Below are 71175 nucleotides of genomic sequence, written 5' to 3' on the forward strand. Positions count from 1 at the left end.
CTGTAGGTATGAAAGGACAATATATATGTATATAAAGTCATTGATAGGGAACGTTCACTCTATCGATGAACTCATTACTATTGAAAAATAATACTAGATATTGATACTTTACCCGTTATGCAGTTTCACATTTAAACAACGTGATGCGACATTAATACGGTCTTTAGATTAAAAGACACATGGTGTTACATGTGAAAAATTGCAATACCAATTGTCTATCAAATAATGCATGGGAAGAACTAATTAATGATAGATTAGACCACGTACAGAAGAGCAGAGAGGCTAAAGGATTACATCTTGTATTTTGTTAACATTACATAGTTTGCTTTTATAAGATAGGAATTGATATCAATAATCTCATTACTCTTACATGGTTAACAATATGCACCTCATATGTAATATTACTGGTAGGTCATGAGAAGCATAAATCGATATCGTATTAAAATCTGCATGGTCTTTTTTTTTGGTTACACAAATCTGTATGGTCTTTGTCACAATGAGTGTTAATTATGGCGTTCACCTCTTCATCATATAAATTTGTGCGATTATTAGTTAATTACTGTCAATCTTTCGGACTAGATGTATATGTGTCTTACATTTATACGTGATCAATCTCGAAAGAGAGAGATGAACTCCAAACAACTACATTCTTGAACTTCAAATTTATTGTGTTGCGATTTAACGAAGGAAACATATATTAATTATCGAAAGAATCATGTACAAAAGTTTTAAAGACTCGGCACTGTCTATTTAGTTGAAAAAAATGCCATGTAGTTGCACTTGATTGAAAATGGCAAAACATGTATATATGTAAGAGCAAAGATGACGACCTCCCACAATTTGCATAAAATTTTTCGCTTGCTATTTTTTAGCGCATGGAACAAAAACATGGTCGCACGCACACGTACGATTAACGTTTTCTTTAAATTTGTTGTTGGAGAAATATACGATATTTTAGCCATTTAGATTGATGATTACAGACTCCAAAGGACTTGCTGCATAATTACGTACTCTAAGAATATCCGATCATCTGCTCCGATCATAAAATCAGTTCGATCAAAGACAGATTGAGCTAGCGTTGCAGTGACGGAAGATAAGGCAGATGAAACAAGCTAGCTAGGGCAGAATCTCGTTCTCAGTTAAACCATAGATGATACATTGATATATGATTTTGCATATATTTTACTGTTTGTTGCTGGGCAATTTAACAACATAACATATAACAAGATTGCATAAGAAAAGATTTTTCTGCAATCATCACTCATTGCAGCTCTCTCATATAAAATAAAACATTAGTTCAGTGGCGGGTTTGGTTTATGAGAATGATCGAGCTGTACGGATCAGATAACATCCCAGATCGTCCTCATATAAATTAGGTGAAGCTATAAGAATCAGTAAGTGCGGGGCAGGAGTCCGCAGGACCACATTGATGCGATATACTCGAGAGACGTCGGAGACCGGCCGGACAGGCTAATCGGTGATTAAAGGCAATGAGGATAGTAACCTGGTCGCAGTAGGTGCCACACATGATTCAAAGGTCTCCTATGAAACAGGTAATAGATAGAGATACCTGCATTCATTTGAAAAACATACCATCAACGGACCAATATTCGTACTCTCCCAAACTGCAAGTCGACTCATCCGTTTGAGAACGTCACAGTATCGCGGTCTAACAACTGAAGATAATGACTCAATCTAACGACTCTAGCGGGTGAGTCGTTATGTTGTATTTGCGCTAAATAATAATCGAGTCGAGGATTCCTCTCAAATAAAAAACAATAAAAATTCACAATGTTGGGGATAGAAGAAAAATGACGAGGATGTGTACTAGTTTCTTTTCTTCTCTTCTTTGGAGCTTGGAGGTAAATAGTAGGCAAAAAAACCGATTTGCACCACAAATTTGGTCATAATTGTCAATTTGTACCTTGAACTTGCATTTGAGTTAATTTACCTCCTAAGCTTGATAAAAATTGTCGATTTGCACCATATTCGTTAAATTTAATGTTTTCCATCCAATTTTAAGTCACATGTCATGTATTTGAGGGGCAATATTGTCATTATATATTTATTCATATTTAATAATGAAATAAATTTAAAAAATTACTTAAGATGAACACTTGTTACAATTTTTTTTCGAAACATGTTATTGATTTATATATTTATTATTTTACATGATATAGTATGTTAAAAATATTAGAAAAATATAAATAAATACATTGAAAATTAAAAATAAATATGTGTTCTGGGAGAATTACTACTCTACCATTGTGTGTGTCTTAGCCTTATTAGGTTTTCTGTTAGAGATAGATTCGCATCTCTATAATAGATTAAGACTCTGAATCCTACGGGATTGTAGTTATGTAATGCCTATATATAAGCCCCATTATCAATAATTAAATGGTTACGTTTTGTTCCGTTACGTCATTATTATTCTCGTTTCGTTCCTCCTCCAACAATGTGTACATATATATATATATATATATACACACACAACACACTATATTTGAATGGGTGGGTATGTGAATATATAATTCGAAGTAGGGTTGAGTATGTAGAAAAAAGATGTAAATAAATATGATTAAAAAATAATCCTCCTTTTAAAAAATATTTGTATTTGTTTTTAAGAAAAATATAAATAGAAAATGACAACATTACCCCTCATGTGCATGATATTTGACGCAAAATTGGAGGAAAACAGTTAAATTTAACGAATGTGGTGCAAATCGACAATTTTTACAAAGTTTATGAAGTAAATTGATTCAAATATAAGTTAGGAGTGCAAATTGACAATTTTAATCAAATTAGGGTGTATTTTGATAATTTTGCCTAAATAGTAACGCACAAAAACCATATGGCCGGCCTTGCAGTTCACTGATGCGACTGTGAAATCGATGTACCGACTTATGAGGAAGTAATTCACATAGCCACCGATCAGAGCCGATTTTCAGCCATCAATTAATATCTCGCAGTTCAATTATATACATGGTGAGTTTTACCAAGTGGCAGGAGTCAGGCCCGGCCCTGGCTCAGTGTCAGCAGTGCGATCGCACTAGGTGCAAGACCAAGAGGAAACATAATTTTAGTATTAAATACTTATTGTTATAGATGATATTTAATTATATACCATAATAATGAAGAAAATCAGTCAGTTAATTCTCTAATACGAAGCATTCTCTAAACTGAATTAATTTGCTCGTTCAATTTGCCTCCTCTTGACTCATTAATTTCCCTTAATCTTCTCCCAATTTTCCAAATTATATATCTATTACTCATTAATTATGGAGAAGAATAAAAAAAATCCTTTTGCAACAATTAACAAAGCCAATTAATTTCTTTATAATCAACGAACATGATGAATTTCTCTATATAAATGGCTCAAAATCTTCCAAATATTTTCATCCTCTTGCAATTTTGTATATTTTTTTCTCAATTTTACATCTTTTTTTTCAATTCAATCTAGTCCGAATTTGCATGTCCGAATTCTTTTGTACGTGCAAGAGTTTTGAGTCATATCATGAATGCATTGTAATATTTCTTTTTTTCTTATTAGGGGTATTGGTTTTATGCCCCTTTTCACCCTTTGTATCATCATATTTTATTATATGAATAGGGGATGAGCCTCCTAGTTTTTTTTTGTCAACAACCTCCCCGTTAGTGTTTTTTAGAACATTTGAAAACCCAAAAAAAAAATAACTATTAAAAAATATTCTTTTACAATAAGGGGCACAATATTTCTTCTCTCACAGAGTATTAAATTATTCAGGACCGGTCCTGGCAGGAGTGCATCTACTATGAGATATTGAAAGCTAGATTAAAGATCAAGACGCGTTTATTGATAGAGCGTTCTAAGACATCTCACAATTAACCCTGTAAAATGTCATCGTTAATATAAAATAAGAAGAGATTGTTCAGTATGAGAAATTTAAGGGAACTCTAAACTTTTAGTGTTAACAAATAGTGGAGGGTTTAAGATTGATTATTAACTACTAAAATAATTACTATTTACATGATCGACTTCTTTTTACCAAACTAAACCAAATTCACCAATGCACCACATAATTACAAATTTGGTTATATCTTGCATTCTAATTCATCTGATTACATACTTTTAGACACCAATACAATTAGAGCTTTAAGGAAACATCTAATCATGCAATATTTATATTGACGTTTAGGTTGACTTAGGGCCTCACCTAAATTGCATGCAATCAAGTTTAACAACACTTATGGTAGAAATCAAACAAGATTACATTTAAGCATCAAATCTTTGTTGAAGACATGCTTCACGGTGGTGTCACTCACCATGGGGTACATGTAAATTTCTAGAATTTCTCACTTTAATTAACACAAACCGAACCTACTTAGGGCTTGATTCGATTTGTGTCAATATGGATGATGAAGATAGCACTCAAATACAATCTTAGGGACTGCATTCAGGCACTAAATTCATATGCACATATCGGAAAATTATCTAAGAGCAAGTAAAAGAAGAGTAGAACACAACAATAGAAATACAAACTTCAATAATTATAAGAACATAGATTCGGTATAGTCTCAAAAACATATCAAATATAATCTGAAAATTTTGAAACAAATACAAAAAAAATACTTCCACATAAACAAAAACTTACAATCTTCATAGACAAATAATTGTAGATTAACATAAATAAACGAAGCCATGGAGATGAGTTGCGAGAATCACACGTTGTAAGAACCTTAGAGGTACGGCTGCAATATGTGAAACTCGGTGGAGATGATGATGTTTTTGGGGTAGATGGCTTGGTTGATTTGTGAGGGAAGTTTATGGTGGTGTTTTGGTAGAGTTTCAACTCTTGAATGCTAAGGAGAAGTGATGATTTTTCTTTGTGAATGATGTGTTATTTATAGAAGAGTTTTGGCTCCTTGAATATTATAGCTTGAACTTTTTCTCCTCAATTTCTTTCACTTATTTTTGTCACTGGTGGGTGTTATCTCATTTGATAAATTTGTTCTTTTTCTACTTTTTAGGTGTCTTCTTCTTTCTCTCTTGCATTATCTCTTTTTATTCTCTTCCTTTTTTTTCTCCTCAATTTCTTTCACTTATTTTTGTCATTGGTGGGTGCAATCTCATTTGATAAATTCATTCTCTTTCTCCTTTTTAGGTGTCTCATTCTTTCTTTATTTTCCTCTATTTTTTCTTCATTCTAGCTACACAATCTCATATTTAAAATCTGAAAATAATAAAAGACAAGAATAAAGACAAGTAAGTTACAGAGTAGGAAAGTACGATTATGAAAGTTACAAAATAAGAGTTTCAGTTCAAGTAGGATTTCTCAAATGATACGTTACCTAGTCTATAAAGGAGTCCTAATACAAGTAGAATTCTCAATATATCACAATTATTATAGAAATATCGATTAATGAAGACTCCTAATTTAACTATATTTCCTAGTTACACAAGGAATGCTACTCTAAATAGAACTCTCGACAATTTCTGTGTTTTCAACCTGTTTTAGCACCAAAATGCAACCAACGCCACCATAGACTCCTAACTCGACTAAATGACTCAATACTACAACAATAAGAGCTAAGCAAAGTACAACTGGAAGTAAAAACATGTTAAGAACGTCACACAAAGTGCTTCTATCATTTATTGATCTAAAAGATAGATAATTGTGACATTATTCGAGTCAAACAAGACCTGTAGGCTGTCTCAAACAACCATTAACTGTTGCATGCATGCTGCGTAGTGTGCAGGTTTGGTTCATTTTGACATGAAGATCGAGAACGATCAAGAATGGAAGAGAAATAGAGAGCTAGATCGCAAATGCAGCCGGAGCCACTAAGGAAGTGGGTCACGTGCCCCACTGAACTTTGCATAGATATATCACCGTGTTAAAATACGCCATAAATAGCCTTGGTGCCCCAGTGGTTGGGCAACACTTTCTCTATTAGGAGGTCATGATTTCGAACCTCCTCAGCAACATTTGCTTTTCTTCTATTTTTTTTCTATGCGTGGTATATATTTTTGAACTGATGCTATTCTTTTTTTTTTAATGGGGTTTGGAACCTAGCCTAATTGGGAGGCTCAACCCCACGCCTGAAACCGTTTATTACTAAATTGACAGAGGGGTGCAACCGGGGGGGGGACATATTACTAAGACCTTGTGCTACATTGAAAGAACTACTACAATCCTCAAAGAGGACATCCTGAATAATAGCAGGTGCCTCATAAAACCAAACATCATCTAGATAACTAGAACTAGCAAGGTGAGTAAGTCTATGAGCTACACCATTTGCTTCTCGAAAGACATGTGAAACTTGAACATAATGAAAAGACCTCAAGTAAAACTTACAGTCCTCTAAAAGTCTTCCAGACTTCGACATGTCCTCCATACCCTTCTGTAACGCTGCAACCATCAGTGAGCAATCACTTTCAAGCAAGGTTCTAAAAAGCGCTAGGCGGTATGCTGGCGGACAACCACCTCCTAGCGCCTAGACGGCGCCTAGGCGGTTTTAAATTATTAAATATTTTATTTATTTTTATACATATATTTTAAACTATTTTAATAATTAAAATATATATAATGAATTTGAAGAAAAGATAAATAATGAAACAAATGCAATAATACTAAATCTCAATTTATTTCTCTCCAAATTATTTCCTAACTCATTCAGTATCAAACTCAAACTTAATATTCATATTTCTTTCCTCTTCTTCTGTTGATGAGATTCAGTTTTCAGAAAATAGACAAAGAGTGAGAGTTGCGGCCTCTTTTAGTTTTTTTTTAATGTCAAATGATGGTTGACCGACTATGACTGAATAGAGCCAATTAGACCGCCTAGGATTGAATAGGGCCACCTAGACTGCCTAGGACTGAATAGAGCCGCCTAGGACCGCCTAGGACTGAATAGGGTCGCCTAAGACCGCTTAGAACCGCCTAGGACCGCCTAAGACCGCCTAGAACCGCCAAGGACCGCCAATGACCGCCTAGGCGGCCGCCTAATTCACAAAACGCCACAGATGGCCGCCGAGGCAAAAAGCGTGGCGGTGGGTGACCTCCTAGCGCCTAGGCGGCCGCCTAGACCGTTTTTTAGAACATTGGTTTCAACTATGAAATCATCCAACCCTTGGTACTCCGCTAAGAGTAGACCAGCCTTGCAAGCTTCAATCTCCATCTGGTAGCCCGAAATTACATGCTGAGAAGAGCAAATACAAAGATGCATCTACCCTGGTCATCCCTCGCCACAACTCCCACCCCATCCCACCATCTCCAGAATCATGTCTAAAACTCCCATCCACATTGATCTTAATTCTCCTAGAAGGAGGTGTTATCCACCGAGCTTGAGGAAATACTTTGCTTAAAACATTTGAGCAATCAACGAAGTAGGGTTTTGGATAATACGCCACCCTTGTTTTGCAAGTAAAGCCTGATTGAACTGAACCATATTACGAAAGCCAAGCCCACCCTCTGATTTTGGAATACACAACTTATCCCACGAAAGCCAATGGATCTTCTTATTATCACCCTTATCACCCCACCAAAACTTCGCCATCAAACGGTGCATCTCCAAACACAAATTCTTTAGAAGCTCGAAACAACTCATAACATAAGTTGGAATAGATTGAGCCACCGCTTTTATCATAACCTCCTTACTTGCCGCACTCAAAGTTTGTTCTCTCCACCCTTGTGTATGTTTTCTCACCTTCTCCGTAAAAAAAAAAAACCAAAGGCTAGAGTAACTAATTTCCGTCGGCAAACCCAAATACTTGTCATGTTTATCCACTCTAGCTACACCCAACAGCCCCGCCAATGTTTCTTGCTTTGAAAGAATCACATTTTTACTTAAACAAATACTACTCTTCTCCAAACTAACCTGCTGTCCCGAGGCCATCTCATACATATGAAGAATATCCGACACCACTTTACACTCCTCCTCTTCTGTCTTAAAGAAGATAAATGAGCCATCAGCAAAGAACAAATGCGAAATGGAGGGTGCCGTCGGACAGATCCTAACACCATGAAGCAAACCAGAATTTTCAGCCCTTAAAACCAATCTCGAGAGCGCCTCCGCACAAATAATAAATAGGTATGGAGAAATAGAATCACCTTGGTGAAGACCCCTAGTTGGAAAAATCTTTCCTCTTGGCTCACCATTCAACACAAACGAATACGACCTTGTACTGATACACTGCATAACCCACATAATCCAACGTGAACTGATGATATTCTTTTGGTATAAATGATTATTTCGTAAATGGTCATTATTCTTGCTTATTAAAAAGTCAGAATAGTTTTTATTAGTGTAATATTTTTATTTGACATACAATAAAACATTGTTATCAAAATATCAATAAGTCAATTACTTTTAATACTGATAAAGACATAGTTTTTTTTTTCAAATAATGAAAACACACTAGCAATTTAATCTTTAACTAGCGTTTAAGCACGCGCTATGCGCCTACAACAATGCTCAAGTGATGTAAACAAACTTGCAAAATGAAATTGCTCTCAAACTAAAATTAAAATCGTGCATAAAGTTATAAGGTTGCACGCTAAACCCTAAATTAATCGATGCCATGCAAAATTTTGATTGACACACCAAGCAGAAGACATATGCCAATAGGGGCAAATATCTTTTTCGTTGGCTTGATTAATCTCTAAATTGAGAAGGAGTTTTTGTTTATTGTGAAGATTGAAGTGAGAGTCTCAACTAAATGGGGAGTTGTGTTTCACGTGTGAGGGATATGGGCAGTTGATTTGAAATTTAGGATATTAGGATGGGAAAGATATCTCAGCTTTTTACTGTTTTATCTTTTTGCTATTCAATTAGAGCTTGATTAATATTTTGAAAGAGTGGCAGAAAAAGGAAAGATGAGGTTGAGTGGTTGACAGTTCCATAAGGCCTATTGACTTAATTAATACCGATATAGTGATTTTTGTATGTATTCAATAGTGTTTTTGTATGATTTTCAAAAAAATAAAGAAGTGTTTTTGTATGTAGAATCACTCGTATTCACTTGTCGACATGCATATATGACAAGCGACGTTAAGAGTGGGAAGAGAGCTGAGATAGTGGTGGTTGAAATGGTACACTCCATGAAATGAAATGATAGAGTACGCTGCATATGCTGCCGCATTCGAGACATTTTCGGCTGGACCGTTTGCATTATATGTGTACTTTAAGAGACAAAGCCATGAAGGATCGACAGATTTAAACTTGGTCAATTCATCAGATAGAGTAAGTTTCATGCCTGATCTTTAGGTCTGGCTCTGTAGCTGGCTCTATGGTTCTGTATTTGCTTCTAGATTAAATTTTGCTGCAAGAATTTTGTCTACGCAAAATTAGTCAAACTTATGATCATATGATCTCTAAAATGTGTACGCAAATATTGTCCCTCGAATATAATGGAATGAACAAGTTCAGATTGATATATACAAGGAGTTGGGGTGGAAAATTGATATACAAACGTCAGTATCCAATATCATATGTATTCAAAGAAAAGAAGAGGGGCTAAGGGTAGAGTTGGACTCCACCTCAACCTTCATCCCCAAACTCCTAGTCTCATTTATACCATGTCAATTACAAAGATCCCAACAATCAAAGCCAACACTGCATAAGCTGGAACCGGCTACCGCAAATTCATGGTAAACCAATTACAGGGCAATGGAATTCTTAATAATTGAAAGTTTGAGTCATTTTGAGACCACCATTTCTGAAATCTTATACTGAATTGTAAAAACGTTAAAACGGCCCTTTTTAATTCTCTAACCTTGTTTGGGAGGAGAGTTCCAAACTTAAAGAATTACTTTTATTAACGATCTACCACTGTTCAGTGTTTACAACATCCGGATCCCTGTTTTTTCCACTCTAATTATGTATGAAATGGTCTCCCTGACATGAGTATCACTTACAAATAGCTGCTAGCTTTATTGGCAACACCATAATCATAACAGTGTGTTTATAATCATAGCCTTGCATTTCGGAGCTGTTGCTTCAGCAAAGGTAATATGTACTCCTGATAGCCCTCTGGCACAACCGTGTCATTCAAAGGATCTTTCCAGGCCTCCTCGTAAAGTTTCGGGTAGACATTACCATCATATCGGCCAAGAATGGAGCTAAGGTAGTGGTCAGTGTAATTAAATGCATCAACAAGGGCAACAGCATTGGGGCGGACCTAAAATAAATAATGACACAGTAATCAGATGACAGCAAGATTCAAAGAACGAACAAGTAGATCTTATAAAAAGTCGCAAAGGGAAAACCTGGGAATATAGGGATCTAAGCTGATCATTAGCAAGTGAAGCTTGTTTGGCTGTGATACTTCCAGTCGCGAGAAAATCACCCAGATGTTTGTGAACAAGAAATAAAGCATATATGTTACAGAGGATCTGCAACTGTTCTTTCACTCCCAGAATTATAGGGGTTTTTAAGAATTTAATTCTCCCCAGTGGTGACCAACTCATCCAACATATAGAGCTTTACAAAGAACACCTTTATGCAATGAGGATCCCAAACCCAAGTAAATATGTGAAGCTCAAAAATCTACTAGAGTAACATGATAAAAATGAATGAGCTTTACTTTGAAACAACAATCAATTGGCAATGAGCAAGTGCTGCATCCACTAGATTAGGCGAGAGTTCTGCAAAGCCTGAAGTAGAAAACATGACAAATCATCAAATTCTTCAAAATGTAATGGCATAAGGTCAGGAAATATAAATGAAAAGAAATTTGTAGTTCTGAATACATAGTTGACGGGATACATAAAAACACCTAACTAAGGGGGAAAAAAAGGAAAAGAGATGATACTACCTGTGATAGTATTCTCTTTGGATACTAGGATAAAAGTTCTTTTACCAGTTCAAAAGTATATTCTGTGCTGAAAAAAAAAAGGGCCAAAAGAACTCAAACCCACCCTCTTCAGGATTTGCGAACTTGCTAAGGTCTTTAGCACAGGCAACAGACATTCTCAAAGCCCTTGCTTCGAAAGCCTCCAGTATTACACTAGGCTTCAACCAATCCTCAGCTGCATGAAGTTGGAAATACAGTAGTAAGCAATAGAAGCTTGTAGTTGAACTCTTCAAGGTATTGAAAAAGGATTAGCCAACCAGTATGAATATATGCATAAATATAGCACAGATTATCCTTCAGACTGTACAATTTAGAAACCCTTCTTTGACAAATAGCAAAGGGAAACCAACAACTCATAGATTAAAATAATTTTCAACACCGAACCTTTCTGCACATTAGAACGAGATTGGAGCAAATGTTCCGCACGCCCCATGTAGGAAGTTGTGCCAATGGGTTTTTTACCAGATGGTAGCTGAGAAACAGTCTTCATGAGAAATCTAGCAACCTGATGACATTTGTCAGCATTTCAGCGCACATAAGCAAATATTGATGGAATCCGTTGGATCCAATTTCAACCGAAGCAAATTTTATCTAGTAATCTATAGGGGCCAGGTCAAACAAGTAAAATTTCGAATTCTTAAGCCACAGACCTGTAGAAGTAAAACAACATTGTCTCCTTCATATGTACACGCCGGGATATAAACAGCAAATAACTCAGGGAGCCCACTGCTAGAAAGATAACCATGACCACCACATAATTTCCGGCATTCTTCAATGCCATCCTGCCAAACAAAAAGAGGGTAAAATTAGATAAATGAACAGCTGTAATGGTACGGGAATGACTATCTTTTTCGTGTACGCCAAATGGGTCCTTAAAATTATGAAAAAAGGACAAGATGCAAGGGCAGGAGTAATCACGTACAGCAGTTGCAGAAGTAGTCAATGACTTTAAACCCGCAGTGCATGCATGAGCCTCAGGCAATGTAGAAAAATCATTTGCTTGCAGTTTTTGCGTTACATCCGTATACAGCCATTTCAACCATTCACCAACAAATCTGAAAGCATAGGCGGAAGCCAGCAAAGGGAATAGTCTATTTTGTTGGGTCTTGTAATCAATCACCTAAAAGATCATGAACAAAAATCAGCTGATTAATCATGTTCAGTATAAACATAGAAACTGGGATCTCAAAATTTATGAAGAGGATGACTTTATATCATACCTGTGTCTCAACACCACTATCATTTGAACCAAATTGTCGACGAACAGCACTGTACCTTGTAGCAATACACACTGCCCGTGACAATGCAGAGGAAGCATCAGCTACAATTGTTTGGCGAACAAAAACCATAGTTCCATAAAGTAGTTGCCTTGGAACGTTGGACTGAACAACTTTTCCTTCTCTTGTAACTTGTGAGACTCTGACACATTCACAAGAATTATCAGAACGGTCATCTTATCCATCAATGCCAGTCCCTAATTATATATGAAATCTAAATTATTTAACCATCAGAACAAGCACACTAACTGTAATGAGAAGTACATACCTCATCAACATGCGATCCCTTGGGATGCGCACATGATTAAATCTTAGGACACCATTGTCCATGGAGTTGTATGCTCCACTTCCAAATTTCATTCCGATATCACCTATAGTTACGCCTGGAAGAGGCAAGTGATCATCCAAGCTCCGAAGTTGGACGATGAAACCTAAAAGTGAATATATTTACGCGGGCAAGCCCATTAATCATTTACTTTATAATAGAAGTTGCAAAAATTGTTTGCTGAGTAATTACCGTTCACTCCATGGTCTTGACCATCAGTAATAAGACGAGCAAAAACAACAGCGTGAGTCGAAACTTTTCCCAAGCCACCAGGCCACCACTACTCAAAACAAAAAAGGAAAACCAATAAGAACCTAATGCAGATATTGTGGCCATGGAGAATAAAAAAAATAGAACAACATGGTTTTTATTTTTTTTATTTCTTTCGAGAAGAATGCCACATCATGCTTGAAATGTGGACAAATTGCAAAAAGTGATCAAGAACAACTACCTGCCAATATTTTATTACAATTGATACTAAAGCATCACTAAAAACATGAGAAAGAACAGAGTAGATGAAAAATACTAGCAGAAGTACTTACTTTGCTTGAAGTCAGTGTAGGGCTATGAATAACAAACTCGTCAGTCTTTGGATCAAATGTTGCAGTGGTCTCAAGCCCTTGGACATTGGAGCCATGGCCAAGTTCAGTCTGTGCATAGCAACCAATAATTTGCAGCTTGTATGCCAGCGGCAACCACTTCTTTTGCTGTTCCTCAGTACCTGATCCTTTAATAAAAGGTATAAACATTCCCTGAAGAGAAAATCAGCTTCTTCAGAAACATCCTAATTTCTAACCTACTACATCCTAGAAGAAAATGCGCAAAGTTTATCCAACAGACTAACTCTAAGAAACAAGTGATTATCGCATATAAGACATGGCAATGCAGCAAAGTAGATTACGTTACGACTATAAAAGAACTAAGAAACAAGTGATTATCGCATATAAGACATGGCAATGCAGCAAAGTAGATTACGTTACGACTATAAAAGAACTCAGCTTACCCAGTGAAGATCCATATATGAAGGCTGATCGATATAAAACCTTAACTTAGATGCTTCTTCCTCTGCAATTAACAGTAGCACAATCAAATCATTCAACGAGGAAACCATAGACAGTGTGTAATAAATCCGTAAAACAAGAAACCTACCAGTAAGTTTAAGCTCATTGATCCGCTTCCAGACATGAGCTGCTTTTCTCAGAGTGTCCTTAAACAAGTCCTTCCTACTTAGCCTAGTCCTATCATCCTTCTTAAACACCTAACAACAAAACAAACATAATCACAAATTAAATAAAAAGAAGAAGAACAAAAAAAGAGACAATTTCGTACCCAATTCCAAACAAGCACAACTCATAATAAAGCTTCGAACTTTAACCACTAGAATCACAAAAACGAAAACTTGGATTGGACCCAATTGAGCTAAGAGCTTAAAGACTGAAACTTTAACCGAAAATAGTGAAAATATGGATGAGATTGAATCACCGGATCGGTGGCGACAAGGCGAGCAATCCGATCGGAGACTTCCAAAGCGTGGCGGGAGCCGGCCCAGACGACCTTCATTTGGTCCACATCGAACTGGGTCTTGCTCCTTTCGTGAGCCAAATGATCCACACCCTCCATTTCTTCTCAGACCAAGAAAACCAAAGACTAAGAATTGACAAAGGACACCAAGAACACTGGTTTTGTAAGAGAGTGGTGTTGGAGATGAGGGTAATTAGAATAAAAGGGTGGATGAAGGATGACTATGAGTTATTTATAATGGTCCTTCTAAAAGGAAAGAAAGGGGTCTACTTGATGATCATGGATAGAGAGATAAGCTGAGACGAGTTGGCTTTGAGTTTCCCAATGTTCATGTTTTTGGGTTTTTTTGACGGGTTTGGCTGCTGTGCAGTGCTGTATAATATAAATATCGAATCAGATGGTGGATATAGGATATCTTAAAATACACGTGGGCTTGTGGGGTGTATGAACAGTGGATTAGGGGCGCTGCACACATGCAGCGCTACACCGTAGAATTTCCCGTGTTTTGACTAGTTTTTTTTGTTTAATTGTTTCTCTCTACTAATAATTTTGCACGTGGTAAAAATGCGTCATATATGGACATGTACCGAAATTCATTCGTGTTTCTTTCAACTTTCACCGGTTTGCATTGTTAATTTGTGATCAATGAACTTAGAGCTATTAAAATGAATTTTGACAGTAAAGTTCTTTGAATTATTGAATAGTTAATTGTTAGTCGTTAATCTTTATTGAGGACCATGTCAAGTTGAACCTGCTCTACTTCTAGCATTGGTAATTAGACTCTGCATATTCAAAGTTGAAAGTTTAAGGGTTGTTGCTTCCTTAAAACAAAGCATCCAAAACGTTTAGCTTTCTTTACGTGTAAGACTAAGAGCCAGATGAACTCATCTGTATGCATTAATCTTATTTCGGTATGTATAATAATTAATTAATGACCAAATGTACACCAATTTGCTTGACGAATGATATGACTAGACTTTCTTTTGTCTGTAACACCATCATCTCTTCTCATCTATAATGTAGAATTTTAGCGTTTGAAGATACAATAGATGGGAAGCTAAGTAGCACGGACACAGACACGAGTGTCCGTATTGGACACGATTCGATATGTAGACACGACATATATAAATGTTTTTGGACACGGACACGTGGTAGAAACGTTAATTAAATATTATTTTTAATATATATATTAAAAAATTAATTTATAAATTTGAAAGTATTTTTAGAATTTTAGATGTATATATATGTCAAAGTGTGCATTAAAATGATGAAACATAACTTGTTAGAATGACTAAAAACTTGATAAGTACTTTGGATAACCAAGGTTCGAATCCCACCACAAACATTCTTATTTTTATCACGAGTTTCTCTTTTTATATATATTAAAGTGTGCATAAATATAACAAAAACTGAATCTATTGGAATGGTTGAGGAGTTGTTGAGTGCTTTGGATGACCAATGTTCGAATCTCACCATAAGCACTTTCCCTTTTATTATGAGTTGGTGCGTGTCCACGTGTCCGATTCGGATACTCGCGTGTGCGGGCCGTGTCCAAAGTTAGTTCGCGTGTCCGTGTCCGTGTCGGGCACGCAATACGCTGTCCATAGCACGTGTACGTGCTTCATAGATGGGAAGTGAATTTATTGACCACCCAAATTTTACCCATGTGTGTCCACTAAATTATAATTTCTTTTCAATTTCACTTTAACAAATTCTTCCAAATCACATCAATTAATTTCTCTATTAGTTAAAATATTAATAAATTCTAATTTCTTTTCAAATTTACTTGAAGAAATGCTTAATGACCACACCATGCATACACTTCCCAACAAGGTCCTTTTTTGGTCTATTGAAAATGGTTAATGGAAGAAGTTTTAAGCAAAACTAATATTGTTTAAGACTGATATATAAAAAAAACATTAAGCAAAACATTTGCCACGGCTGAAAAAACATTAGTTAACTCTAAAGATATCACGCCAACCTTTCTCTAATATCTTAAAATATCATGCCAACCAAAGTTATGGGTGACCGGTCATTTCTAAGTTCTAAAACACAAATTAGAATGCACAACCCCTTCCATCTCCTGCTTTTTTAAAAAAAAATCCCTCCCATTTCATGTAGGGAAGAGATTTTCATATATATATAGTCAATATCCAGAGTGAAGTTTCACTCTGAAAGTACAGAGAGAAGTTTCAATTTTGGCACATTTTCCGGTCAAAGTTTTTCACCATAAGTGATTCTATATTTAGGTATGCTATTCAAGATCATCTCTACAAAATTTCATCTAATTCGACAATGTTTTAAGCTTTTAAAATTGAGATTTACACGAACGGTTCATGTTGAATATTTTTAATTCATTCATTGATTTAATCTAATTTCAATACCTTAACGATGTCCGAATTGGATAAAATTTTGTATAGATGATCTTGAATAACATGCCTAAATATAGAATCACTTACGGTGAAAAAATTTGACCGAAAAATATGTAAAAATTGAAACTTCACTTTGTAATTTCAGAGTGAAGATTCACTCTAAATATGAACTATATATATATATATATATATATATATATATATATATATATATATATATATATATATATATCAGTCTCATAAATTGTAGCTCAAATGAATTCAATGAATACAATTAATGTGCATTAAAATTACTTTATTACTATTCCACAATTCATCCAAACACATACAATGTTGCATATCTTCAATCTAAGAGCTCGTTTCTCGAAATAAACAAATTTAGCATGAATTTCATGGATTTTGTAATCCAAAGAATAAAAATCCGGTGGTCTTCCTCTTCCACTCTTTCACTTCAGTGGCCAATCCTCTACAGTACATCTTGAAAGCTTTGCAATTCCATAACAATATCTTAAGAGAATCCGGAGTCCCTAAATTCGGCTGATCACTGTAATGGTCTACCTTAATATTGTTATATCCGTACATTAGTGTTCATAAGACTTTATCTGTCATGTTGGAACATGTATGGGGAGCACTGCAAGATCTGTAGGACATTTCACATTTCACTGTGCCAAACCATTGCCAGTACCAAACCCCCAATCTGCAGATGGTTTGCAAACATGCATTTGCACTTGATGATGGTCTGCATCAGTTCCTTCAGAATGGACTGCAAGCAACGCACAAAAGATGGATGGGTGAACAAAATGATGATCAAACACTGCATTATTAGACGGATAGAGCGATTCATTTCATTATTTAGTTTTCATTTAACAAGTTAGGCTAGCGTGAACTTACCAAAGCAGACTTAAACAACCAATTTCATGTATAATAGGGTTTAGTTATTAGGAAATTGCACAATTACGAAAACAATTCAACACCACAAAGTTTTATATATTGTATAGAAGGAAACTTGAACTTCATTTTTTTAGTCTAACTGGACCTCAAGTTTTTGAAGGCTGTTATCTTTTGCAGTTGTATCATCTTCAGATAACTATTGGCCAAAACATAAAGCTTCTCCCCAAACGCACCAAGCTGAACAAATGGTTTTCTTCTGAAATTGTTCAACGACTTTTCGGTTACCAGTTTCTCTACTTGATTTAGGATGATAAACTGACACAGGGCATGAAAAGTAAATTAAAATATCTCATTCTATCACTGCATAGATGATAGATCATACTGCAACAAGTATGATGGTCTATCTCAGAGGAGGAATTATACACATGAGTTTTCCCTTAGATTATCATCTATCAAAAATCAATCAATTAAGAGACAGGAGTAAGAAAAACCTGGTCAAAATATACAGTCCACTTATAATCCAAGCAAAAACAAGCAAAGTCAATATCAGGATTTCAAAACAAGAATGAAAGGAGAGCATACAGTACCTTGTCAACAATGAACTAATGACAGCATGACGAAATTCAAACTGGACAAGAGTTGAACCACTCTCTGATAGATGTCGTGACAATGCCAGAGATGAGCATGCAACAGATTGCTAAGCACCTACCTCCAGGGTGAAATCTTCCCAACACTTTGAGAACTCCTTTCTGCTGTATCTACATAATGAATCCCAAAACAAAATGAGGAAAAACTAAAAGTTCTTGCCATTCCCAAAATATCGAGGGTAGAAAAAAGATATTGAAACATATAGGCGGGTTATGGAGCGAACGTCCGTAACCCGCCGTAAAAATGTGATTTGGCGATTCCAGCGACGGCGAGGCCCAACGGCACAGCCGCACTCTCCATCTCCTGGCGCTCCTGTCTGTGCCAGTCGAAGCTCCATCGGCAACCCACAATGGCCGGAATTGGCAAAATCAATTTTCTTGATTTATTCCGGCGACTTTCTGACTCTGGCCACCGTTGGAGCTCCGGCCGGCACAGACATGATCAACTCGCCGTGGTGAGTCTCCTTGTGCCCCTCTGCTGTGCCTCGCCATTGCCGGAATCGGGACGTCCGTACTTGCAGACGTCCGCTCTCGATCGTCTATATTTATATATACATTGAGCGGATCAGGAACGGACGTCTGCACATGCAGATGTCCCGATTCTGGCGACGGCGAGGCGCATCGGTGTGGAGGACCAGCACAGGCGGACTCAGCACGGTGGGGCGATCCGGTCTGTGTCAGCAGGAGCTCCATCAGCTGCTGGAATCACAAAGTCACCAGAATAAACCCATAATTTGTTTTTTTGCCGATTCCAACTGCCGTGTATATTTGATGGAGCTCCGGCCGACACAGACGGGAGGTGGGTAGTGCGTTTGTGCCGGTCTGGCGCGCTATTGCGGCATGCGGTCGTCGAAATCAAGACGTCTGCACTTTAACGGCGGGTTACGGACGTCCGTTCTTGATCAGGCCTATATATATAAGGCGTTTCAAGTACGGACGTTCCGTTTCCGGCAATGATGGGCCACAACGGCGGGGCGCACCAACACAGCCGCACTACTCACATTCCAGCGATCCCTTCTGGGCTTTCCGGAGATCCATCGGCAACCCACGGCGGCTAAAATCACGAAATCTACCCAGAAAACTTGATTTTGTAGATTTCGGCTGCCGTAAGTCATCGATGGAGCTCCGGCTGGTACAAACGGGATCGCTGGAAGGTGGGTAGTGCGGTTGTGTTGGTCCGCCCCGTTGTTACGGCCTGCCATAGCCGAAATCAGAACGTCCGCACCTGATCACCGTGCTATATATATATATATATATATATATATATATAATTATTTTTTCAGTTAAGGAGGTCCTGCACCAATGGTTTTGGTGCGGATTTCTAATTTTCACCACTTTTCGATCGAATTTTCTCATCTTCACCGTCTAGTATCTAGATAATATTGTGTAGATAATCTTTGCAAAATTTCAGCCAATTTGGTGATCGTCAAGACCCTCAAAATTGAAAAAAAAATAGTCGAACTAAATTCTGTTAAATATGAACCGTTCATATTTTTAACAGAAAAACGCAATTTTGGGCCTTAACGATTACCAAATTGCTGAAATCTTGCAAAGATGATCTACACAATATTATCTAGGTACTAGACGGAAAAATGAGAAAATTCAATCGAAAAGTGGTGAAAAAATGAAAATCCGCACCAAAATATTGGTGTGGACCTCCGCAGCCAAGAAGGGCTATATATATATATATATATACAGTCCCTATCCAGAGTGAAGTTCCAATTTTGGCACACTTTTCGGTCAAATGTTTTCACCATAAGCGATTCAATATTTAGATATGTTATTCAAGATCATCTCTACAAAATTTCATCTAATTCGGACATTGTTAAGGTATTGAAATTAGATTAAATCAATGAATGAATTAAAACTGTTCAACGTGAACCGTTTGTGTAAATCTCAATTTTGAAAGCTCAAACCATTATCAAATTGAATGAAACTTTGTATGGATGATCTTGAATAACATACCTAAATATTGAATCGCTTATGTTGAAAAAATTTGACCGAAAAGTGTGCCAAAATTGGAACTTCACTATGTAATTTCAGAGTGAAGCTTCACTCTGGATAGGTACTATATATATATATATATATATATATATATATATAATACTCTTACAGAGATGTAGGTATAACTTCATAAAATGAAAGCAGTCCATTGGTCTACAATCTAAATGCACCACTGGTACAGTCACTACAGTGATCCTAAGACTATGATTACCCTAGCAGAATATCTATCTGGCTAAAATATTTCCCAGGTAATAAAGAAGGAATATGTCCTGGCATGGGAAAGTATAAAGATTGTTACAATTACAAGGATTGAATTTTATTATATGAGTACAAATTATCAGGAACAAGAAACAATCCCATGCATTCTGAACAGAAACAAGAGAATACTGGGAAAATTAAATTAATAATCAAGGTGGGGAAACAGCTTCTAATTCTAATGCAGAAAGATTTTTAATGTCTCAGTTAAAGTCCTTCAATCTTTTCTTAAGCATGTCCATTGATTTCTTACGAGCACTTTGCTTGGTATTCCTGTTCGAAAGGCTTCCGAAAATCCCATCAGCAGAATCCTTGAATTTCTCACAGATACTGGCCACCTTTTTATAATCCAAAGTACTGTAGTTTTTCTGCCTTATCACAGGATTCATGAAATTCTCTGGCTGACTGCTTGACAAAAGGTTTATCAATTGTCTTGCCTCTATCAAGCAACCTCTAAAACTTCCGTCTTTGTAAATTTCGCTCAAGCCAGTACTGTGAAACCTGTCATCTGCAAAATTCTCCAATTCATTCAGGTCATTGTTGATACCCATGACTGCATTTGCATTGAACCTCTTTATGCTATCATTTAGAAAAGCTGATACTATAGAGTTGGAGATGTGATCAAGAGCCCCACTCCCAACCTTGTACAGAGCATCCAGAGGTAATATTTGTTGGGCAGTGGACAGAAGAGTATCGAGGTAAATAACAACTTCATTTATGTACTCATTTGTGCCCTGTATTGGTTCCTCTGAAGTCCAATTAATATTTTCTGTAAGATGCATGAACTCATCCAACTTGGCATTCACCAAATTCAGCAAAGCAAGATAAGCTTCATCCCTAGCCGTCTTTAGAACTACCTTGGCAGTCAAACCAGCTTGAGGCCTTTCAACAGAACGACTTGGAATCCCACATAGTTGGGCTGCATGTCGAAGGAAAAAGTCACAAGCTCTTTCAAGTACAGATATGTTTGCAGCAATCTGCATGGCCTGAGAGACACCAATGCTGCCACCTTGAATAGTATTAAGTATCACCTCATTTAACACATCTATCAAGAATTTATCCACATATTTCTTCACAACATCGTAGACATTACTATGTGTCCCATAAGTCAAGTAATCAACAGACCCTTTGATGAATGATCTGACAATTCGGCATACATCAGGTACTGTGGAGGAGAATGGTGCAATGAATGGAAAAGCTGGTGTAATATCTGTTGTCTGGAGATTGAAGGACAATACATTATTTTCATAGTCAATTTCCTTCTTCAAGACCATCTGCTCATAGGTATCATTCGCAATAACACTAGCAATTTGTTGACGACACTCTTCTGAAAGAAGCTCGTGGTATTTGTCTCGGCTCTTGTTAAGTGTCTCAAGAAGAGGTCCCACTTCATACCCATATTGCCTAAGAGTACAGCCGAGCAGGGTCACATAATCCTTCACCAAGAGAAGATGGGTTGCAGAATTCATTTGGGAGAATTGAACTTCTAACAGAGATTTCAATTTTGCTACAGCTGTTTCCCACATTGTTTCAACTTGTTCGGCTAAAAGTAGGCCTCCAGCAGTCCTCAGGACCCGATCCTCCACTATGAAGTATCCTGCAATTTGAGCCAGAAATGTTTGATAGGATTCAATAAAGGGCTGTGTCGAAGAGATCTGTAAGTCTGAATTAAGCTGCAACAATCGATTTCGATAGTAATACTCCCAAAACTGCTCTTGGATTCCTAAGCAACTTTGGATGTGATAAGCCCTATATAGAGGGGTTAGGTCCACCTTTAACACAGATTCTTCCTCAATCTCTTCAACATCCAAAGTATACGCAAAATCTCCCAACCCCGGAAGGTTCTGTTCCTCAGCTTTCCTTTGCCGATCCAGCATTTCCTCATCTCTCTGGCGCGCAGAAGCAGCATGGCCTATTGCTGTTTGTCCAATATCCTTTGCAGAACTTCTTATCTGAACCAGCCATTCATTGAATTGACTAGTTACTTTCTTCTCAATGTGCAATTTAATCAATGGAATCCGCTTCTCTATGACCATTCTCAGTGTCCTGACAGGAACATTCTTCATGTAACTTTTCTCAATCATATCTAAGGTTTTCAATGCTGGGTAAAACTGGCCATCGGACAAGTGCTTGTTAAATTTGACGCAGAGCTCCAGCAGATGCACACAATTCTTAGACATTTTGATAGCTTCAGCCAAATTCTTTTTACTTGAATAAGACTCGAGAAGCTCCTCAAGTTTAACCAACAATGTACTCCCAACCTCTTGCAACTTAAAATTATCACTGGAGAGCTCGCCTTTCAACTCTTCAGCATCAACCAAAACCCCACGTAGCTCGTCAACTGCAAGAATGAACTCCTCGTAATGAGTTTTACAGAGGTCCTCAATCTCGACTTCCTTCTTTCTCACCACATGCTTAAGCTGCTGAAGGAGTGATTCCGGCCTCCCCATCTCAAATGCATGCCGGACAATAGGACCCAGGTCATCTCCATTCCCAATCAATGTAGCCAGAACCAAGTCCTCCGCGGCATCCCCATTCTCTACAGAAACTCTTCTCTTGGATTTTGATTCCATTTCTCAAGTAAACCCTTTCAAATCAAAACCATACCAAAAGAAACAGTAAATAAAAATTACAACTTGAGCAAACAACACATACTTTATCTCACTCATACTAATCAGGCAATGATCCCAAACATGGTATCAAACAGTGACATTAACTCATTCTGTTTAGAGATTGCTCATACTTAAAATGATTAAACTTTCACCGAGGAAAACACAGCCAAAAACCGAAATATATTGAACATATAAGGCATGTCAAAATAAAATCTTTAACAGAGCCCCAAATTTGAACTGTAAAATCCACACGCAAGAGCTTCCTAAAGTAGCAATCCTTCTCCAATATCCCAGTCATAAATAGCAACCCAACACAGAGAGAGAAAGAGAGGGATCAAAACTAGAAAGCTTACCAGTTGAAATGGCTGTAGGATTTGGTTGAACACAAGGGCTTGAATCCACTGGCCGAATCAGTAAGACACCAAACCCTAAAAAAAGTTGAATATTTTTAACCCATATGGGGTTTCCCACCTCTGAAAATCCCTAATTTTGGTGAATTTGCTTTATTTTGAAGCTAGGGCAGTCGTTTTTGGGCGAGTGTGAGCCTTTTACAGATGCTCTCTGATGCCTCCACGTGGCGTAGAGAGATGAAAAACATTCCTATTCTTTTTCTTCCTTTTTAAAGGAAAATATCTTGGATTAATTATGTAGAGTACATTGGTTTAATCGCTTATAGTGATTAGTGACCACCCAACAAGGCAAACGTTTGCATGCATCGGCAGACCGAATTGTATTGGTTTCTCAGACTGCTCTTCTCCTAGTATATTCATGTTTTAGCTGGAAGTATGGAACTCATCTAGTTCAGTTTTAATTAGTTCGGCTTTCAAACATTAGTACATAATGGGATTTTAACAGAGAAGAATGATTCTTTAAATCTGATAACTTTGCGGTTAATATACAACAATGGTTGCCTAGGAATGTATGCATAGCACCAGGTTCATATAAAGTGTGAAAAAATATGTTGTAAATATGCAGTCAGCCTTGAAATGGAGGCATTACCACCAAAGCCTAACACACTAAATAATCGCTACAGAACCATCGATGTCATCATGTCGAAATAGGTGGCAGAAGTTATTGACTTGAACTGAAGTTTGAACTGGGCATCCATGGATATGATGGGAATCACCCATTTTGTTTGCAGAGCATCAGATAACCTTAACAAACCTGCAACCCTCTCCAACTTCCACTCCCCTACACAGATCGCTTCCTTTCTGGCATCATGTGAAGATTCGCGACACCAAGTCTGCTGGTGCCATCAAGTCATGCACAGGAAGAGCCCAGATTGTTTTAAACTTTTATTGGCATGATAGTAACTGTTTCATCACTTTCACACGTGCCCAAAATTTTCACAAGTCAGCAGCTTTGTTGAACTAGAAATTATCGTGTCAAAAGACATTCATCAATGTCACCAGAGATTAGTCAAAACATGCACGAAACTTTCTCATTAGCTCTATACTCCCTGCAATAGTGGATCCTGCAGTCCCAACAAATCCAAGAGAAGCACAACTGCAAACAGTTTGCTCTATGTAGAGAAGAACATCGGGCATTACTGCAGACGGACAACTTTTCTTAATCTGATCAGTTCCATCATTAACATTTGCAAAATTATTGAACTTCATACCATGACCTGTATCAACAATTCTTTTAGCCGTTTCTATCACCAACTCATCACTTTCTTTCAGGATAAACAGTTTAAACTGATTTGAATCTCTAGCCAAATCCCCCAAGTAATTTCCGGTCCAATTACTTTCAGGAAGATCAGTCATCACAAAAATATGAATGGGAAGATTGCTCTGCATCAAAGTCTCCACCTTTTGTTTTAGCCCTTCAAAAGTAGTCTTCCAGTGATTCTTGAACTGCCCATCTAATAATCTAAGCTGTGCACATAGGAAAGGAGCCTTTATGGTATCCAAAGCAAATTTCTTTCCTGCACTCAATATCGCAGGGGTAAATGGAAGAAATTCAATCTCCTCCATTAGAGTACCTATCCTTAGATCTCTTGGAGATTCATGGATATCAATGAGTAGCTCCGAACCTTTGTATGGAGCAGTGAAAAGGCTTCCAAATGCCAGCACAGAAGCGGATTCAGCTTTGGAACCAGGTCCAAAAGTCTTATATACATCTCGTCGCTTCCTAACATATGGAATTTTCTTTTTCTTCAGTTTCTCATCAGGTTGAAAAGAATCTAATGCCCCATCCTCTTTGCCATTTTGGTATGTCCACACAGTGGTTCTGCAGTCTTCACTAACAGCATGTACACACTTGGCATTACCTTTCACCCCAGTTAGTACAGATCCACATTCCTTTAGTTTATCCAGCAAATAAGGCTGTGCATCAAACTCAGTGTGGCAAGCAAAATCTAACTTCACATTGCACCACAAGGACATAAAAACCCTGAAATCTATAACTCGAACTAATGGAGAAGAAACTAGGGATGATATATCAACAATGTCAGCCATGGATACATACCTGCAACAAAAGATGAATAAAGTTGAAACCAAGCAACTAAATAAATCTTCTATGACTATATACGAACATGACAGGTTTTTCTTAATTGGCAAATAAACTGCACAAACTTTTGGGTTCTCAACAAGCTTACTCAACAGAGCTTGATAAGACTATTTGGCCTATCTCATTTCTTCAGAAATGTAAAGACGACGAGCTAAAAGCACCAAACTTTACATTCCCTAATGCTTATCCTACATTGTTTCTATCAAGCAATGCCCAGCTTCAACTTTACATGTATCACCAAAGAAACTACGACACACCCAATTCATCATAAACTCACCTAGCAAAAACTCCAACAATACTAACCAAACACTGCATCCAACAGAGCCCCCAAATCGGTGGCATTGCCTTAAAAACTAATCCAAACATCCAAACCCACATTCCAATTCCAACCACATTAACCAATAGAAAAGCAAACAAGACTAATAAAAACCCACATACCTCCCACTCCTAATGAGCTCAACTACATGATCCCACACCTCACCCCTGATCTCATTCGGACCCGTAACCCGAAACTTGGGGCAACTCCCGAGCGCCACCGCGTGGTGATTCAGCACCGGCGGCACGACCAGGGTCCGGTTCAAGATTCCGGCCAACAAGATCCCATTTTTAAACTCCATGAGCTGGTTGTTGAATCCGCTGTGGGGCGCGTACCAGAGGAACCTGTCTCCATTGAGAGAGGGGCAGTTTGGGGAGTTGGGAAGTTGGGTTTTGAGGAGGGAAGAGAGGCTGAGGGAGAAGAAGTAGAGGAGGAAGAGGAGGGAGAAGATGAGGGTGAGGTAGAGGAGTGGGGATGTTTTGGTGGGGTATTTTTTGGGGTGGAATGATCTGAGGGAGGTGGGTTTGGAGGTTAAGAGCTTCATTGCTTTCTGGGTTTTTGAACTTGGGGAGAAAGTTTGGAGCTTTATGAATGTTTGTGATGAGGAAACTGGATCTCTGGGTAACTGGGTTGAACCAAAACTGATGACGGGTTACCGGGTCCGGGTCCGGGTCGTTTTAGTTTGGAGCTTGATCGATCAAAGAAGAAAAGTTGTGTTGGAAAAGTGACAAGCTAGTGAGGAAGCCTGATCAACAAACAAGCATGGTGTTCTGGTAAACCATAGTAACGTATCAAATGATTCAAACTTGAATGATTTGATTTCTTCTTTGGTTGCGGAAACTAGAGGTGGTGGTAAATTTACTTCGGGTTTCAAGTGAGAGCGAGCGAGCAAATAGAGATAGATAGTTTGGAAACTCAACTGTTTTAGAAGAATTGACATTTGTGTAAATAGAGATGGATGGTTTGGAAACTCAACTGTTTTAGAAGGATTGACATTGATGTAGTGGTTTATTGTGTGCTGATATATACGGTGTAATTACTAATTGTCACGTTTTAGTTTGTTCTTTAAATCACATAATTAACAGAAGGATTGAGATTGATGTAAATAGAGATGGATGGTTTGGAAACTCAACTATTTTAGAAGGATTGAGATTGATGTAGTGGTTTATTGCGTGTTGAAATATATGATGATACAAATTAGTAATTGTCACGTTTTAGTTTGTTCTTTAAATCACATATAATTAACAGAACTGGAGTGATTCTCAATGATACTTCACAGCAATAACAGCATTTCCATGAGTGGTAAGATACAAGAAGTTGGAGAATGACATTGTCGTATTAACCTTTTCTTGTGGCTGTGTTGAGAGGAAGTCTGAAGTATCTTCAAATTCTTTCATTTAGATAATAGATTAATAGGTAAGCCTGCAACGAGTATAAAGAAATTGCTAAGTTTTCAATAGTACAGAAGTTTTATTATGAGGCTTTGCTCACAAGTACTCTTTAAGGTTTTGAACTCGGTAGCCAAAACCCAAAAGTCTCCACTTTCCAGAACTTATTGAGAAAGTATATCCATGGATGAACCAAAAACAGAGATAGTAGACAATAACGTATCCATATTACAAGTAAATTACAATTCTACAGGTGAAGAGGTGTTCCTTAACTTTATATTGTCTACATAACTAATACTAGGAGGGGAGTACAAACAGTAGAGTTGGAGACAACACAAAATGTCAAAGATTTAATTTAATTTGACAAATGATGGTGCAGTCTAAATACTATATAGATTAAAGTTTCAAACGCCCCTTATTTAAGTGATCCCACAACTCACACCCAAAGCATACTACACATGACTAATCTTGTATTAACAACCATAACCTGTGAAATTCGAAGCCAAGAAGGCTAAACCACTAAAGCGCATGGATTGGACTACCACCTGATTTCATATTTGAACTGCCAGAACTTGGATTTGCATGGAACGCCGATTGCCTAGAGGACCCTTCAACAAGATTTAGTGAAAGTGAGGAGGGACCGGCTTGACCTTTGGGCTCTCCTAAACTCAGATTTGACATGCCAACTAGCTCATCAACATTAATTGGGCTCTTTGAATGTACTGCTGTCGGCTTAAGAACCTCGTGTGTATCCACCTTAGTTGGCTCAGTACTGTATCCAGGCCACATTGGAAAAGGAAATGGAAAGGGTGAGAAATAAGCGGGATACATCACTGGGTAACATGACTGTGAGTTATCAGGCTTAGGAGGGGAAGGTTCTCCGTCTGAGTTGGTAGATGCCATTGATTCACATTCTTCATCCAAAGCTGGAGGAACAGGCAGTGGGTGATTTCTTTCAGTTTCATCTTCTAGATGGTTTTCAGGTAAGAAGTCCAGTGGTTCCATTGGAGTATCAACTGACTGCGAAAAAAAAATCACAAACCATATAAAGATATTGCATCAACAAAAAGTATTGATAATCTTAGTAGAGATTTTAAATACAAACATGTTGTGAAATTAAGTATATTTAAATTGCAACTCTACTTTGAAGCAGACAAATGCTGCATTCCAGGTCAAGAAGGAAAGGAACTGCTAGTTACACAATAAAATAGAACACATAAGGACCAGGTACCTTAAATGTTTACAAATGTAAAGGATATGAGTTTTGTAACTAACTAGAATGGCTAGACAAGAAATATTAGCAAATTAGCATTTAATAGAAAAAATATTTCATGTTGTGTACCTGACCAGGTATCTATAATGTATAGGAATTTGGAACTAAATAGAAAAGCTAATTGAGACATTATAGATTAATTCTTTCATGCTGTGGATCTAATATGTGATATATGTGCACATAAGTTCTGAAAGACAAATGAAACTTACATCATCTGCTACAATATCAAACAGGCTAGAACGTCGTTTTCTCCTTGATACATTAGATTGCCTAATGAAATATTTCTGAGCATGGCTAGCGACTTGAGTAGGCGTTCTTGATATAACATAATTGCGAGCGATTCCACGCCAGTCTCCTTTACCAAGTTTCTGTAGTCCAAGCAAAAACATCCTATGTTCCTCCTCCGTCCATGGGGTGCCTAAAAAAAAGAAAAAAGAAACAGAAATCACAATCTGCTAAGACATGAGGTAAATGACTTCATGCATATTCAATGTTCTCTTTAGAAGTACAATTCCGAAAGGGCTCCATCCCAAAATCACAAGTTCAAAACACAAACTTAGGATCTCTTGAGTACTTTTTTCAGTTTTTTTATTTGATTACCATTCAAAAAAGCAATTCTGAAATCACCAGTTCAAAGCACAAACTTTATGATTAAATGAGTACATTTTTTTAACTTTTTATTTAATAACTGTTTGAGAAAGCAGCTCTATTTTACGAAGTCAATATTTTGTGTAACACCTTCACCTTGTAGATACTGGAACCAAATATACGACCAAGCCAAAATTTTATACCAAGAAAAAAATGGACATGTGAAAATAAGCCAACAAGAACATCTTGATCTAAAAGCCTTAGTTGGCCCTACACACTCCTTTTCTGTTATAAGGTTCTTTTTGCCTAAATTGACAAAACCATAATGTGCTAACTCCTGAGCAAAATTATAATGAACCCTATGCCTTGATCTCTGCCCTATCACAAATGTATTAATCTAACTAAACATTGTTCTTTGGACCATAACAAAAGAACATTTGTACCTCAATTTATCACTTAACAAAGCGTAAATAGGTACAGCATACTTAAAAATGAAGTTCAACATTAAACGTATAACTTTCATGTGATGTGAACTCTTCTAGCCTTCAAGAAAAAGTATTGCCTTTCAGAGGCACGCATATTTTCCCATCACCCACAGAATGTATGAAATACTAGTCCAAACCAACACGCTCTAAATTTCCTGGAACCCTATAGTACCACATCTGAAACTATTCACTTCTAAATTGACCTCATTTAACAAACCATGACACAAACCAACTTCCCAATTAAAATCAACAATTTCAGCATGAGCAGAACTGAATATTAATATCTTTGCTAACACAAATGCCTTCTTGTTACTCCTGTTGCAAATAATGTCTTCATTCTCTATCTTCATGCTTCATTAATGATCCCATTTCTCCCTTATCAATTACCATACTACCACCCCAAACAGACCAACCCCAACTTCAGATCACTATGCAAACACCCCTAGAAAATACATAATCCACAAATTGCCAAGCACCCAAATCAGGAACCTAACAAAACAGTAAACCCAACAACTATAACCCCCACTAATCAAACACAGTACTATGATCTTAATCAACCAATTATCCCAATATGAACACCTAAAAATCCAAACTTTAACCAAAACACAAAAAAAGGCACAAACGTTCAAGGTGATCAAATCAAAGCTTGAACCTTTTTTCCGTTCCCGGCAGCTAGAAGACGATCCGGGCACGAAGTCCTCAGAAGCATAGCCGTCAGCAGCACCAGAGTGATCAGCAGCGTCACCTGGAGAGTCCGGGTTGTTATGCAGCAGACCCGAACCCGACCCGGAATAGAGAGTTAGGTTGCCCATACTCGCACTCTTCCTGATGCCGCCGTCGGTGAGTCTTACGCCGAAGAGCTTGACGCCGCGGTTGGGGCACGTGCGGGAGTTGTGGCCATTGTGGCTGCAATGCGAGCACCGCCGCGTCATGGTGGCGGTGGAGTTGGATCGGATCAGGGAAAGCGGGTTGGATCAGGAGGATCCGGATGACATGAACGAGGTTGGGGGAGTTGTTGTTGCTGTTCCTGTGGGTCTGGCGGCAGAGACAAGAGACAAGTTGTGAATATATAAGAGGGAAGAAGGAGAACACTATCTATCCATATAAATCGTGGTTGGCGTGGATAAAGAGAAACACTAGAGATTAGAGAACTACTCTTTGGTGCTTCATCGACCTGGTTTTGGCAAGAAAATGAGTGCTTATCCCTTTGGTCAAACACTTCACACTTGTTGTGTTTAGGACAAGATTAATTCATTAACGTACATGGATCATCTTTTTCTTTAACAGTGAAGGGAGGTTTGGATCTGATACATTTTTATTTTAGATTTTATTGATCAAGCATAGTGCACAATTTTTGTTGCATATGTACTTACCAAATAAAATATCAATTTAAATGTGAGTTGAGTTGACACTGAATAAAATGTTAAATGAAAATTGAAGTGTGAAGTGAGCCACACGGTGTGGTGTATAGTTGGCAAACTCGACTCAAATTTTGGGTATGAAAGAAATTAAAAAACTAAAAGCGCATGTGATATACTAATAGATTCCAAAAGTGCATTATGTACATAACAAAGTGTAAGTCTGTCATGACTCATGAGAACTTATTCTAAACTCTTATTTGATCAAGCATAGTGCATCTCCACACGACATGTTGAATCTCATTTTGCCCTAACCATACCTTCGCCTCCCAACCACACTCGGATGAAAAGCACCAATGGTTACACTGAAATATGAAAGAAATTATTTATGTATGTAAATTATTTTCTGTATCAAACGAAATGAAATGTCTCGAGGGAAGTGGTCGGTGAAGATTGCGGCGTATAAACGGATCGAGGGAAGGGAATCAAATTATCTATCGTAAAGAGAGGGATTATAAAATCGCTACCCACCTTATCTCCAAACCCTCGGATAATGTATCTCTTATCCTCTCATGGGCCCCACTCGGTTGATCAATCTCAGATCCATATGCCGCCATCCCCTTCACGTTGTTGCAACGACGCCGTATCTTAACAAGTTAACAGTTCTATTTGATTTCTTCACAAGCTTCCATCAATTCTGTATCTAAAGTCATACCTGCGTGCGTATGAGTCTTGTCTTGTGTATCTGATTGCATGAACAAAACGTGGGTTAATTAGGTCTCGTTCTTATGCTTGTTCTCTAAACAAAGCAAATTGGTCAGACTTGTTTTACAAGCATTAGGATCCTCTTTCCCAATCGCAGCGGCTCCGATCCATTCCTAAGCTTCCTATGGTTTGGTGTGCGGCGTCCCCATTATTAAACTGTCTTTGGCATATTGACTTGCTGTCCCGCATTCTGCACCACTCGATCTTATTTGAAGATAACCGAGAGATGCGAGAACTGAAGCTGCGGGGTAAAATCAAACTGCGTACGTATATATACGTGGGTCACTCCTTCCATCTCTTCGATTCTTAATCATTGCCGGCCAGTTGGTGATGTCATAGGGCATGCCATACCTTTTACACATTGGACAACTAGAAAATTAAATATGGAAATGCGTATGTAGCTTTGCACCTTCCAAAGTCTGATACTTGCAAAAAATAAACCTGTCTAGCTACAAAACTCTGTATTTAACCAATTCATTTAACTTATGGTAGTTTGGAGGAGTGACATATAACAAACTAGAGTAAAAAAGGCTCCAATTTTCTTGAAGCGATTCCAAAACCTTCTCCGACCTCGCTTGCAACAAGACGCTTCAGCGTCGATCCTCTGGAAAGAGAAAGTAACCAGGTTTCGGTAAGGGGATGATCGGGAGCTGAGCAGTGATTTCGTCGGATTTGGAGTAGCGTTGAAATCAAGTGGTGGCTTTTGACGGAGTCAGTTAGAACCTAACTTCTTAGTGGTGAGAATCTTTGAAAGTGCCTAGATATTGAGTGACTGACGTTGTTTTGCAGCGATGATCGACGATATCTACCTTCTAATCCTAAATCCCAAATCTACCAGAGACAAAGTTGGTGGGTGAGCAGACAACATCTTGGACCTAAACCATGACGTCTTGGTTCTCTAACAACGGCGTTTCAGGCTTCCTTAGCAGTGAAGGAGATGAGTTCCACTTTCACAATAGCCTCAAGGCTAGGCAGGCCACCAGACTGAGGTGGTGGAGAAAACCATGTAGTCAGTGCCAACCAAATCTACTAAGGGAGAAGGAGGTTTTGGGCTTTTGGGCCTTAATCTTTTAGGCTGGCTGAGTCCAATTCTCTTTCTTCCCATGTTGGTTTGGTTTGTTTTTGACTCATGGCGAAAAATCCTCCTCAATCTATAAGTTTTGCCCAAATCAGTTGGTTGATTTATCGGAACTTTGTGTTTTGAGGAGTTATAAATTTGCTTTGCATTATCATTCCTAGTTTGTCCGCTTGCTTGGACTTATTTCAAACTTTGGTTTGTTAATAAACACGTTTTTGCATCTATTTGTTTTGCTTAGGTTTAACATGTATGAGAGGTGTCATGTCACCTCTTATATTTAGTTCTTGTGATTGTATATAACGTTCTCCTAAAAAAAATTACAATAAGTTCCAACTTTCGATCACTGATGATGTATGTCATTATATTAGTATAATAAGTTTTGAAGTCAACATCATCTTAAAGATGTTGATCATATTAAATATATGGACACGTACGTATCCATTCACGACAACAAAGCCATTATCAATTAAAGAATAGATGACAGATTCCCCGTAAGATCAACCCAAGATCAAATAGGCACATAAACCGGCCTAATCATAATTAGTCACTACTACGTTCACAACTATGAAGGGATCGGAAAAACATAGGCAATCTGCTTGGCCTGCACTTGCAGTGATGAATCTAGGAGGGAACCACAACTCCCAACCAGCAGCAGGTCCACTCTTACCAAATTTGGAGAGACTAGTCGTTCGTTTCTGGACACGGTTGAAGAATCTTGAATCATCGGCAATATCCTTCCGTAATCTAATTACGTTGGAAGTAACGTACTGTGAAGAGATGAGATATTTAACTACCTACGAGGTAGCTAAAAGTTTAGTGCAACTCACAACATTGGAAGTTCGTGGTTGTGAAGTAAGGACGGAAATTATAGTGGCAAGCAGCAACCGAGATGATGATGGTGACAACGAGGATGCAGGAGAAATTGTGTTCAATCGGTTACAGAGTTTGTCACTTACCGATCTACCAAGTCTGCAAGGATTTTGCTCGAAAAGAAACTTCATTGTCAAATTTCCATCCTTGGAAACGTTGAATATCAGCGAGCGCCTCAATGAGCTAAACATTGTCCCTCATCATGGCCAACACCTTCAAATAATAGAGTGGACAGATAAATTACGGAGAAAGTGTGTTCCTGGTGATGGCGATATGAAGAACAAGGACAATGCCTAGGACGAGGTCACTAATGAACCAGTGATTTTTTTTTAATACGAGAACAACAGTGTGTTTTATATATGCATGATGCGTGTTTTATATATGCATGATGCATCTGTTGATGACTATTGTTATTACAGTTCTTTCCAAGCTAGCTGTAAGAATTTTCCACTTGCAAGTGCCTCTACTTGATTTGAAATTATTTCTTCTACTTGATTTGACTGGTATATGGCCTCTTAATTTGTGACTTATTTGTACTTGTTGAAATCTGTTGCAGGTCTGTGACAGCACAAAATTCATAGCATTCTAGGGTTAACAAAAAAATTTATCTACCACTCCCAACTTCATTGTCAAAAAGATTTAACTACCGTTCTCAACTCTGAAGGTAAAAACTGCTTCATTTTTATCCTCCATTTTCTTCGGTCCTGGTTCATGGTATAGTTATAACCCTTGGTCCTAACTACAGGGTGTGGTGTAGTAGTTTTTAGAGGTATACACGGGTCAATACGATTCGGTTTTAGATAAAACCCATAACTTAATCTGAATTTTAAATTTGGTTCGGTTCGGTTTTTCTATTTTAGAGACCGTGACCCATAACCCAACCCGTACAGTTCGGTTCGGTTTTTTTTTTTCAGTTTTATCCATATGTAAAATACGTAATATTATATATTACTTTTAAAGTACAAAAATTAACATAAAGATGAAAAACAAATGATCTAATGATTATTTCATACCTATCTCCACAGTACATATTTAGCTCAAATACAAAAAACTCTACTACATTAAAATCAGATAGGAACAAAATGTTGCATTCCCTATGTGTTTAGGTAATTGAACCTCACTAAGTCCATCATGTAGGTCATTTGGTCAGTCCAAGTCTTCTTTCACGTCTCATGTGAGCCGTTATTAATACTTATTTGCTGAGAATATAAAATATTAATAAAATCATTGATTAAGAATTCAATTTTTAGAGTCACTGTACAAAAAGAAGCGACGAGAAATGGAGATCGAAGGAGGATGGAGTAGAGAAGAGGAAGGAGAGAGGAGTTATATGGACTGGTTTTGTGGAATGAAGTGAACTTTTAATATAGTGCTAAACTAAGGAGTGAAGATTTAGAAAGAGAGAGGGCCATAAGTTGTTTTTTGTCTGACATGAGAGAGACCGCAAGATTGATTAGATCAATTAAGTTTATGTTGGTTTTAGTTTTACTTTTTTTTTAAATAAGAAAAGTAAAATATATCAAAACGATGATGTTGATAGTTGACTTCGGGTTATTCGGGTCGGTTCGGTTTCGTTTGGTTTATGAGGAATTAAACCCAAAACCCAACCCAAACATAATCGGTTCGGTTTTTGGTTTTTTTTTTCGAATTCGGTTTGAATTCGGATATGATTTTTTAAGGTTTTCAGATCTGCGTGTCCACCCCTAGTGGTTTCTGACTGCGGCAATTCTTTGACTAGAGCTTAAACATGGCATTGGTCAGGGGTTTGATCGTTGGCGGAGGCATTGCACACATCTTTGTTTTCTAACTTGGCATGAGTTAAGGCATTGAAGACATTATTGTGGCCAGGGTATCCGATTTTTGGAATACCGGGTTGGAACCATTTCACATGGGCCCCGTCAGGGATTAGTCTCATGCTTGAGGAATTACCTTCGGCTATGGGGATATCCTGATGCCCAGTTTCTGGACTGGCCCCAACGCTTCGGTATGTAACGGTGTACCACCGTGGAGCATTGATGGGTTTTCCTCCGCTGGGTTTACCTTCGAGCCTCACATAAGAAATGTCTTGGAACTAGAAATAAATAAATAAACCCTCAGTCCTTTTTCGACTTGGCATGTTAATCAGTTCCAAATCCAGACCAAACTTTTATTAACGTCACAATTATTTGATATTGGAAGCTAGAGAGATTTTCCAATGAGAACCATCTTGTTGAGGACTTTTATAATTAATTGTTAATTAGACGTATTTTTCGGTCATATTTTTTCATCTTAGCCATTTAGATAGTAGGTATATAAATGTAGATTATATATACAAATTTTCAGCAATTTAATAATCATTAAGGTATTAAAGTAGATCAAATGAGTGAACGAACTAAAATTGTCAAATATGAACCGTTCAAGTTCATAATGAGTAAATCACATTTAAGAATGTCTTAATGATTGTCAATTTTAATGAAATTTTGCATAGATAATTTACCACATATATATCTAAAAATTAAACGGTCGAGATATGAATATGAAATCGAAAAATTGGTAAATCAAATTGGTTCTCAATAAGTCCTCAATAAGATGGTTCTTATTCGAAAAGTGGGTGAAGCTGTTCTTATTAGTTTTATTAACTTGTGTATGTATCGTGTTATGATGCGCCCATGGTTTCTGTTCGGTCGTATTCTTGTCCCCAAATTTAAGAGCAAATGTGTTTATGCAGTGGCAGAGCCAGGAATTTGAGCTTAATAGTGCATAAAATTTTCTTACAATTCCTAATAAACAAGGATATAAAGGGCTTGAAAATTAACAATTTTAAAAGGCTTAAAATCTTGATTATGTATGATCTTCAATAAAAAATAGAAAAATATAGAATGTTTCTCATCATTATTGAACCAAAAAAACAAAAACACTTAATTAAAAGGCACATGAATTTTTTTTTCATAATAGGAAACATGTATCCAAGAGACCAAAACAAAAGATGAGTATAAATGAATAGACAAAAAGAAAATAAATAATGCTGCAGTTTGACCTGAAGACAAGAGAATGGATACAAGCACCCATCCACTACATCAAACAATCATATATGCCTTGTGTCAAAGAAAGAAATACATTACACCTTACTGGTGCACAGGAACCGGTAGGTTCCTACGTGCCTCCGCCCTTGTGTTTCTGTTATTGGATGCAAATTCAGCAAGTGAGTGAAGATTACCGGTATTCACAAAGTGGGGATATTTGCCAAAGAAATTTGGGGACGGTCGACGCCCAACAGGGTTAATATGTATCTGGATCCTCTGGGATGGCCATTTCCGCCATTGCTTTTTAGTTTTGTAGAATAAAAGGTTGCTAGCTGCTGAATCAAGTGTCTAATCCAAAAGCCAATCCTGGTTGGTAGTTTGTGCGCGGCGTGTCATGTGTGCCCCAAGACCTTTTTTGTAACATTTGTGTACACATAAGAGGTTCAAGTGTGGATATATTGCTGCAAGCTTCACACGCTAAAAGAGTAAAAGTACATCCATATGCCAAATTCTTCTTTCAGGGCTCCGGACTTCTTCACCCAGTTGGCTAGTTCTACTATCTATTACTCGATAAGTAAAACAAAGAAATCATCCAAGTCGTGCCACATATTAAATCCGGTCATTCTTCTGAGACATATGTAAGCCTAAGCCGTTCTTGCAGGTAGTCTCCGCTGCTGATGGGAGGAAATCTGCAGGCAAAGCCTTGTCAGATATCACATCTCCAATGCAACTGGAGTAAAAAAAACTAAATGGGAGAGGCGAAAAGAACAAAAAGAAGTAAGGAAGTGGTTCGTATTTAATGCCATTTAGTCATTTTACAGCCCAAATATTTTTTGAGTAAACTAGTCGTACATATGCATAACTAGTTCTTAACAAAAATTTAGTATCACATAAATTAGTGGCATAGTTTCTGTTTCTTTGTTTAGTCCAAAAAGAAGCGGAACTGTAGTGAATGGCAACATATGCCATCACAATTGGTATCAACAGTACAGGTGCAGGGCTATTAGCAACATATGAGTTGGTTAAAAGGGATTAGTACTATCACTATTATGTTTGGTTGTATGGACATGATACCAACTCATCAAGTAGTGGTAAATGGTAGGTGAATGAAAACTACTTTCAAGCTATTGGGCCAGTCATGATAAAGATGCAGATGATGACTCCAGGGACTGGAGGCATGCTGGACTTTGATGTTCCCAATTCTGTTATCACTGGGAGTCTTAAGACTATACGCACAAGCACACATGTACACACGGGCATAGTATATGAGCCTTAGGTGCCCATCCCCACTGAAACAGTTTTGCAAGGATAAGATCTAAAATAGAGAATGATACCATAGACCACGATGATAAAAAAAAAATACAAATTAAAACATAAAAAGGCTAAATGAAAGCAATGTGGTGCAACACCATGGGCGATTACCTTGGCGGAAATGATTCATTGCAACAACTTGGCAGGCATTCTACCACGGAGTCATCATTGGGCTCTAAGAAGAAAGCTACCTGAGAAAATGAAAACCTTCATGACAATCAATAGTTGCACATATAAGTATACAACCTAGGAAGACAGGGCCAATAGGAAAAATCATGTAGTTTAATGTCCACTGCTAAGAACTTAATTTAGTTATTCCAACAATGAAAAAAAAAACCACCATTCCTATTCTTTATTTTTTTGGCCAACGCACTTAGGTTGTCCTTCAGAACATAAGATACATTTCAATTTTGCAGCATCCCATGTTGATTGTTCAGTAAGAATCATGTCCAACTAATTAGGTGCGTGCAGACAACCAGAAAATTTGACAGCAATTCTATGACAGGCCTAACCCAAAAACTAGCGCACAGTACAAATGTTTTTCAGCAACATTAGAGGGCCCAACTCCCAGATGTAGAGCCGAACCATTTGCATAACAAAATTATGCCATATACACATTAACATAAACTTGAATTGAATTGGAATATTTCTTTACCAAACCAATGGAAACTAATCACATAATTAGGAAGAAAAGTGCCAAAAAGATTTTACTAACATGAAAATATAAATAAAAGAAATCAATTGATAGATAGTTACTGAGTAGCGTTCTTGTCCTGCTGGTATAACTCTGTGCACCGTTGACCTAAACATAGATAAGAGAAAATAAAATTTCTACTGGATTAGATATATAAGTTTGAAAGTGTTAAAGCTTTAAAAGAAGAAACATGAAAGCCCTTCAAGTTATTAGGATAAGGACTTACTGGAACAAACAATTGGTCCACCTCTCCATCAAATCCCCAATGTTAACAATGAATGCTCTGCATATTCAAATTTGAACATCGAAGGTCCAAGAAAAACTTTATTATTTTAGGTATTTATTAAAGTCTTTTACAAATGCTCTTTCACATATATGCATGATAAAGGTATTTATATTCAATACTCAGAAGAAAATCCTTCTTCAATGTTAGGCTAACAGTATCAAATATATGAGAATTAACATCACAATCTAAACGATTCACATCTAACAAAAGCGATGGAACTATATCAATTTACATATTCGTTAATATTGCAGGACAGTAAAAATTCATGGACCTCATTGAAGAACAGATACAACAGTTCATCATTGGCGTACCAAACTACGAATAACTACCAATTTAATTTAAAATTATGCCCTGGTGCTTACCCATCTATGTGAAGAAAATCTTCCCAAACCCGTGGTTGCTTAGATTTTTCCCTACATATCTGTGATTGTTAAAGCAAATCCCAGATAAGAGTTTCAGACTTCAGCAGAGTCACGAGACTAAACTTTTGGCAGAAACAGCAATTAACTAGCAGAAACACACCTGGAGTCCTGGGACACCATTGGATACCAGGAGTATGACCATCCCATAATCTGAGTGGGCAGAAGCACCAAGTACTTCTTCATCAGATGATCCCAGTTGACCTGAATTTATACGAGTAAGCCAAAGGATTGACAGATAGGAAAATGAAAAAGATGAAACAAACTTGAGATTAAATGCAGCAGAGAAACATGCAAGGAAAAATACAGGAGTAGTAATTAAAACATAAAAGCAGGCAGCTATGAAGCTGAACTGTCTACCTTACCTGGATAGTGCAAAAGGCGAAGAAATGCATTATGTTTATTCAGACCCCCCACTTTCTCAAAAAAATCCTCATCTAGGTTCAAAGCCAGGGCAATCAGAGGTACTAATCTTTTCCCAGTGGAACTGAAAACAACTATAAATTATCAAAGGTGAACAACAACTATTACCAGATATAGATACAAAGATCAAAGGTAAAAAATCATCATCAAGGTGACACAATGAAACTCACAGAACTTGGTTAAAGTAGTATTCCATTGTGTCTCCAGGATGGAAGGATATCTGTACATATCATTAAAATGAAAATGTACTTAGAGGAGTGCCACTTTGAAGTAAAAAATAATTCACTCTCCTATCGTAATTAACATTTCTAAAAATATGTTCCATACCTTCTGACGGCCATTGATTTAACTTATTTTGTGTTACATCTTCAAGAGGGCCAATGTAAAAACTCTCTTTTGAATCACCTGTTTCCAAATTAACACAAAAAAATTTAAATCGCAAAATCCTTTGTTGTCTCCCATTCAGCTCAACTCAAAACAAATCCACAATAATCCCACAGATGCTACGTCAACATTTCCAATAATATCTCACATTGCAACTAGCATTTTCGTATGCACATTATATTAAAGTCTTCGATAATCAACAGTGTCAACAGCACAAAACCCTCTTGACATTTTATCCCAATAAATTTTCATAAGCACCTTTAGAAATAATTTAAAGTTTAAAACTCCAGTAAACATAACTGAGGATGCACACTATATCCCATTCTAGAGCTTCAACTTCCAATTGGGTACCTACATTTCACTCCCAATCTCTCACCTCTCAGTCTCTCACTCACCCACAACCAAAATTACCAAAAAGATCAAAACTTTAAGCAAAATGAAACAAAGAAAAGACCTTTAGAGCTTGAAGTGGGATCAAGATTCTCAGCAAAGAGTGCTGTGTAGCCTCTGTGTTGCTTGCGCGCCAATCTGGACTTCTCCTCCAAAGGCAGTGAAAAATACTTACTGCTCTGATAAAAAACTTGGCCCAGTAACTCTTCCTCAACACCATGATTCACCAAGTAAAAGAAACCACACACTATGCAAGCCTGTGCTTTTTACTTGTTAAAACAAACAATTTCTGGGTAAAATTCGAAGCTTTAATAAAGAATTTCAAAAATTTCAAAACTTTAGTACAGTAATGGAAGAATAAGAAGGACCTGACGGATTGAATCGGCGGAGGAGTTCCGATCCGGCGAGGACAGGTCTATGATAGGCAGCTTCAGACCCTCACCCATCTTCTTCCTCAAACTCCAGTCAACGTTTGACTCTATTAAAAGAGAAAATATTTCTATTGCAGTTACTATCTTACCCTCATTTCTGACGTGGCACGACCAGAGCAAGCAAACCAGAATCAAAGTGGAATATTAAATGTCGGCGAATGACTATAATATCCTTGCCTCTTTAAGGAAATTATAAGGGTTATATTAGTGGTCTGTTATGGTCGTCTTCTTCTCCACAGAGACAGACGCCACTCTTTTTGTTTCAGTGAGGGTTTGGCTCTAAAACCCTAGAGCCGCAAAGACCCAGGTGAAGTTATTATCAGTTTTCATCTTATGATACTTACCCATTACTTCTTATTCTCTTGGCTTTAATCTATTTTTCTACTCTTATGTTCAGTTCAGTCTTCACAGACTCTGTTTCTTCAACCTCTCACAGCCGCAGTGCAAGGTAACCTCTCTTCATTGTTAAGTTTGAACTCTAAATGTTAAAATTACTCGTTAGAAATATATGTTTTTAGTGTTTTTGATGAGTTTTGTAGTTTCTATAGTACTAGATTGTCATAGATGAATGTCAGTAATCAAATAGGTCATAAGTTTTTACTGATGTATGTTTGTTTCATTGGAAAAACAGATTGTGATTGAATTTTTGGATTAATTTTATCCTTGAAGGTTGAGGAGATGGCTGGTGTTCGGGAGATAACAGCTGGTGAATTTATAAAAGTATGCGTTCTTCATTACCCATGTTCGGTTACTGAGAAATTTAGTTTATGTTGAAAAGTAATAAATAATTGATTGAAATTTTAAAACTGAAATTTGATTTTATTACAGAGTGGCCACAAACAAGGCCTGTTTTCTAATAGAGGTCCTTTGAGAGGAAGAAGCCCTATGCTTTGGGGCACACTGCAGAGTTCCGTGCGGAGTCCTGCTAATAAGAGAAATGCTTTATTGAGATGCCATGCTCAGGAGAAGCCCGCAGCTGTTGTTTCGGCTGTGAGCAGTTCGGTAGAGGCGCTTCCAAGTGTGGTCGAGAAGCCTTCATCCTCGGTTATTCATTTTTATCGTGTACCTCTCATTCAGGAGAGTGCAACTTCGGAGCTTCTCAAAAGCGTTCAGTCAAAGATTTCGAGCCAGATAGTTGGTTTGAAAACGGAGCAGTGTTTCAACATTGGGCTCCATTCACAGCTTTCTAGTGATCAGCTTTCAGTACTTAAGTGGCTTCTTCAGGAGACTTATGAGCCGGAGAATTTGGGGGTCGACAGCTTTCTTGAAATGAAAAGTCAGGAAGGACTGGACACAGTTATTGTTGAGGTTGGTCCTCGGTTGTCATTTACAACAGCGTGGTCGTCCAATGCTGTCTCAATATGTAAAGCTTGTGGTTTGACAGAGGTGACTCGTTTGGAACGGTCAAGGAGATACTTGTTGTTTAGTAAGGGGAAGTTGCAGGATCAACAGATTAATGAGTTTGCTGCAATGGTTCATGATCGGATGACTGAGTGTGTTTACACCCAACAGCTCACTTCCTTTGAAACTAGTGTGGTTCCTGACAAAGTACGCTACATTCCTGTCATGGAGAGAGGCCGGAAGGCATTAGAGGAGATTAATCAGGAAATGGGTTTGGCATTTGATGAGCAAGATCTCCAATACTATACCAGGCTATTCAAGGAAGAAATCAAGCGGAATCCAACCACAGTTGAACTCTTTGATATTGCACAGTCCAACAGTGAACATAGCAGGCACTGGTTTTTTACTGGTAAAATTTTCATAGATGGACAACCTATGGACAAAACACTGATGCAGATTGTGAAGAGCACTTTGCTAGCAAACCCAAATAATTCTGTCATTGGGTTCAAGGACAACTCAAGTGCAATCAGGGGATTTCTAGTGAACCAATTGCGACCAGTTCAGCCAGGTTCAACATCTGCGTTGGAAATGTCAGCACGCGACCTTGATATATTATTTACCGCAGAGACCCATAATTTTCCATGTGCTGTAGCACCTTACCCTGGTGCAGAGACAGGTGCAGGAGGTAGAATCAGGGACACACATGCAACTGGAAGGGGGTCTTTTGTGGTAGCATCTACTGCTGGTTATTGTGTCGGGAATCTTAATATGGAAGGGTCTTATGCTCCCTGGGAAGATTCTTCTTTCATGTATCCATCAAATTTGGCCTCACCTTTGCAGATCCTCATAGATGCTAGTAATGGTGCATCAGACTATGGCAACAAATTTGGTGAGCCCTTGATTCAGGGTTACACTAGAACCTTTGGAATGAGACTACCAAGTGGTGAGAGGCGGGAATGGTTGAAGCCAATCATGTTCAGTGCAGGAATTGGCCAAATTGATCACACACATATAACAAAAGGTGAGCCTGATATCGGTATGCTGGTTGTAAAGATTGGAGGCCCTGCTTACCGTATTGGTATGGGTGGTGGGGCAGCGTCGAGCATGGTTAGTGGTCAAAATGATGCGGAGCTTGATTTCAATGCCGTACAGCGTGGAGATGCAGAGATGGCACAAAAATTGTATCGTGTTGTTCGTGCCTGCATTGAGATGGGAGAGGGTAACCCAATCATTAGCATTCATGACCAAGGAGCTGGTGGAAACTGCAATGTGGTTAAGGAAATTATTTACCCAAAAGGTGGTGAGATTGATATCAGGGCAATTGTGGTTGGTGATTACACAATGTCTGTTTTGGAGATATGGGGTGCAGAATATCAGGAACAAGATGCCATCTTGGTTAAGCCTGAAAGTCGCGAACTTTTACGAGCAATATGTGAAAGAGAAAGGTGTTCTATGGCTGTTATTGGAACAATTAATGGTGAGGGACGTATTGTTTTAATTGATAGCTTAGCTATTGAAAAATCTAAATCAAGTGGCCTCCCTCCCCCTGATCCTGCTGTCAATTTGGAGCTTGAGAAAGTACTTGGTGATATGCCACAAAAAAGCTTCGAGTTTCAGCGGATGGCTGATGCACGAGAGCCACTTGATATTGCCCCTGGAATTACTGTAATGGATGCTCTTAAGAGAGTTTTAAGACTTCCATCCATCTGTTCGAAGCGCTTCTTGACATCTAAAGTAGACAGGTGTGTCACAGGTCTGGTAGCTCAGCAGCAAACTGTTGGGCCCCTGCAGATTCCTCTCTCTGATGTTGCAGTAATTGCTCAGACTTTTACTGGCTTGACTGGAGGTGCATGTGCAATTGGGGAGCAGCCAATCAAAGGTTTGTTGGATCCAAAAGCAATGGCGAGATTGGCAGTCGGAGAAGCACTCACAAATCTTGTTTGGGCAAAGGTCACTTCTCTGTCTGATGTTAAAGCAAGTGGGAATTGGATGTATGCTGCCAAGCTTGATGGTGAAGGAGCAGCTATGTATGATGCTGCTAGTGCTCTTTCAGATGCAATGATCACACTTGGAATTGCTATTGATGGTGGAAAGGACAGTCTTTCCATGGCAGCGCACTCTGCAGGAGAGGTTGTTAAGGCTCCTGGAAATCTTGTAATCAGTGTTTATTGTACTTGTCCTGACATAACAAAAACAGTAACCCCAGATTTGAAGCTTGGAGATGATGGTGTTCTGCTTCACCTTGATTTGGCGGCAGGAAAGCAGCGATTAGGTGGCTCTGCTCTTGCTCAGGTCTTTGACCAAATTGGGAACGATTGTCCTGACCTTGAGGATGTTCCGTATCTGAAGCGAGTGTTTGAGGGGGTCCAGGGCCTTCTGGATGATGAACTGATCTCTGCTGGCCATGATATCAGTGATGGTGGGCTTCTGGTCTGTGCCCTTGAGATGGCATTTGCTGGAAATTGTGGCATTGATTTGGACTTGACTTCTCACGGGAAGAGCCTCTTCCAAACAATCTTTTCCGAAGAGCTTGGTCTGATTATTGAGGTCAGCAAGAAGAACTTAGATTTGATAATGGAAAAGCTAAGCAGCGGAGGTATTTCAGCAGAGATTATTGGAAAGGTAACTGCCACACCTTCAATAGAATTAAAGGTGGATGGGATAACTCATTTGAATGAAAGTACTTCTTTGGTAAGGGACATGTGGGAGGACACTAGTTTTCAACTGGAAAAGCTTCAGAGATTGGCTTCTTGTGTTGATCTAGAGAAAGAAGGGTTGAAAGATAGGCATGAGCCTTTGTGGCAGTTGTCTTTTACTCCGTCCTTCACAGATGAAAAGTATATGACCACAACCTCCAAACCTAAAGTGGCTGTTATTCGGGAAGAAGGAAGCAATGGGGATAGAGAAATGGCTGCGGCATTTTATGCCGCTGGCTTTGAGCCATGGGATATTACAATGTCAGACCTTCTTAATGGGGCAGTATCACTGCAAGAGTTCCGTGGAATTGTATTTGTTGGAGGTTTTAGCTACGCGGATGTCCTTGATTCTGCAAAAGGTTGGTCTGCTTCAATTAGATTTAATCAACCCCTTCTAAATCAATTTCAGGAGTTTTACAAGAGGCATGACACCTTCAGTCTTGGCGTTTGCAATGGGTGTCAGCTTATGGCTCTTTTGGGTTGGGTCCCAGGTCCTCAAGTTGGGGGTGTGCATGGTGGTGGTGGGGATCCATCACAGCCAAGGTTCATTCACAATGAATCGGGACGGTTTGAGTGTCGCTTTACTAGTGTAAAAATTAAGGACTCTCCATCTATTATGTTAAAAGGAATGGAAGGCAGTACCTTGGGCGTGTGGGCTGCCCATGGGGAGGGAAGAGCCTATTTCCCAGATGATGGTGTTTTTGATCGTGTGCTCCACTCCAAGTTAGCTCCAGTACGATATTGTGATGATGATGGGATTGAAACGGAGCTTTATCCCTTCAACCTAAATGGCTCTCCGTTGGGAGTTGCAGCAGTTTGTTCACCAGATGGGAGGCATCTTGCCATGATGCCTCATCCAGAGCGCTGCTTCTTAATGTGGCAGTACCCATGGTATCCCAAGCAATGGGATGTCGAAAAAAAAGGCCCTAGTCCATGGCTACGGATGTTCCAGAATGCCAGAGAGTGGTGTTCCGAAAATGGTTAGTATTTGAAAGTTTATTTATGTAAAATTGTTTTTGAATCTCTTCGCTTTGTCTGGAGCCTGATAACAAGTCTATTTATTTTATTGTAGATGCCTGAACAGACTGGCTGATGTGAGCAATCTCATAGACGACTTGAAAATTGAAACCTTGAAGCCCAGAGCTGGAAAAGTATGCCCTTCTTTTGCTACCTGAAGTGTGGTCAGACAACAACACATTGAGCATTTCCTATAGGTATGTCCAGCAAGACAACTACACAGAATTGGGCAATTCTGCTATAATACACATTTACACAGGCCCCTGATGATTTCCGACTCAAAGTTTCACTTGGTAAAACTTGCTTACCAAGCCCGCCCTTGTTTTTCTTTCCCTGATTTTGACTTGTCTCTGTTGTAGTTAATAAAATTAGATAGAGATTTTGAGTTCTGCAATGCTATCTGTGTGCTTTGCATCTTGTTGTTGGTCTATTTTCAGGATTTCTCCGAAATAAAACTTGATTGCACAATGAAGTGCTGCAAATGATCAATCTGCAATCAAGCTGGCAACATGGGATTAAAAAGGGGAACAATCAAGTTTTTTTTTTTTTCAATTTGTAACCCCTATATTTAGTGAAAACAAAATAATACCACATGATGAAGGAATTTAGTGATTTTGAGACTCGAGATACTTCTTAAATCAAGAACTGTCATCCTTTTATTACTGCTGAATGAATACAAATGGGTTCTTTCTTCGTTATGCATTACAATTCTGATCCATATTTATGTCTTCAAATACAGAAGTATCAAAATTTGGAACTACCGAAACTCCAGAAGGCTTTTGCCCGAGCACATTAGATTACTTCCATAATACAAAATCTCATCAGTTATGATCAACTCGGACAAAGGCAATCACATGAAGCAAAATAGATCTCATTTAACTGCTGCATCTTAGCTGTACTGAGAAAAAGTATCATGTTTGTTGCTATGATTCCTTGCCTTCCAATGGGTACCCTAATAACTCAACCAGCACAAACCTGATGTACAATGGAGCAGCTGTGCTCCCACTTGCCCATGAAGGTTTACTCAAACATTACTGAGGACAATATAACCGTTCAACTTTGTGTTAATAATAAATCTTCATCTCTTGGAAAACCTGCTTCTACGAACTCCCCTTGCGGCAGGGGTATGATTAATACTCCCAAAAGCTTTCTCTTGACTCTGATCCTCTTCCTCATCACTTGTTTCATCAGACCTCCATCTTGCTCCATTGTTCAGAATTTTGTCCTCTGCTCCATAGCTGAAGATCAGGAAAATAATATAAGAGAAGAAAATAGGAACCACAACGCAGTGTAAGCAAAGAAAAAGTTGAACGATCACCTCAAGGATGTGTCCATTGGATCATCCTTGGAAGCTGTAAGCCAAGGTCTAACATCCCTATCTGATCGAAAATTCTTCCTAGACAAATTTGGATATAGGTTCCTCGTGGGATCTTCAAACAAACCATTGTTGCTGCTGGTTGTAGTTACTGGATTTGTAGTAATTCTTTGGTAGTGTGAAGGACTTGCATTTTGGAATGTTTGGAATGGAGTAAGAAACACATCATGTTCCACTTCGGGTGATAATGTGCCATATTGATTGTCGCAGAGATGGTAACTTGAAAATAGATCTGATGAACTTCTATTCGTGTCCCTAGCTGCTGGTGCGCGACCAACTCGACTAAGCGGAGTTGATGCATCCTCAAAATTGAAAGTCTTCTTTATACTAATGTCAGCCTTTAACCTTGTTTCAGAATAGGTAGATAACCTTCCATGCAGACCTGAAGGACTAAAGTTACCAATTTCAGAGAGGTAGGCAGTTCCACCTCTTTTTTGGGGGGTTTCAGATATTGCAGGGTTCCACAAAGTAGTCTTCTGATCCGTCCATAATGCGGCGGAAGAATCAGTGGACGAAGGAATCAATAAACTAGTCGACTTTGACCCTTGCACATTGGGAATAGATGTTTCTAACATTTCGACATCACTAGAGGTGTTGGTCGCTATTTCAGGCGCTTTTCCATCCTTCACTTGTTGCCGTTGGACTTCTGGTAGCAAGTCCATGCATTTATCCTGTTCATCCACAGCATCTAAATGTTATGAGTTATGACAAATCAAGGAGATACGGTATGAACCCTAACGGATTCCAAATACACGCCTCAATCACCGAATTATTAGCAAGAGTTTAGCATTAAAGAATACACCAGAAAATCACAAAAGTTTTAACCCAATAACAAATCCCGCAGTGCACAGCCACTTAATTGAGTTCTTTCTTCAAGAAAAACAGATTATCAACATAGACTCAAATAACTACTCATTTGGATGACATATAGCAGCACAAAAACTCATTATAAAAGATAAAGAATAAAGCAAAAAACCACAATGAGCCCAATGCCTATTATTCAAACTATTGTGGCACCTACATAGGGCACAAATGACTAAGGTTGACTACACTGTCTCATTGAGAGATAGATTATCACCATCGACTCAAATATCTACATATGGAAAGAAAACCATAAAAGACAGAATAAAGCAAAAAACCACTTACAATTAACCCTGCTCTCCAGCCACTCACTGATTTCATTCTAGATAGAACTTCTTCACTGACAGCATTCTTTGAGATAAACTCCTGCTCCAAGTTTTGAAGTATTTGATTAACTCGGTAGGCTTCAGAATACCTGTAGCGCTGAAATGGCAGAAAGTGATTAATGTCAGAAATGTCATCCGGGAACTTGCTCTCAGAAAAACAATCACCGAATTGTTTCTAGAAGTAGATAAGCGCAAATAAATCAACAAATCAAAGATTTGGAAAGAGTTGTACTCCTTTAAATACATATATTCCACAAAATAAATTCTAAAGGGCTGCAATCACTTTCAGTTGCAGACCAGACTTCCCACAAAGGTGTGGATATATAGTTGCAGCAATTGGGGTCTCCTAAACCAACAAAACTAAAAGCTAAATGTTCTTTCTTACAGTTCCACGAAGCATCAAGATGGCCCACAAAGAAAAAAGCAAGTTCTTTCCTCAAAGCTAGGTTAGTTCTTCCTTACACCACTCAGATGGGCACTGGAAGAAATACAATCAATCATGAAGATTATACAGATAGCAAAACTATTAATGATGCCTTCTTAAGATTAATATCCCAACTTATGTAGCAATATTAATGCCTGATTAAGAGCCACATATAGTACTTAATTTTAAATAGAAGTAGGCAGAAAATTACCTGGATATAAAATACCACAAGAAGGCTTCCAATAGTTGAGGACGAATCACCATTAGCATAATCTAATAGACACTTGTGAAGATGTTTCTCTTCATTGGAGTTCCACGGCAACTCTATCATTCTATCAATCATGTTCCGTCGAATACAAAGGAAACAAATTTCAGAAACCAAAATCTCCACCCAGTCCTCCCACATATATCTGTCGTTTGAATCATCAGTCACACCCCCTAATTGACCAATCTTTAACTTCTTCTCCTTGAATTTGGTGCACAGCATTCTTTGATGTATGAATGCCTCAGTAAAGAGTCCACACTCTACCCTCACCCGAACTGCAGTTACAGCCTCACCAAGTGAAACAGAATTTGAAGTACCATCACGCCCTGACCACCGTAAAACTGAAAGAGCAGTATCAGGGTTTCCCCTTTCAAGTAGTACTTGTGCAATCTTAGGATGAGTTGCTGGGCCTGAGATCTCTGGAAGTAGGTGACAAGCTTCCTGAGATTTGTTTCATATATAATTTAGCAAATTTTTTGTTTTGAATAAAGGTGATCCAGCAATTATATTCCAGAAAAATAACATAATTCCAGAACAGAAAACAAACTTGATCATCTCTATAGTATACAACATGCAACAATCCTGCAATGCTGCAATACTTCAATATGTTCCCCCGTAATTAAGTCATTAACTATTGAATTTGAAACATTGACATTCCAAAATTATGCATACCGATTAGCTCGACTCATATTGATAAACTACCATAAACCAATTTAAGAGTTCCAATGTAGAAATACATGGTTTACTGCAACTCAATCTATATGTCATTCTCAAGTCAAACTCTTAAAATTTCTACATTAGTAAAATTTATGAACCCTTTCATGCCTGACCATAGAGTTATGTACTTATTGCAGTATTTGAAGTACGAGAATATTGTCAAACTGTTTGCACATGACTCAGATGGCATTGACAGCAACAAAAATGGGCATTTAAAGCAATGGCCATCAGAAAAATTAAGCAGTACTTACCTGTAAAGCCTCATCTGTGTGATCATCCAAGAGATAAAAGATTAAGGATTCAAGTAATAAATGCCCGGAGATACCAAAGGTAGCTCCAAAGTCCTCTAGAATGTGTCTCCAGTCCTCATCAGGCAGCGTCCAATGCCGATCGTATAGATAATATAGAAACTATCATAAATTAAGGAAGTACTGATATCCATGTGTATGTGTCCATTGGATAGCAAGATAGATATATGTATAGTTTTGGAGAAAACCACAGAACTTACAAATATAATAAAAATATAACAAAAGACTAAAAAAGGATACAGTTGCTTGCTTTGCAACAACCAAATCTGAACTACCACATAGAAAAAGTACATCAACAGCAGCTCGAACATTTTCAAATGGATAACAACCTCTAATGCCTTCAATCTTAGACTTGTAAACAGATGAACGACCATCCTTCTGTGCAAATGCAAGTTTCAATTCCTCAACCATTGTATCTCCTTGCTCAGTCTCTAAATTTGTTAGAGCATCTTCAATAAACAGGGAACCTTCCTGTCCATTGGACTCTTCAGAGTTATTTAAAGCATCAGGCCACGAACGCTTTACTGCAGCTGATTTCCTTTCACAAACAAGAGTGTGCCATGTTGTGATATCAGTATGACGAGGCTTTACATTCTTAAGGAACTCATGTCGTATGCACCATATCATAATCTCCAGATGCTGAGGACCAAACGGCAAATTTAGAAGATTAAATTACAAACTATTTGCAGACATATAAGATATTATATTGGCAACGTGGTCAATTTAAAAATTCCTGATTAAAAGATTTGAAAGGAAACACTCAAAGATTTGATCATACTGATAAGGTTTTGAATGTTAAGATATATACTGTTGGTAAGATGAGACCTTACTACAAGAGAGCTCAAGGTTAATATATGCCACACTACAACCTATGATTACATGATTCTTCTATGAACTAAAGTCCCGTACACCATCACTTACACTATAGTTACCAAATTGCACAGGCCATTCAGATGGTGCATAATACAACTTTTCCTATGGATTTCTACGGAAGGATACTAATTGTAAAATCAGGTTAAGGTCAACTATCCCAAAAAAAAGGGTAAGGTCTTATATCAATAACCTGCTTTGTCTTTAATATGGTTTCTAGAAGCTGGTGCAAGTCATGAAGCTGAGATGAAAGAGACCCCTTAAAAGACAAATCCAAAACTTCGAGAACATTGGAAATGCCTGCCAGCTGTGCTGAGAACTTAAGGAGTTGGCCCAACATAGTTTTCATTTCTTCTGCTTCAAAGTTATCTAAGCATACGATTTAAGGAAACATAAACTGTTCATATATGCAACATATACTTAAGATGAAAATAAAAGGCATTGTATATCAAAAGGCCAAAATGTATATAAAGGATACAAATCACTTGAAGTTCTGTGGTGATGTTCTGGAATGCTCGCTTGCACCAATCCTTCACGACCACCTCATCCAACAAAAATGCAATTACAGGATCACTGGAGACAGCACTTTCATCCAAACAAACATCTGTAACATCTGTTAAATCTCTGTTAAAGATAACATAGATTTGTCGACACAGAAACATTTTTGCAAAAAGATGGAAAAAAATAAACAGACACCTATATGCTTTAATGTGAACACGAATGAAATGATTCCTAGTTCGCTCATTAGCTGTTCATTTTCCAGATTATTCAGAGTGAACCATATATATTACTTGCCCCCACAAAAAGATATAGAGACGAACAGATCTCATTATTTTTCCAGTACTTTCCTTACCATATGTATATCATAGCAGAACCAGTGTGGTCATATCAAAAGTAAACTAAAATCTGTACGGTTCTATCATGAACTTGAAATAAGAGTAAAGAAGGTATAGGCTTCATCAAAGGATACAGTGACATATCAATGAAGCCAGGTTATTCTCCAGAGCGACATCAAATAATGAATATAGGCGCAGGACATCATTAGTTATAGGCTCCTCCCCATCCTCCTTCTCTTGAAATCTCTTATCACTTCTTTTGGATATCAATCGAGCTTCAGAACACTGATCATAAAGGCGGCGACGTAGCCTCGCGCCGGTATTTAGAATCGGAATCCTACAAATTGGGCAAACATCACACCGCTGGCTACACTCTGCACATAACGAAGCATGCCCACATGAGTTCAACACGTCCGTCACATAACGCCCGCAGCTTCTCAAGTCTCTTGTTGCGCGGCAGTGCTCCACTTTAGCCTCATTACACAAGTCAATCAGATCGATCGATGCCAACTGTTCTAATGCTTCCTGCAACAAAAACAGTAAATCACTACATATACACAAATTACGATTTGTAACAATTAACACCTAAACAATTGAATAAAGTCCAGCTCAATCCAGCTCTCTCAGTACTCTCTCTGTTCAATCAAACACTTGTAGATATAAACTCTTCAAAACCATCACCATTATCGCCCTGCCTAAAGCTTCCTAGGGTTTCCAGAACAATTACACACACAAAACTGAACGGTGGCAAAACTAGTGAGCTAGGGTTTTAGGTTATAACTACGCAGCAGAAGAAAAAAAAACGACGCATTGAAATAGGGAATGGAACCTGAACGGCGGGACTATTGTAGTCAGGTTGCAGAGTCCGGGAACCAGATCTTGTGGCGGAGCCGCCGTTGGTGGAGCTCGAAGGTCCGGTAGGGCCGTTGTTGATTCTCCTATTCATTTTTCCGGTGAGCTGATTCCGGGGATGACGAATTGGAGAAGTGAAGATTGGGCGGTCGCGGTGGTTTTAGGGTTGAGTCGATATAGACATTAGAGTAGAGTTGCAGAAGCTTCAGAGAGAGAGAGAGAGAGAGAGAGGAGGGAGGGTTTTGGGAGAAAAGGGTTTCAAATCCTAGACGCCCACTGTAACTTTGAGCTGTAACAACTACATTTTTTGGGTACAGGATGGATAATAGGCCCGGTCTATAAACCAAAAAGAGATATTCAGTATTTTTATGCTGATTAAAATCATGTATATTCATTTACTTAACATTAAAAAAAACATAACAAAACTATAAACGAAGATGATAACTTAAACTAGGCAGGTTTGAGTTCATAAGATGGTAGAAATTTCATACTTTCTAACCTTGAAACTCAATCTCTTTTTAAGTGCGGTTAACATTAAGTGCCAAAAACCTAACAACTAGCACCAAATTCATTCCTAATAAGTGTGCAACATGTTTTAGGTACACATCTCGTCATATTGCAAAAAGATGAGAAAGAATTGGACTATAAGCAACAATAAAAAGGCTTTTAAGTTTGTAGTAGTGAGTCGCATGCTGAAAGTATCAAACATCATATCTTCATAAATACTAGATAAACGTCGGGTAAACTCAATTGAAAAAAAAAAACAAAATCAATCTTTCCCGGTTAGAAATGTCTTAAATTAAATTACATATATATATATATATTTTTTTTTGATCGAATTAAATTACATATATTAATGAATCCAATTTTAGTTATATTAGACCGGCAAAATCTTTAACCTATCTCTATTTCATAAGACGCGTATGTAATTCCCCTTATTAGCATCACGACGGCCTGACATCATGTCTTTTAATGTCGTTTTCAAATATAATTAATTGCACTCAAACTCATCGAAAGATATCTCAATTAAAAACATACCGAGAAGTCATCCTAATACTAAAACTAAAACTAATACTAATACTAATACTGGTACCGGGTCTCGTAACACTTTAGACTAAAAACTCCCCGTAATTAGTCCATACGTACAAAAGATAGTAGAGAGTAAGGAGGGTAAAACAGTAAAATAGAGATGTAAACCCGTAGACGTAGAGAGTAGAAAACCAGGTATTCGTGTATATAAAGCCCCTCTCTCTTTCTCTCCATCGCCTCTCCTCTCGCAGATTAAGCCTTTCTCTCTCTAAAAAACCAGAGAGAGAGAGAGAAACCAGAAGAAGAAGACGAGCTGCGTTAGGGTTTTCGATATCAGATTAGTAGGTAGAGATTGTTTGATGTAAACCACAGGTGGTGGTTTGTTTTGGCAGAAGAAGAAGAAGACGACGAGCAATGGCAACCGCTCCGGTGAAGCCGCCGCTGCACAACTTCCCGCTATCGTTTTTGAAATGGGGGAGCAAGAACCACACCAACACCAACCACCGCTACCGCCGCCCCATCTCCGCCGAGCCTGACCCCGACCCGTCTGCCGCCGACGACGACCACCACAGCAACGACTCCTCCGAGCCGCACAACCACCGCGTCGGATCCCGCACCGCGCGCCACCGCTTCAACCTCGCCACCTGCTCCTCCGAGAAGCCTCCCAAGCCGCCGCAGAATCCCGAGAAAGCGAGCGAGGAGAGCGACGACGACGACGAGGACCGTAAGGCCGCCGCCGCCCTGGAGGAGGCTGAGGTTCAGAACCGGTGGAATCTGAGGCCGAGGCGAGCGCCGGCGATGATGACGTCGAAGGGGAATACGAACGGCGGCGAGGTGCATGAGGCGGAGGGGGCGAAGCAGAGCGATCAGCTGGCGCCGAAGTCGTTGAGGCTGAGGGGCTTGGCGGCCGCGGCGGAAGGACCGAGCACGGAGAAGAAGAAGGAGAAGAGGAGGTTCTGGATCGCTTTGTCTAAGGATGAAATTGAAGAGGACATATTCATCATGACCGGGTCACGACCCGCCCGGCGGCCCAAGAAGCGCCCGAAGAACGTCCAGAAGCAACTCGATGTATGCTTTACCTCTACTCTTTTGATCATATACGCTTTGGTTCAGTTTTTTACCATCTTCAAATTACTCATGTATTTTTGGTAATTCTTTTTGGTGTGTTGAAATTTGCAGAACTGTTTTCCGGGATTATGGCTGGTGGGGTTTAGTGCTGATGCTTATCGAGGCTCCGAATCTCCGACTAAGGTATGTTCTTTCCTTGCTTCTCTATTGTTCTCTCTGTCTAGGGGGTTCACTTTTTCTGAAAGTTTAGTTGCTGATTTGGTGGTCTGGTGCTTTTGGCAGAAGTAGAAGATTGTGTGTGCTTATTTGAAAGCTGGCGAGCGAAAAGTTGTGGTGTGTAAACCTCGATTTCGAGGTATAATGTGCTGAACTTTACGATAGAGCAAGTGGCGTTACCTATAGTAGTTAAAAGAAGGTATATTAGGGAGAAAAGGTATCTAATTTCGTTGTTTTTGGTTGTTATATGGGTCTGGTTTTGTATTGCTCATAGGAGCAGGATGCAGGGCTGCTTTAGTTGCTTTGCGTTCAAGTAGTTCTAGTATGTAAAAAATGGGCGACTTATATATATATGTAAATGATAGAGTCTATTTCAGTCCTTTTCCTTTTTAATGGTATCAGGCTTGTGGGAGATTCGTTGTGTTTGTGCTATTCTGTTTTGGTGCAAGATTGTTTGATAATATACTAGGTTTGACAGGCTTCCCCGCCGTTGGGGGGCAGAGTAGCATAACTCGAAAACCCTTTTTCAATACAAGGTTTATTGACTGCCTGCTTCCCTATTCCGGAGAGTTACTCAGTTCAACTGGGCTATCACAAAAGTCATGAAGGGTTGAATGTTAAGTGTTAGACTACATGTGTAATCTTTTCACATCCTTTCATATTTCGCATTGATGCTTGTAGCCATTATGACGTTTGCATGCTAATAGGTTTAGAAATATAGGTTTTTTTCTGCTACTGTGTATGCTTCTAAAGTTTTGCAGCTCATACTTGGTTTGATCTTGAACTTAATACTGCCAGAACAAAATGGGGTTTTATGTCTAATATTTTTGCACGTGCTTCATTTGTGGTATTCTTTCATACATATAGGTTTTTCATATGTATAGGCAGTTTCATTCTATTATTCTAATGTGAAGAATCGCCGTGAACTGCCTCATTATCATCTCCAGGCAATCTCGTTTTGCAAATTTGACAGGGTTGTGTTCATCAGGTGTACTGACTTCCTGTGGATATCAGTCTTTCTGATTTATGCTTTTCCGAGAGATATTCTAGTTTTGTAGTGTTCATGATATCTGTCCCTTAGTTCCAGCCGTCTTGCAGAAGACACCATACACATTTTAAGGAGAAAGAAATAATGAAGGTTCTAGCCAGTCTCCACACTAGCTTTCTAGATGTTATACGCTTTTAGGTCAGAATTGGTCTGGAATTCTTTCGATGAGAATATACAAATCCTTTTTGTAGTTGTTGATTACAGTTGGGTAATTAGTATCATACGAAAATAGTCTGGTAACCCCATTGATTTTGCACTTGAAATGGTTTTCGGTTAGTTTTCTCCAGCTTACTTCATTCTTTATGTCTTGTTCTTATTTCATAATGGAACAGTTCTAATTAAAGCTTGCTGGAGGTTATAGTCCTTTTTAGCTCTGACATTTGGGTCTTGGATTGAACAGTCTCTCCCTGAGAATTCATAAACTCTATACACTGATAACATATCTGATGTGATTAGTGAGAAAAAACAGTTTGCTTAGCCAATTTTTGAAGTATCAGGAAATTGTTACATTATTTTGCTTCATGAGTGGTTGTGAAATCGTTCAATTTCATTGACCGTGCAGAGATTTCTGTTGTTCACTGTGGTCAGGCCTCTGACAGCTGAAGAAATGTGTATAGTCCTATTTGTGCACATAATTTAGAGTCCTGTTTGTGCACATAACGTGCGTATGTACGTATCAGGTTTCGTAAATGGGTTTATTTCTATATTGAAGATATTTACTCTGTCCAATTTCCGTTGAGATTTTATCTAGGAAGCATTAACTTGTTGGAGATGATTGGTCACTAAAGTATTCTTTGTGAAACTTAATAAGTGCAAGCTCTTGCATGAATCATGTGTTCTGTATGCATAAACCAACAACTTGCTCTTTCTTTCCTCTCCCATATCGATGGCCGAAGGTGCCGTAGTCCTGTTTTCTCAGGTTGGGGTTCACGGGGTATTGTTTATTTGCTTATGATACAGGAGTCCAGGGACACTGGACATTCAAATTCCCTGGTTTCTATTTTCTCAAGCCAGGTTCTGCTTATGAAGCCATGTCACCAAGCTTGACCTGAACTGTGGCCACCTTGAGAGAGAAATATATTGCCACATTTTTTTAATTTCCAACAGTTGAATATGGTATGCTATTATGATTTTTAAAAATAGTAAAATAACCTCTTTTGATGAATTTTGAGCTCAAGTCTTGACACCATCGAATCAAACGAGGAGACAATGATGAAGCCATGAAGGCAAGAACATTTTCCTCATTTTTCAATCTCCCTACGAATGAGCATTCAAATTTCTTGGCCATCATCATGCATGGCGGAATGCACAAAGAGTGATGAGGTGCACATGGCCGGCCTTGACGCAGTGCAGCCGATGCGACCGCACTGGCCCAGGGTCCAGAGTTTTAATTTTTTTATATATAATATTAATTAAAACCCACAAATTGATTGATAACTCCTACTAGTGCTTCTCTCGACTTCTCAGCTTTTGCTCTTCTTTTTCTTCAGTCAATCAATCCTTCACAATTCCACTTCTCTTAAATTCTTGATCTTCTCAACTTTCCTCTTCATTTTATGAAGAATACCCATTACAGGAATCAAGGATTCCTAAACCAAAAAGTGTTTCTCTGCTACTTCTATAAATTGATGGACTTGATGGTTACCCTTCACAATTCTTCATCCTCTCTCAATTTTACTCTCAAGAAGGTTGTGAATTCGATGGCTTTGGAGTTATGGTTTTTCCATTGAAGAAAGTTTTAAGGTCTCGTTCGAATCTTTTTGTTTTACTTTTTTTTCCTTTACGAGATTGCATATATCAGATAAGATTATATGAAATTGGTTTATATCTGATATTGCATGTAGTTTGGATTTTCCTTATGTGGGGTTATAGTTTTATGTCCCCCCCCCCCCATTGTACCATGTTTTAACATATCAATAAAAAATTTCAGACGTGTGATGAGCTTTCTAGCATTATATGGCTAGGTTCTAAATCCCGAATAAAAAATTTATTTTTTTTCTTTTGAATTAATTTTTTTGTATAATGGCCATTTTTCCGCATTGTGTCTTGAATCCCTCAGGGCCGGCCTTGGAGGTGCAACAAAAGAACCGTAATACCTGAGTAGAATCGAAAGATTCCAAATATTGTGCTTCTGTGATGATCCTTGATCACACTTTCGTATGTGCAAAATCCCTGAGTTCCCTAATTATAAAAATTATTTATTTGTTGCCTTCATAGTTTATATCTTCTTGTCCGGGTGCTAAAATTATCCAATTTTACGGGTGTATAACTTAAGTCCGTATAGTCTGATGCATCAATAATGAGTTTGTTGATTGTAGAAATAGTAATGTTTTCTTATAAAATTAGCATCATATTGAGTGTCGTCTATAACCCTCAAGAGTGCCCACTTTGCTGTTTCGAGCTTCCAGTCCTACTAATATTTCATTTACTTGCTTTATGTTCTTCAGAGAGACTTAATAAACACACTTTCGAGGGAATATCACTTGCTGTACACGCAAGTAGCTTGAGGGTTTTCCTTGCAGTATTTCTCATGTGCGACCTCGTGAAATTGTAGACACTCGCTATCGGAACATATTAGCTTGCGATAAGTGGACGATTTTCTCGGGTCAAAAATGCCAAATTGCGTCTTGTAACAATCTTTACAGTTTACATGGCTCGCATTGCGTCCATAGTAAATTGCTAATATATATCAAACGGCGGGGTTCCTACTGAAAGCTTCAGTAGATCATATCCAGATTTATGATCGGGAATTAGGCACTACTGCGGTATATCTGTACCCAGCAAACATCGAAAAGCTCTATTTTTGTTGTTGTGCAAGGGTGAATTTGGAGAGTTTTTTTTTTTTGGATAAGAGGGGCACTGAATCCACCATCGAAATTGTTCATAGATTCCACTGTTGTGTAAGATAAACATAAGAGATGTATAAAAAATTAGCAATGACCACCATGCTTGAGTAACAAAATGTAGTATTATGGTTTGTGAGTGTCACTCACAATTATGTAATCAACCAATTGGAAAAATAGTAAGAAGATTGAGTTGCAGGGATCAAGTTTTTAAATAAGAAGTAATAGGCTTTGTTTTTGTGTCTAAAAATCAAGCATGACAAGGTCATATCTGAGAACCTCGTACGATATGGTATAATTCTTATTTTAGAAAATTTAGAACAAAATACCCGGCCAAAAAACCGGTCAAATCCTCTCTTTTTTACTTATGTTTTCTTAATAACAGTCAAAACCTCATTTATTGTCTCAATTTTTTCGCTCTTGATTTTCTTTTCTTTTTTTCTCGTTACAATTTTTCTCTATTATGTGTAGCTGATTTTGGCTCAATTTTACACTTCTCAATTTCCTAGTAAATAAAATTATTTTGGGATTATTGTGCAAATATAGCCTATAAAACTACAATGGTGATTGGTGAAAATGGGATTGAAATGGGTTTTCGTAAAAGAACCGAAATCACATATTATCCAAGCCCAAAATGACATACTCGGTATAAAAGCAATGTAACCAGCGTTTACTCATGCAAATCAAAGACAAGTGTATTCAAATGATTTAAATTTCAAAATGGAAAATTATACAAATATACAAGTTATAACAACGTGTAGCCTAGGCGTGGAATTGTTCGAATACTACCAACCTGATTGCAGCTTTAAACTACAAGTCATTCATGGTTGATAGAGAGGGGATAGTGTTCTGGCAAGACCTCCTGGCACGGATTATAAATTGAGATTTGATAAAAGGCTCATATCATATCTTTCCCTAAAAATTGAGCAACATATAAATAATAAACAAATTACGATGAGCACTTGAGCAGGCCACCCAAATAAATGCCTCTTCAATGCAAGCAAGTTTGCAAGATTAAAGATATGAAGCTCGCATTCAAGCTTGCATTTCTCGATAACGACTTGCCGCCGCCTTCTTTAAGGTGTAGTAGTCTTCCTCCAACGAACCCTTCGGTTCTCAAACCACAACCACTTCATCGACGAGGATCATGTTAGAAAGACAGTGATATATTGCATATATAATTTAACAAACTGAATTATAAATAATTATAAAACAAAAATTAAACATGTAACTCTAATAACGAAGAACACGAAAAGAAATTCAACCAAAATACCGAACGATTGGTGATGGAAGAACTAGTCGAGACGTGTGTGATACCACACTGTCCTTAAGACGTTTACGCCTCTATCGGTGCAAGGATGATTAACGCTTGTCTCCCAGGATACAACGACTAAACAATTCTAGGAAGTTGCACTACTAACTAGAATCCTCAACGAACTCGAAAGGTATCCATTTTTATCACCAGAGAATAGCTAAGAACTTTGAGAGGAGTGGAAGAGCAGATTGTGTTTCGAATGGATGATTTTACAATGAAAAGATGATGGCTATTTATACAGTGAGGATTTGCAATCAGCAATGAATAAGATGGTTGTTATAGAAATCAAAAGATCATAACATATATGAGTTACATATGTTACAAGTATTGATTTCAATTCTGTTATAATTATCCATAACACACAGTTGTTACAAAAAAGAATTTGAACAGTCAAGAGAATTTGAAATGTCAAAACCGAATTTTCGGAAATGCAAAAAGAATCTGCGTTCTGAACCTCAATTCGGTGTTGCATTCGTGTCCGCAGGTCGCACGGGCATACACGAGTTTCCCTTGTAACCTGGGATTTGCACCCCCCCCTGCGCGTGCGCGAGATGGTATAAGGGGGCTTACACACTTTACAATCCATACACAATAGATTCTATATAAAGTCTTTTCAACACTTCTCTTTTCCAATGTGGGACAAACACTTTTCCCTCATTCTAAGTAGCCATCTTTGAGTGACAATTTCTTATTCACCCACAAACCAAATTACACAAACAAACATATGATCTTGTAGCCCTCATTATGGAGAACTCAAATCTATGTTCATCTTTGATTAATTATAAGTTTAACTTAATTTAATTAATCAATTAAAATTTGGTTTTAAATGGTTTATAAACCATTTTTCCAACAATTCCCCACATGAATGAAATTGGCCACCAAAGACTCGATAGATTTGGTGATAGATTTCTACGATTGAAACCTGCATATGATAAGTAGGTTTGACCCTTTGAACCTTCCCTTATGAAAGTATGCTTACTTTACTAACTAAATAGTAGACGCGATGTCTTTGAACTATTCGTCATTTGTGTAAATGATGACATACTTCACACAGGAGTCTCCCTAGTACACTTCGGTTCTCATTTTTGTGCCTATTTTAGCCATGGAACACACGCCTGGTTCTGCAAGTAGTTTGATAAGAGTTATGCCCTCATTAACTCCCCTAGAAGCGGCCACACTTCTCTCTTGCATAGGTGATCTCTTAATTAAGAGTAACCCGTATTACTCTGCTCGATTTCTCGACGCATAAGAATCATTAAAAGTTTTAGCTTAACCTCATCCTTACGGGTATCACTGTTTTTCATCATAGGAATGGACTTGGGGAACTCCCCACAGTGATCCGAACTCATCTCCACAATTTGGTTTTCCTTTTTGAACCTAGATCTTGGGATCTCCAGTCAGTTAGGTTGGGTATCCAATATAGTGATTTTAATTTCTAATGGGCTTTAGTCTCATTCCCTTCGATGATTTTTCAACTAACTCTTTGTTTAACCCTTTAGTTAAAGGATCAGCAATATTATCCTTAGACTTTACATAGTCTATAGAGATAACTCCAGTTGAGAGTAGTTGTCTAGTAGTATTATGTCTTCGACAAATGTGTCTAGACTTACCATTATACATCCTGCTTTGTGCCCTGCTAATTGCAGATTGACTATCACAATGTATACCAATCGCATGCACAGGTTTTGTCCATCTAGGAATGTCCTCTATGAACTGGCGTAACCATTCTGCTTCCTCCCCACATTTGTCTAGTGCTACAAACTCAGACTCCATTGTGGATCTAGTTATAACTGTTTGTTTTGAGGACTTCCAGGACACGGCTGCACCCCCTAGTGTAGATACATATCCGCTAGTAGACTCTGAGTCTTTCATGTCGGATATCCAGTTCGCATCAGTGAACCCTTCTATAACAGCTGGGTATGATGTGTAGTGTAACCCATAGGTACGAGTATACCTTAGGTATTTGAGTACTCTTCCAATTTCTTGCAAATGCATAGCTCCAGGATTACTCGTGTACCTACTTAGCTTATGAACCGCATAAGCTAGATCTGGTCTTGTACAACTTGTTAAGTACATTAGACTCCCAATTATTCTTGCATACTCTAATTGAGAAACACTTTCACATTTATTCTTGGACAAATGTAGATTCATATCTACAGGAGTTCTGACAATTCTAGAACCTTCCTTGTCAAATTTCCCAAGAATATTGTCCACATAGTGTGTTTGATTCAACACAAGCCCTTCTGATGTTCTCGTAATTTTAATTTCTAAAATGACATCAGCAAGTCCCAAGTCTTTCATGTCAAACTTAGAATTCAACATGTCCTTAGTGGATTTTATCATCTTATCGTTGCTCCCAACGATAAGCATATCATCCACATACAGACATAGTATGATATATCTATTTTTAGTGTCTTTGACATATACACACTTATCACCTTCATTTATTCTAAATCCACTGGTGATCATGGCATTATCAAATTTCTCATGCCATTGTTTTGGTGCTTGTTTTAAGCCATATAATGACTTAACCAATCTGCACACCTTCTTACTCTGAGAAGGAGCAGAAAAAACCTTCTGGATGTTCCATGTAGATTTCTTCTTCTACATCTCCATTTAAGAAAGCGGTCTTTACATCCATTTGGTGTACTTCAAGTTTGCGCAACGCTGTAATTGCAAGTACCATCCGTATGGAGGTTATTCTCATCACAGGAGAATAAGTGTTAAAATAATTCAAACCCTACTTTTGCCTATAGCCTTTAATAACAAGTCTAGCCTTATATTTGTCTACTGACCCATCAGCTTTTAATTTCTTTTTGAAAATCCACTTGGAAGTCAAAGGCTTACACCCAGGTGACAAATCCACTAATTCCCAAGTGTGATTTTGCATGATAGAGTCAACCTCACTTTTGATTGCTTCTTCCCACAGAGGACCATCAGTAGAGCTTACTGCCTCTTTGAAGGTACGGGGATCACCTTCAACCATATATGACAAGAAGTCAGGTCCATAGGATTTTAAGGTCCTTGCCCTTTTACTTCGTCTAGGTTTGACCTCAGACTCAGATTCGGACTCCGACTCAGATTCTTGATCCTCTGAGCATCATCAGTTTCGGCTCGGTTGTCTTCACATGTCTGTTTAGAATAACTAAATTCCTCTCTAGACTTCCGTGGAAATACATTTTCAAAGAATGATGCATTTCTCGATTCCATTATCGTATCCTTATGGATTTCAGGAATACTCGAATCGTGGACTAGGAATTGATGAATGCTCGATTACTCGATATCAATATTTAACCCTGAACACATCATTAGTAGTATAAAGCAAGAGGGTATCGTTCACAAACCGGGGATCCAGCCAGGGCTTAGGATCACAACACTTAACACGAATTCATAAAGGTATAAATGGATTGAGATATAAGTTTCGGATTAAATCATAAAAACAGTAAATAAAACCTAAACTAGTATATACATGTGATCATCCAACCAACACATAAGCAATCACCAAACAAATCATACAAAGCTAACGAAAATCAAGTTCTAGTCCTCCTTTCAGAGTCATGCCGAGACACTATTATGAATAACTAAGGTTGGATCATGCAATTAGGGTCCTAAGCAGTAACCTAAACACATAGACACTTAACACATTTGATTCTTCCCACGCGGTCTTAATCGAAATCTAACATGCTTATCCTACCATACAACTCCGAAGCCACACATATTGAATTCATTAAGCATGTCACCTACTTAACCCTCAATCATGCAATTTCGAAAATCATATAGAAAAGATAAACATGTTCATAGCATAAGTCATAAATCCAACAACTTAAATATCATGCTACAAGCGCATACATAACATAAAGATACTTTCGAAATCACTCAAGAATAGATCACGGCAGAAACCAAAATCATAGAACAAAAACCTAAAATCGCAACCTTATATAATTTGAAACAAGTAACTATCTCATAGACAAAATCGAAACAAGTTTACTCTACACAAATCGCATGCTCATCCAAGAACAAGAAAAACCAAAAACCGAATTGAAACAAAGAGTGAATCATGGTTACACTTTATAAATCAAGCAATCCACACCACAAGTGTAGCCGTGACTTCTATGGGATGAAACCTTCTTCACAAGCGTGCTTGAAGGCTATTGATTGGTGGGGAATGATGGAATCGGTTTTAGGATTTCTTGGAAGGTTGAGGAATGAATTCGGCAGAGCTATGGCTTGTATTTGTGTGTAAGGCTGATGATGTGGGGAGGCCGAGCCTCTATATATAGGAGTCAATGAAGCCCTCTTGCCATCTCAATTAGGAGATAGAATCCAATTGGGAAGCTGAAATCTTCTTTGTTATGGATTTTGATTCATGTACTCCATATCCAACTTGATGTAGGAAACCAAGTCCAATAAGGAGATTACTTAAGGCTGCACGGCATCATTCTTGGTCCAACTAGGAGTAGCTAGGCCGCCTCCTCTTTTTCTTCTTCAACTCGGACATGATTTCCTTGTCTCACTAGGAATGCATCTCGGCATCTCTTCTTCCTTTCCAAATATGATTTGTCTTTCCTGAAAAGAATCGTCGATTAAGGAATAGGAAAGAATGAAAATAGGAAAGTAGAATCATAGTCGAGTAAGGAATCCTAGCTCAATAAGGATTTGTAACACTTAGCACAATTTCATCATCAATTCATCTAAATTCGAAATAGCTCTACTTAGAACATACAAATGATAAATATGAACCTAAAACAACTAAATAAGAAGTAACAAACCATAAGAATAGGGCATATAAACATTAAGAACGTCACACTTTATGCTCCTATCAGGAATCGATAAGCCGAACTGTTATGTGCATATCTAATAAAGATGCAATCAACCGTTTTAGGCTCATTCTTCACCTTTTTAGGTTTAAGAATTTTCACTTTTGCCAAACATCCTCATACTTTTAAGTATTTGTATGATGGTTTTCTCCCTTCCATAACTCATATGGAGTTTTCTCTTCTTTCTTTTTGGGCACCTTATTTAAAATGTAATTTGCCGTGAGAATCGCGTCTCCCCACATGTTGGGTGGCATCCCAGAACTGAGTAGCATACCATTCATCATATTCTTTAGAGTACGATTTTTGCGTTCTGCTACACCATTGGATTGTGGTGAGTATGGAGCAGTCCTTTGATGTATAATCCCATTATGAGCACAAATCTCAGCAAATGGCGATTCATACTCATCCCCTTGGTCACTTCTTAGTGCCTTAATTTTCTTGTTAAGTTGGTTCTCAACCTCATTTTTATAGAGAATGAACTTCTCTATAGCCTCACTTTTGCATTTTAGCAAATACACATAGCAATATTTCGTGCTATCATCTATGAAGGTAATAAAAATATATTTATTATTCCCTCTAGATAACGTTGATTTTAAATCACACATATCTGTATGAATCAGATCAAGGGGTTCACTGTTTCTTTCAACACTTTGGAAGATGATCTAGTCAGTTTTGTCTCTACACAAGTTCACACTTGTGCATGTTAATTGACATATATTATAGTCTTCACTACCATAAATTAGGAAGACTCATCCATATAGGTGAAAACGCTAGTCTTTGACAATTGTCATTTTAAACAATCCACCACCCATGACTCTATATCAATTTCAGACAAAACACATTTGTCAACCTTGAGTTTTATACTCATAAAAACCTTAAGAACATACATCAATTTATTCAATAATTTCAGTTCCGTTCTACAGATCAATCTAAAAACTTGGCTTGATCATACCAAAGCTCTAAGTCATTTAGTCCCCAGTCATAATCACTGACTTTTTCCATGCTATCATCCGATATCATACAACAGAGGTTCATGTCAGCAACCTCATGAGTGACGACTTCAATCAAGTTTGCCTCCTTCTTTTTGTTCCTCTTCGGTTTGTTGTAGTCGACAAACTTGTGACCAGTCTTGTCACAGTTGTAGCACTTGCCTTCAAACCTTGGCTTCTTGGAGATGCATCCTTTCGGCCCCACCTTGGACCCTTGATACTTGCCTTTTTTGTTTTTAGAACCTTGACATGTTCCATCATGTTTGCCTTGGCAGAGACGTCATTGATCCATGCTTTCTTTTTAGATCCTCGGTTGTCTTCCTCAATGCGAAGCCTAACCTCTAGATCCTCCATGGTCATTTTCTTTCGCTTGTGCTTCAAATAATTCTTGAAGTCCTTCCAAGCAGGTGGTAACTTTTCAATAGCACATGCCACTTGAAAACTTTCACCTAGTTGCATTCCTTCAGCGTGAATCTCATGCAGGATTAGCTGAATCGCAGAGAATTGACTCATCACGGTCTTTGAATCCACCATTTTATAATCAAGGAAGCGACCCACAATAAACTTATTGGCACCGGCATCCTCGGTCTTATATTTTTTCTCCAATGATTCCCATAGCTCTTTTGTCGTGCCCATGCTAATGTACACATTGTACAATGAGTCGGCTAGACCATTCATGATATAATTCCTACATAAGTAGTCAGAATTATTCCATGCATTCATAGCAGCAATCTTTGCTTGATCGCCATGGTCATCTTCCTTCAACTCAGGAGCATTCTCAATCAAAAATCTTGCCAGATTCAGAGTGGTCATATAAAACATCATCTTTTGTTGCCACCTCTTGAAATACAAACCGTTGAACTTCTCTGATTTTTCCCCATGGGATACTGAGACAGGTACAACGGGGGCAGCAGGCACAATTGGCACCAAAGGTCCTTTGCCATTTCCATAATTTTCTCTGTTGGTCATTTTCAGAAATGAAACACACACACAAGGTGTAAGTTTACTTGAAAATTTGTATAAAAATATCTAATACAAATTATATAAGAAATATCAAAATTAAACGTCTTAAGATTGTTAGAAAGACAGTGATATATTGCATATATAATTTAACAAACTGAATTATAAATAATTATAAAACAGAAATTAAACATGTAACTCTAATAACGAAGAACACGAAAAGAAATTCAACCAAAATACCGAACGATTGGTGATGGAAGAACTAGTCGAGACGTGTGTGATACCACACTGTCCTTAAGATATTTACGCCTCCTCTACCGGTGCAAGGATGCTTAGCGCTTGTCTCCCAGGATACAACGACTAAACAATTCTAGAAAGTTGCACTACTAACTAGAATCTTCAATGAACTCGAAATGTACCTCTTTCTATCACCAGAGAATAGCTAAGAACTTTGAGAGGAGTGGGAGAGGAGATTGTGTTTCGAATGGATGATTTTACAATGAAAGGATGGTGGCTATTTATACAGTGAGGATTTGCAATCAGCAATGAATAAGATGGCTGTTATAGAAATCAAAAGATCATAACATATATGAGTTACATATGTTACCAGCATTGATTTCAATTCTGTTATAATTCTTCATAACACACAATTGTTACAAAAGAAGAATTTGAACAGTCAAGAGAATTTGAAATGTCAAAACCGAATTTTCGAAAATGCAAAAAGAATCTGCGTTCTGACCCTCAATTCGGTGTTGCATTCGTGTCCGCATGTCGCACGGGCTTACATGAGTTTCCCTTGTAACCTGGGATTTGCACCCACCCCTGCACGTGCGCGAAAGGGTATAAAGGGACTTACACACTTTACAATCCATACACAATGGATTTTATATAAAGTTTTTTCAACACTTCTCTTTTCCAATGTGGGACAAACACTTTTCTCTCATTCTAAGTAGTCATCTTTGAGTGACAATTTCTTATTCACCCACAAACCAAATTACACAAACAAACATATGATCTTGTAGCCCTCATTATGGAGAACTCAAATCTATGTTCATCTTTGATTAATTATAAATTTAACTTAATTTAATTAATCAATTAAAATTTTGTTTTAAATGGTTTATAAACCATTTTTCCAACATATCCAAGCTCAGAACTCAGCGGGTTCTTCTCAGACTCCAAAAAACAGCTGGTGGCCATATTCTACTATTCATGAAATCCTCACTTTCGGCTTGAAGCTTAGAATTCATCAATATGGAGTTCTTGCACAAAAACTTATATTTAACGCGGAGAATTATTTTCTAATTTTCTAGTTATATATACATAACCTTTATAATTTTCTAGATCACATATGCAGATATGCTGGAGCAACTGGACAATAGTTTATAGTGAGATATGAGATGCAGTAGACTATTGGAAGAAAAAATAGTTATGCAAGTCATAAACTAAAATTATTGGTGCATATATAGCAAGGGACAAAAGAAACTCATCGATATTCAGGGTCAGAAAAACGTACAGAAGTCTATCCTTGATTAATTTCAATAAGGGATTTAATGATTACAATCCATCAATAATTATATACACGCATTCAACAATGTTTTATCCTTGAAAAAGAAGTAATACAAAACATCGATACACACTTGATTTACATACCCATATTAAGGGTTTTGAAGTTGATCGCCATAAGCCTATCGTTTTTAGAGGAATATGATCAAATTAATTATCTGCACTATAGGTACAAATCTCCATTCTTGTGAAGTCGATCACCTAATATGATTATGCAGTGCTATGCCCGAACTAGATTAAAAACCTTTTGCTGAGCCATTTTCACCACCATGTTTCATTTCTTCAAATTCTCTGGCTCCTGTACGGTTGTGCGTGCTGACCTGAGACCAAAGAGGCACGACATGTACGGTGATAAGTTCTTCCTCTGACTTCAGAGTTTTAAAAGATGCATCTTAATCTCTCAATACGCATGGAGCTACTAATGATCCTTCCATTATCATATTTTGGTAAATCGTTGATCCGATATGATCTCAAAAACTATTGATAAACCCTCGATTATTTAATTTGATTTTCTTTCTTACTTACTGGAAAATATGAAAGTTGGTAGTTATAAGGATAGTAAAGAGAGTGCTCAAGAATTCAAAATACGATTTTAAGGACAACGAACCCAACTGATACTACATGACTACATGTGAAAGAAAACAAGACTTGAACGTACTCTAAGTTAGTACAATTCAGGAGGTAATAGAAACTTGACGACAAACTATAATTGAAGAGGAGAGATAATCTGGAAAACAAAATGCATATATGTATGAAACTTTTGTGGAAGGAGCCTCAGGTCCCTCAATTTATAACACTGTCTTGAGGTAGGCATGTATCTACATTCTACGCACCAATTAAATTTTTTGAATTAGATTCTATATGAGATCCATATGCATGGTATCAGGTAAAACCATAACCCGAATTAGATTCTAATGTATTTTCAAACCTTTAGGGAAGAATAATGAACTTTTTACTACACCGATATAAGTGTCTTTCTTCAGAGAAAAAATTTGAGTAATATAGTAACGTCAACTACACTCTAACCATGTTGTTATCAATTAAACTCGAGTTTATTATAAATAAGAAATAATTGTTTTCTTCTATGAAATCATATAAAATTAACAGCTGTCAATAATCTGTTACTGATGACATTTAACATCATGCTTAGCACAATATTGAGTTGAACCAATATTGACATCCAACAATAGGTTTATAAAAAGTTGAGTAAACTTGTATTCTGAAGTATACTCGTACGTATTTGTTTAGTTATATTTACAAAATTACAACTGGAAACAAGAACTGAGCAGCTTCTGGTGTTGATCATCACACTGATGGGCCCAATAGTAGACGGAATTGGGCTAATGAATGTTGATCAGAACGGTCAATATGTGGGCTGTGGGCATCAAAATTCGATGTCTACACTTCTGTATATGAATCAAAATCTCATTACATAATATGATTAATACCAAAATCCCTACAAGATCGAGTGGACCAGAGAAACTCCAACAGATTTGAACACCCAAGAACAAAGTTCATCATTAGCCAAGTTTATTAAAGTGCTTTAGTTTAATGGTAACCTCGTGCAACCATTAGGAGCCTTCTTTAATAATGTTAAGTAATGGTACTTTTGCACCAGGACAAGCTCATAACAGCTTAAGATTGTTTCACTTAGTATAATGATGCAACTAGACCACGTTTAAGCCCCTAAATAATTCAAAACCTCACTAATTTAGTTTACTCAAAGTCATAGGAAACATCCTTGCTAGGAAATCTAGAAGTTGGAAATAGAAGAAGGCCAGATGGGGCGCTTTTGTTTATTCCACATGGTCTCCCTCATGCTTACAACAAGGCAAGAAATAGTTGTCTCCTAAATAATGATTAGCAGTTTCACCTAAACAATCATATCATCTCTCATATTTCTTTTTAGATATTCTCAATATATTCTAGTACATCTGAGTTTCTTTTTTAAGCTACTACATCTGAGTTCAGTTCTCAATCGATTTTTCACTCGGTTTTATTCAACCATTTTGGTTCCAATTTCGACACTGGTGAGCGGTGAAATAGTCTGAATTAGAACAACAGTATTTACCTCATAATCTGCATCTCGTTTAGAACTAACCATCCTCGAAGATATAAAATTGGATACGTGAGCATAAGAACTCAATCTTTATATTCCAATGATTTAAACTTTAATTTTTTGAAGTAATGGGCATGATTGAGCTTGAGTGCTAATTACATTTCCAAAGATTAGCCTCAATCTTGTAGCCAACAAATAAATAACTCAAATGATTTAACTAATGATAGCCTAATATAACCTGTCATTCCCCACTTATATAATCCAAAGCCCACCAACAAAACATGCTTTTCCAAACACAATCCTTAAAATCATTTACACTTTTCCACATTCCAAAAACCACCCTTCACTACCCGGCATGGACCTGCCCCATGATTAAACCAACCATGGGCTTAATCGTCAACACATCTCAAACTCGCGTACGTGCGACCCAATCCAAACATCGATTAACGGAAAAAACCGAATTAAAGCATTAACCACATGGTGACCAGCTCAGCAGGTCAGACACGTGGGACCCAACAAAAATGCTTGAAGGGAGTATCAAAGCAAAAGCTGGCCTTGGGGTTAATGGTCGCACGTGCACGTGTGGAGAATCGTAAAATCACGGCTGAGATTGGTATCAGACGGTGAGGGGTTAGCGGAACCGACTCGGCCGGTGAAGGAGGTGAGAAGG

At 37.9% G+C, this 71175-nt stretch overlaps 8 protein-coding genes across 8 annotated transcripts; 2 read left to right on the plus strand and 6 right to left on the minus strand.

Annotated features, from left to right (window-relative positions):
* Positions 1–9776: 9776 nt before the first annotated feature.
* Positions 9777–14193, minus strand: LOC126793694 (peroxisomal acyl-coenzyme A oxidase 1-like). Its single transcript, XM_050520292.1, has 14 exons — positions 13919–14193; positions 13586–13694; positions 13440–13501; positions 12979–13188; positions 12629–12716; positions 12380–12542; positions 12055–12253; positions 11757–11954; positions 11485–11616; positions 11219–11339; positions 10899–11009; positions 10565–10634; positions 10248–10425; positions 9777–10159 (listed from the first exon to the last, which is right to left on the minus strand). The coding sequence occupies exons 1-14, from the start codon at positions 14054–14056 to the stop codon at positions 9950–9952; spliced, it is 1989 nt and encodes a 662-aa protein (XP_050376249.1). The 5' UTR covers positions 14057–14193; the 3' UTR covers positions 9777–9949.
* A 5976-nt stretch (positions 14194–20169) lies between these two features.
* On the minus strand, positions 20170–23219 carry LOC126793635 (exocyst complex component SEC15A). Its single transcript, XM_050520214.1, has 2 exons — positions 23092–23219; positions 20170–22713 (listed from the first exon to the last, which is right to left on the minus strand). The coding sequence occupies exon 2, from the start codon at positions 22697–22699 to the stop codon at positions 20330–20332; it is 2370 nt and encodes a 789-aa protein (XP_050376171.1). The 5' UTR covers positions 22700–22713; positions 23092–23219; the 3' UTR covers positions 20170–20329.
* A 373-nt stretch (positions 23220–23592) lies between these two features.
* Positions 23593–26430, minus strand: LOC126793642 (O-fucosyltransferase 30). The gene is made up of 2 exons (XM_050520229.1): positions 25688–26430; positions 23593–25207 (listed from the first exon to the last, which is right to left on the minus strand). The coding sequence occupies exons 1-2, from the start codon at positions 26107–26109 to the stop codon at positions 24154–24156; spliced, it is 1476 nt and encodes a 491-aa protein (XP_050376186.1). The 5' UTR covers positions 26110–26430; the 3' UTR covers positions 23593–24153.
* A 731-nt stretch (positions 26431–27161) lies between these two features.
* LOC126793670 (transcription factor MYBS3) lies at positions 27162–30435 on the minus strand. The gene is made up of 3 exons (XM_050520265.1): positions 29952–30435; positions 28436–28644; positions 27162–27973 (listed from the first exon to the last, which is right to left on the minus strand). Exons 1-3 carry the CDS (start codon positions 30229–30231, stop codon positions 27473–27475), a joined length of 990 nt encoding a protein of 329 aa, XP_050376222.1. The 5' UTR covers positions 30232–30435; the 3' UTR covers positions 27162–27472.
* Positions 30436–36412: 5977 nt separating this feature from the next.
* On the minus strand, positions 36413–40748 carry LOC126793675 (2-oxoglutarate-Fe(II) type oxidoreductase hxnY). The gene is given in 12 exon segments (XM_050520270.1): positions 36413–37061; positions 37795–37874; positions 38440–38485; positions 38604–38660; positions 39026–39084; positions 39186–39286; positions 39448–39569; positions 39676–39705; positions 39707–39725; positions 39833–39910; positions 40344–40536; positions 40648–40748. Coding segments are annotated over 12 exon segments (933 nt in total). The 5' UTR covers positions 40726–40748; the 3' UTR covers positions 36413–36991.
* A 609-nt stretch (positions 40749–41357) lies between these two features.
* On the plus strand, positions 41358–46178 carry LOC126793631 (probable phosphoribosylformylglycinamidine synthase, chloroplastic/mitochondrial). Its single transcript, XM_050520207.1, has 3 exons — positions 41358–41430; positions 41539–45727; positions 45820–46178. Exons 1-3 carry the CDS (start codon positions 41389–41391, stop codon positions 45825–45827), a joined length of 4239 nt encoding a protein of 1412 aa, XP_050376164.1. The 5' UTR covers positions 41358–41388; the 3' UTR covers positions 45828–46178.
* Positions 46179–46427: 249 nt separating this feature from the next.
* LOC126793632 (E3 ubiquitin-protein ligase HOS1) lies at positions 46428–52853 on the minus strand. The gene is made up of 10 exons (XM_050520209.1): positions 52576–52853; positions 51881–52271; positions 51389–51523; positions 51104–51279; positions 50281–50679; positions 49984–50142; positions 48962–49456; positions 48286–48423; positions 47083–47810; positions 46428–47002 (listed from the first exon to the last, which is right to left on the minus strand). Exons 1-10 carry the CDS (start codon positions 52690–52692, stop codon positions 46843–46845), a joined length of 2898 nt encoding a protein of 965 aa, XP_050376166.1. The 5' UTR covers positions 52693–52853; the 3' UTR covers positions 46428–46842.
* Positions 52854–53861: 1008 nt separating this feature from the next.
* LOC126793683 (uncharacterized) lies at positions 53862–55323 on the plus strand. The gene is made up of 3 exons (XM_050520280.1): positions 53862–54695; positions 54807–54878; positions 54978–55323. Exons 1-3 carry the CDS (start codon positions 54042–54044, stop codon positions 54981–54983), a joined length of 732 nt encoding a protein of 243 aa, XP_050376237.1. The 5' UTR covers positions 53862–54041; the 3' UTR covers positions 54984–55323.
* The last annotated feature ends 15852 nt before the right edge of the window (positions 55324–71175 follow it).

The sequence above is a fragment of the Argentina anserina genome, chromosome 5 (assembly GCF_933775445.1).
Source record: "Argentina anserina chromosome 5, drPotAnse1.1, whole genome shotgun sequence".
Classification (NCBI taxonomy): domain Eukaryota; kingdom Viridiplantae; phylum Streptophyta; class Magnoliopsida; order Rosales; family Rosaceae; genus Argentina; species Argentina anserina.

Excerpts from the sequence above, each read along its gene's own strand:
- LOC126793694 (XM_050520292.1), bottom strand. The coding sequence starts at position 14,056 with ATGGAGGGTGTGGATCATTTGGCTCACGAAAGGAGCAAGACCCAGTTC. Across the intron at positions 13,502-13,585 it reads CAATGAGCTTAAACTTACTG|AGGAAGAAGCATCTAAGTTA; the intron begins GTAGGTTTCTTG and ends TGTTAATTGCAG. Across the intron at positions 11,955-12,054 it reads ATAGTGGTGTTGAGACACAG|GTGATTGATTACAAGACCCA; the intron begins GTATGATATAAA and ends ATGATCTTTTAG.
- LOC126793635 (XM_050520214.1), bottom strand. The coding sequence starts at position 22,699 with ATGGAATCAAAATCCAAGAGAAGAGTTTCTGTAGAGAATGGGGATGCC.
- LOC126793642 (XM_050520229.1), bottom strand. The coding sequence starts at position 26,109 with ATGAAGCTCTTAACCTCCAAACCCACCTCCCTCAGATCATTCCACCCC. Across the intron at positions 25,208-25,687 it reads GAGCTCATTAGGAGTGGGAG|GTATGTATCCATGGCTGACA; the intron begins GTATGTGGGTTT and ends CTTTTGTTGCAG.
- LOC126793670 (XM_050520265.1), bottom strand. The coding sequence starts at position 30,231 with ATGACGCGGCGGTGCTCGCATTGCAGCCACAATGGCCACAACTCCCGC. Across the intron at positions 28,645-29,951 it reads CTGCCGGGAACGGAAAAAAG|GCACCCCATGGACGGAGGAG; the intron begins GTTCAAGCTTTG and ends TCTTTTTTTTAG. Across the intron at positions 27,974-28,435 it reads TTGATATTGTAGCAGATGAT|TCAGTTGATACTCCAATGGA; the intron begins GTAAGTTTCATT and ends TTTTTTTCGCAG.
- LOC126793631 (XM_050520207.1), top strand. The coding sequence starts at position 41,389 with ATGGCTGGTGTTCGGGAGATAACAGCTGGTGAATTTATAAAA. Across the intron at positions 41,431-41,538 it reads CAGCTGGTGAATTTATAAAA|AGTGGCCACAAACAAGGCCT; the intron begins GTATGCGTTCTT and ends ATTTTATTACAG.
- LOC126793632 (XM_050520209.1), bottom strand. The coding sequence starts at position 52,692 with ATGAATAGGAGAATCAACAACGGCCCTACCGGACCTTCGAGCTCCACC. Across the intron at positions 50,143-50,280 it reads TTGTTGCAAAGCAAGCAACT|TTTCTATATTATCTATACGA; the intron begins GTATCCTTTTTT and ends AATTTATGATAG. Across the intron at positions 47,003-47,082 it reads CCAATGGACACATCCTTGAG|CTATGGAGCAGAGGACAAAA; the intron begins GTGATCGTTCAA and ends CCTGATCTTCAG.
- LOC126793683 (XM_050520280.1), top strand. The coding sequence starts at position 54,042 with ATGGCAACCGCTCCGGTGAAGCCGCCGCTGCACAACTTCCCGCTATCG. Across the intron at positions 54,696-54,806 it reads ACGTCCAGAAGCAACTCGAT|AACTGTTTTCCGGGATTATG; the intron begins GTATGCTTTACC and ends TGAAATTTGCAG.